Consider the following 72,089-nt stretch of genomic DNA (forward strand, 5'->3'; position numbering starts at 1 on the left):
AGAAAAAGAAAAAACAAAGGATTTACTATTGTGTTCACTTTCACTTTGGTCTCTTTACTTTTTTTTTTTTTTTTTGGTAGCACTCAGTACTTAACAAAATAGCCTTAGGTCCTGTCCCCACCTCAATATGTCAGGGACATCTATGACCACCATCCCCATTGTGCAGGTGAAGAAATGGGGGACATGGAAGGTGTCAATGTGCTCAACTGTAGAGGGTGAGTCAGAGGTCCGGAAGAAACATGCATGTGGGGCTGCAGACACAAAGGCTAGTCCTCAAAGCTCTAGAATCCTCTTGCTCTGCCTCAGGACAATATCTATCCAGTGATGTTATGAGGACTGGTAGATTCAAGGCTTTCAAATCGCTGTCCTCCAACAAGGCTCTGGGATCACCTGCAGCCATGCACTCTTTCCTGGATCACGTGTGTCTGCTCTGCCTTTTTTTTTCATATCTCTGGCAATGGGCATTCAGGCCATCAAGGCATCTCTGCAAAAGGATAAGGCCTGATACATATACTGACAAACTCAGACATGGGCTGGTAAAAATTAAGTTGAAAAGGATGATGAGATGGTAGCATCGAGAGCAACAATAAATACTTACCAATTTTTATTGCACAGCAGAAAAGTCACTGGTACATGGTGTTTGATATGTGCTTGCTGAATGCCAGGTTGTGCCAGGAGATGCAAAGATCAGTAAGTCACAGGTCTTTCCCTCAAGTACCTTACAGTCCAGCAGAGCAGATAGACAAGAAAACAAACACAACAGTAAAGTCATAAGTAGAAATTTATACAAAGATCAACATGGCAGAGAGGAGGGAGTGATTAAGTTGAAAGCTATACCAGAAGAAAACTTCAAAGTCGGCAGCATCTGACGGATTGCAGGTGCAAGGCCCTTTGAGAACAGCTGCACTCCTGAACTTTCCTCTAACATGAATTTGTATGTATTAAAGCCTATATCATTTCATTATACAACTGGATGTATGTATATTAGAATCACATTTGATAATTCAACTCATTAAATGACCTAATGACCCTTTTGCTTCGCTTTCCTCCCTTTCTCAGCAAGCAAAAAAGTTTCTTAACTGAGCAGTCACATTGGGTTGAAGAGGCATGTGTTTCTAACAAATTGACACTTCATTATTTTCCATTGGGAGCAAATGTGCACCTCCTTTTGATCATTCGGAGCTTGTTACACAGAACAATAAGAAGGCACTGTGTTAGAATGACCAGGCCCTTCTGAGCTGGAGAAAATGCAGAAATACCGAAGAGGTTGAGCCTAACTATTTCAGTAAATGAAGCAAGAGGGTGGGGCATGTTACTGGAAGATAGGACTGAATGTAACTTGAAAATTATGTAAAAGAAGCTTTGGGATAAAGTGTATCGAGTTAGTTTGCTAGTTTCTAAATTCTGTAATAGTGAATTTCAGTGTATCAGGTTTCTATGTAACGAGGTGTGTATGTGAGAGCTACATATACAAATCTACTTCTTAAGTATTTCCCAAATGATTTGTGACATTTAGGGGGAACTCCATGGGAGATTAATACTAGAAAACTCTCTTACCTGTATAGAAGAAAAACATTTTATAATGTTAATCATCATCATATTTCTCTTGTAGAAAATAGTTGGAGAAATCTAAGGTTGAGAACAACAGATGTTCTGTATATTAAAACGTCAAGAGCTGTACTGAGGAAGTTTGTGGAGAGGGTGGTAGGTAAGATTTGCATTTGAAAAGAAGTGTGAAATATTTCTGATTTTTATTTAGGTTATTAAAGTTTCAAATACTTAAAGATTTACTGATTCCTTCAGAGTTCCAAGTAGAGGCAATCATTTACTAATGACTGGAATATTCATCAGATAAATAAATGCTTTTAAGGTTTTTTTGTGTGCATGTTGTAACACAAAGTCTCACCCTCTTGCCAAGGTTGCAGTGCAGTGGCGTGAACACAGTTCACTTCAGCCTTGACCTCCCTAGCTCAAGCAATCCTCCTGCCTTGGCCTCCTGAGTACCCAGGACTACAGGCACACACCACCACACCTGGCTAATTTTTTGATTTTTTGGTAGAGACAAGGTCTCACTGTATGGTGTAGGTTGGTCTAGAACTCCTGGACTCAAGCAATCCTCTCGCCTTGGCCTCCAAACTGATAAATGCTTTTGTTATGAAACTGCTACTCCAAAAGATATGAAAACTGGGTTTGAAAGAAATTAGTTATCCATTTAAAATAAATATATAATGCTATGGGGTAAATAAAAACCATGAGTACTGCTGTATGCCTTAGCTTAGAACTTAAAAAAAAAAAAAAAAAAAAAAGAGTGATGGAGGCTGGGCACTTATAATCCCAACATTTTGGGAGGCCGAGGTGGGTGGATCGCTTGAGCCTAGCAGCTTGAGACCAGCCTGGGCAACATGGCAAAACCCATAGTGAAACAAACAAACAAAAAACCAATTTAGCTGCGTGTGGTGTAGCTGTAATCCCAGCTACTCGGAAGGCTGAAGAGAGAGAATTTTTTTTTTTTTTTTGAGATGGAGTTTTGCTCTTGTTGGCCAGGCTGGAGTGCAATGGTGCCATCTCGGCTCGCTGCAACCTCCGCCTCCCAGGTTCAAGCGATTCTCCTGCCTCGGCCTCCCTAGTAGCTGGGATTACAGATGCTCACCACCACGCTCAGCCAATTTTGTACTTTTAGTAGAGATGGGGTTTCTCCATGTTGGTCAGGCTGGTCTCGAACTCCCAACCTCAGGTGATCCACCCGCCTCAGCCTCCCAAAGTGCTGGAATTACAGGCATGAGCCACTGCGCCCGGCAGAGAGAGGATCTTTTGAGCCCGGGAGGCAGAGGTTGCAGTGAGCTGAGATCATGCCACTGCACTCCAGCCTGGGTGACATAGGGAGACTGTGTCTCAAAAAATTAAATTAAATTAAATTAAAAATAGAATGAAGGGTTCTTGAAGACAAATGCAACTCACTGTGGTGCATAAAAATGTGTACAAGTTCTTCTGTCCCAAATGCCATAGAGCTGGTGAGAAGCTCATAGTGAACGTGGTTAGAATTCTCCTAAATTCACCCCAGACTGAAATGGGGGCAATGGGGAGGGAGTGACTCACCTGGACTGGCAAACAAGGCAATTATCCATGCAGAAAAGAGGAACCCAGCATTCTGGAACTTTCCCACACTAACTCTTAGAAGCAAGAAGACACCTTACTCTACTCCTCTTACCCCACCAGACCGTCTGCCTTTTCTTTCTCTTTTTTCTTTTTTTGAGATGGAGTTTCACTCTTGTTGCCCAGGCTGGAGCGCAGTGGCGCGATCTCAGTTCACTGCAACCTCTACCTCCCGGGTTCAAGCAATTCTCTTGCTTTAGCCTCCTGAGTAGCTGGGATCACAGGCACACGCCACCATGACTGGCTAAATTTTTGCATTTTTAGTAGAGACAGGGTTTCACCATGTTGGCCAGGTTGGTCTCAAACTCCTGACCTCAGGTGATCTGCCCGCCTCGGCCTTTCAAAGTACTGGGATTACAGGCGTGAGACACCGCACCCAGCCCACCTGACTTTTCTTTCTTTTTTTTTTTTTTTTTTTTTTTTTGAGACAGAGTCTTGCTCTGTCACCCAGGCTGGAGTGCAGTGGCGCAATCACGGCTCACTGCAAGCTCCGCCTCCCGGGTTCACGCCATTCTCCTGCCTCAGCCTCCTGAGTAGCTGGGACTACAGGTGTCCGCCACCACACCCGGCTAATTTTTTTGTGTTTTTAGTAGAGACGGGGTTTCACCGTGTTAACCAGGATGGTCTTGATCTCCTGACCTCATGATCTGACCACCTCGGCCTCCCAAAGTGCTGGGAATACAGGCGTAAGCCACCGCACCTGGCCCCATCTGACTTTTCTACATTTTATTTATTCAGGAAAATAGACAGATGATGGCGTTTGTCTTAAAATGTTTTGTAGGCAATTCTGTGGGAAAGAAGCACTCATTGCTCTGTTTCCACATACGTCCTCTTCTCTTCGGTGACAGAGACACACTCAGAAAGGCTGGACCCACAGAGGCTGCCCACCTTCTTCACTGATTTCTACTTGATTGATTCCTTCCTGATTGATTTCCAGGATCTCTGAAACGAGAAGCCCTCCCCTTTATATGTTTAATCAGATATTGCAAAGTGCACCTGAGAACGAGCCCATTGGCAGCAGATTATGAAGGGGGTCTATGTTTTGAACATGCTGAACTGCTCTGGTTTGTGACTGGGAAAGATTAAAGGCCTACAACAAAAATGAGTGCTGGATATTGCTAACAAGGGAGGCTTCCTGTAATTTCTCAGGCCGTAAGTATTTAGTGAGTATTTACAGGGTGTGGATTATTTTCAGAAACTCTTAGACCAAGAAACTTAGAGACTGCATCTGTCTCACTTACCGGTATGTCCCCAGGGATACACTGGTATCCCTGTCTCGCTTACCGGGGTCTCTCCTACGGGGACTGGCACATAAATACAGAAATACTAGACATAAATGCTAGTTAAATGAAGGCACGTCTGAACAAATAAGTGAATGAATGATCAAGCGAATCTATTCATTCAGTCCCGGGGGCTTTGTAACCTCAGTACCAAGTACAATGCCTGCCATGAATTAGGCAATCAATAGAGGTTTGGTCACATGAGTTAGTAAGTCCAATCAAGCATTAATAACTTACGCAAGTATTCTGTTTGACTATTAAAAGTTTTCCAGTATAGTTGCTATCTCATAATTGTCATACTCCTTCTGCACCCCACATCTACAGAGGGTCCACTGTTGACGCCAGCATTGCATTTCCCATGTTCCTGCTTGACACAGCTGTGCAGGTGGCATGGTTTTAGCAGAGAGATCCAGAGAGAAGCATCTGCATTACAGTTAGACTGGAAGAAAAGTTATTGAGACTTTAAGGTAACCAGCCTTACCTGGGTCACAGAAGTGTGTATGGAGAAGAGCTCCTGCCAGCTCAAGTGTTGTCTCCTCTGATCAGAGTTCTCCTTGTACGGCTTATTTCTGCTGTGATAGAAAAACTGTCTGGGTGTCACGGAGAGAACTGAAGACAGGAAGTGGGAACGCTCCCTTCTGAATACAGCACTAGAGCTAATGTTAAGAGTGAAGGAAAAAAGCTAAGAGTAATTCCTATTGGTGAACTCATTTAATATTCACAGACACCTAGGAGATAGATAGTATTATTATTATTCCCACCTTATAAGAAACTGAGGCCCAGAGAGGTTAAGTAAATTACTCAAGATTAAATAGCATAGATGGCAGAACAAAGATGCAAACTCAGAAAGTCCGGCTCCATTCTTTATTTTCTTTTCTTCTCTTTTTTTTTTTTTTTTTTGAGACAGAGTTTCGCTCTGTTGCCTGGCTGGAGTGCAGTGGTGCAATCGTAGCTTATTGCAGCCTTGACCTCCTGGGCTCAAGCGATCCTCCCATTTCAGCTTCCCAACTAGCTGGGACCACAGGCATGCATCCCCACATCCAGTTAATTTTTGTGTACTTTTGGGGATAGAGATGGGATTTCACCACATTGCCCAGGGTGGTCTTGAATTCCTGGGCTCGTGATCCACCTGCCTTGGCCTCCCAAAGTGATGGGATTACAGGTGTGAGCTACTGTACCCAGCCCTGACTCCATTCTTACCCACTATATTACACTGATGTATATGTCCTCTTCACTTGGCAAATCTTTATTTATAGAATTTGGAATAAGGCAAGGATTTACTGTAATAGGATGTTTCATCTGGCCTTTTTTTTTTTTTTTTTAATATCTTTGCCTATAAGACAAATTCCACAGCATAATAATTCAGAAACCATAATGTAACAAATCTCTGATGACTATTTGCAAATTATTTTTCCAGTGTCCTAAAGAATATGGCCCTGGCCTGAGAGAGTAAAATCACCTGCCACAGTGGTCCTGTGCACTAGGACTTCCACCTCATTCTTTCACCTTTAGGGATGGGATAGCTTGAGAAGAAGGGCCAAGCGGATTACTTGGGAATGGGCCACATTGATGGGAATTCAGGAGGTCTCGCTAGGCTTCTACTGGGCACTGCTTTCTTTATAATGCTAAGTGTATATAATCTCTTTTATATGCCTTGAGAATGCGCTGTAATTGGTACACTCCGATAATCAAAGCAAACTTGGTCACATATATTAGACACCACAGAGAGGTGAGCCGCGGAGTGAAATTTATGTTGCTGTGTTACACTAGTTTCAGCTTCAGTTTTTATTTTATGCATGAAATGTAGGATAAGATTGCTCCTGTTGCCACTTTTAGAGTTACTTCTTTGACCATGTTTGGTTTGGCAGTTAAGAAAAAAATCAACAGCGGGATTACATTTCAATGGCACAACACCTAATCCTCAGGCAAATGATTCGTCCACGCTTAATATAAAGTACTTAGGATGTATTGTTTGATGTGAACACTAGTTCTAATAAAATGGTGCCTGAGGTACAGTTCTTTAACGTGTAATACCCTTATTTGTGTTGGCCTGTACACATTGGATGTAAAGCCATTATGATAAAATATATCCTCTTTAGCCTGATAAAAAGGAAAATCAGAGTAGAGGACCCATACCAGGAGAGAGAAGACGCTGTAAAACACAAAGTCCCTTATGATGTTTGTAGTTGGCATTGAGGACACGCCCCTCAGCACTTCTCTGATGGGCACTTTCCCACTGTCTTGGAGGAGCGATGGTTTAATCACTCAAGGTACCTTATTTGAATCTAACGTTGTGCTGAACCCAGCTGCATTGAGGTGCTGCATTTGTGAAGTCTTTCTAACTGGAAGGAGCAGCTGCATCAAAATAGTGGATGGCAAGCACAAAGGAAGGTTAAAGGAAGCAAATACAATTCAGACTACCTTTGATAGCAATCTCTGCCCTCAAATATCCACTTGTTATAACCTTTTTCTCCAGGACCCCGTGCTGCTTAGAAGCATGCAAGGTTAATAATAGCAGGCAAAAAATGCGAGGCATTTCAAGACGCAACATTCATCTTACCGTTCCACTAATGCGGGGATGACAGAAAGTCACTTTCAACCTCCTTTCCTGCTGCTTATATTACCTGCGTGTTGTGAGCTACTCCTCTAAGGTATTGGAGAATGATTGCTGTTCATATGGTGTTATAAGAAAGCTGGGCATATTTGCCATTATCCTCATCTGATTTAATGCTTATAAATCAGCAAAAACTCCACCTCAATCCACTTCTCTCTGTCTCTGAAGAGCAGACACTCAGTAATAGCTTCATTCCCGGTTCATCTGATGACTCACTTCCAGAATACTGGTGATTGAGAACCTTCTCTGTAATTGTAGCTTTAGCTAAAGGATGAAAAATCACAAAATCTGAATTAAAGCGACTTGAGTTTTCAGCTTCCCGCCTTACCCTGACTCATCTGCCACTCTTGAAAAGTTGTAGGAGAGGTGAGCTTTTCAATGAGATGCTGAGCTTTTTTTTTTTTTTTTTAATTTGAGCTGTAGTTGTAATTTCTATCCTGCTAGAAAATGACTCGTGGAAGAGCAAGTCTTCGAAGGCTGCTTTTGGCTTAGATTTTTATTTTGAGGCCAAGTGCTTAAATCCATGAAAGTGTCTTTCCTTTGACTGAAAAATCTGGAAGTAAAGATGAATAAAAGGATGGCAACGAAGCAGAAAGAGGAGGTAGGATGGGAAACCAATGCCTTCCTTTACCTCAGCTAAGTGGCATTCCTTAGCCTTCCCAGCATTCCTAGAAAGCCACCGGGACCGGGCACAGTGGCTCATGCCTGTAATCCCAGCACTTTGGGAGGCTGAGGAGGGAGGATCACCTGAGGTCAGGAGTTCAAGACCAGCCTGACCAACCTGGAGAAACCCCATCTCTACTAAAAAATACAAAACCAGCCGAGCGTGGTGGTACATGCCTGTAATCTCAGTTACTCTGGAGGCTGAGGCAGGAGAATTGCTTGAATCCGGGAGGCAGAGGTTGCAGTGAGCCAAGATGGCGCTATTGCCCTCCAGCCTAGGCAACAAGAGTGAAACTTCCCCCCATCGCCTCCCCCGAAAAAAAAGAAAGCCACAGAGACAAAAGCAGCTACAGAGCACAAAGAGGCTCCCATCCAAGGTTGGTCATGTGTCCCGGACATTGTGGAGAGGGCAGTGCCATCAGTGACCTCTCACTGCTCCCATTCTGCCCTCCTGGTCCATCTGCCTGGAGGAAGGACCTCTCCATTCCAGTTGACTGAGGGAAGCTCTGGAAAGAATGGCTGACTTATCCTGGAACTCAACTTTTAGTGCCAGTTCTAGAGAACCTACACCCCAGGACTTAGGAGAGCTCCGTAGCTGTGTGCTCAGGTACACAGATCAGACCAGGGACTGCGCTTGAGGCTTCCCAGGGCTTTTTCCAACCAGGACAAGTGAGATTTCTCCAGAAGGCCTCTTCCCAGATCAGCTTCCCATTTGTGGAAAAGAAGCTGGAAGCGGATTCCTGGGTAAGAGGTAGAATTTGAAGCACAGGTTAAAAAGGGAAAATAAGGAATGCTTTTAATGATTGGAAAAGAGCACCTCTTTTGCTCCTACAAAAACTTCTCTCCAGTCAAATCCCCAATATTTTCCTATATCCTTTCTTTTTTTTTTTTTTTTTTTGAGATGGAGTTTCACTCTTGTTGCTCAGGCTGTAGTGCAATGGTGCGATCTCGGTTCACTGCAACCTCCGCCTGCCGGGTTCAAGTGATTCTCCTGCCTCAGCCTCCCAAGTAGCTGGGACTACAGTCATGGACCACCCCACCTGGCTAATTTTGTATTTTTAGTAGGGACGAGGTTTCACCATGTTGGTCAGGCTGGTCTCAAACTCCTGACCTCAAGTGATCCACCTGGCCTCAGCCTCCCAAAGTGCTGGGATTACAGGCATCAGCCACCATGCCCGGCCTATCCTCTCTCACTTTTCAATATTTAGTCTGATGCCCAGGAATGAAGCTGAGGGGATTCTCCTTTATCATCTCCTTGCCCTGCCCTGTGTTTGTGTCTGCTCTAGAGTTCAAATTCTTTTTCAATAGGCTCTTAGATGCCATGCCATTTTGTTGACTTGGAATTTTGTTATTCCATATACACAATCTAAGTTAAATGAAGAAAGAGATGGATTGGGTTTAGGAATCTTTCACTTACACAGAGTTTTTTTTTTTTTTAATTACAAACGGTCGTTTTAAAAATGAAGTTATTCTCTTTCGTTTTTCAAAACTCCTTCAAGAGAGGTAGGAAGGGAATTTACTCTTCTGCAGCTACCTGGGAGAGTGCCTATTTTTAGCATCAAGACCCCTATTATATGAGCATTAGAGAATTTAAAGCCACTTGTGTAGCTATTCTTTATTAGAAAAAAAAAAAGGGTCTCATATTGAGAATTCAGAATCCTTCCCAGGGAAGGAGAAATTGGCTGTCTAGGATATTATGAATAAGGGAAAAAATGCAACTAGAAACCTGATAAGATACTTAACTGTGCCTAGAGTTGTTATTGATATGAAATGCCCTTGCTGTCGATATTTTATAATTCCTAACTTACTTATAGTCTCAGATAATAAAATTTTACTTCTAGAATTTTCAAATAGATTTAAAATTCTCTTTCTGGGTGACTCTGTTCTGAGGCTATTGGTAGCAGGTCTCTGAAGTCACTAACTTCCTCATCCAAATGTTTATCATTGCTGTCACTCAGGTGGGAGTGGGGTTGGGGAGGGTGGAGGAGGCTGGAACGTCAGACTCACTCTTAGAGAAGAATTTTCTGTGGTTTTAGGGCATTGGCCTTCAGAGTTCAATTTGGTTTATCTGATCACTACTCATGCCATTTGCAGAGAATTGAATAAATATGATTTCTAATCTTCTCCAATGTAACAGGGAGAAACTTAAGTCTGGAGAAGAGAATGAGCTTTTGCAAAGCCTCTCAGGTGCCTCCTGGGCCCGAATGAAGAGTGAATTGTGTGTGGCTGGCCTGAGCGCAATGCTCCTGAATTTGGGTAAGAGGTGGGGTGGGTGTAGGTCGGGATTGTAAAGTAAATTGGATTGCTGCCTAAGGTCTCTTTTGGCTCCAAATAGGTGCGAATGGGCGAGTGTGCAATTTCATGATACAGAGGGAGGGAGAGAGAGAGAGACTTGATAAGAAAATGTCCAGCCGGGCGCGGCGGCTCAAGTCTGTAATCCCAGCACTTTGGGAGGCCGAGACGGGCGGATCACGAGGTCAGGAGATCGAGACCATCCTGGCTAACACGGTGAAACCCCGTCTCTACTAAAAAATACAAAAAACTAGCCGGGCGAGGTGGCGGGCGCCTGTAGTCCCAGCTACTCGGGAGGCTGAGGCAGGAGAATGGCGTGAACCCGGGAGGCGGAGCTTGCAGTGAGCTGAGATCCAGCCACTGCACTCCAGCCTGGGCGACAGAGCGAGACTCTGTCTCAAAAAAAAAAAAAGAAAAAAAAAAAAAAAAGAAAATGCTCTTAGCTGGGTCTTGTTTCAGTCAGCAGTAGTGCCTGTCACAGTTTCATCCCTAACTTACTTTTCCCAAACATATTACGTTTCAGATTTCTCGGGCTTAAAGTCACTAGACAAAGCAGGATCGAACGCCTGAAATGTTGAAGAAACAAATCTTAGTTGTTCTTCAGGAGAGTTCCACCACTCCTTTTTCCTCCATCTTCTCTTAACTCCTTCCGAATACCTCGAAAACCCCCACACATCCCTCCATCCCCACAGAACACCCGCCACGTCCCTCCATCCCCACGGAAAACCCGCCACGTCCCTCCATCCCCACAGAACACCCGCCACGTCCCTCCATCCCCACGGAACACCCGCCACGTCCCTCCATCCCCACAGAACACCCGCCCACGTCCCTCCATCCCCACAGAAAACCCGCCACGTCCCTCCATCCCCACAGAAAACCCGCCACGTCCCTCCATCCCCACGGAAAACCCGCCACGTCCCTCCATCCCCACAGAACACCCGCCACGTCCCTCCATCCCCACAGAAAACCCGCCACGTCCCTCCATCCCCACGGAAAACCCGCCACATCCCTCCATCCCCACAGAAAACCCGCCACGTCCCTCCATCCCCACGGAAAACCCGCCACTTCCTTCCAGCCCCACAGAAAACCCGCCACATCCCTCCATCCCCACAGAACACCCGCCCACGTCCCTCCATCCCCACGGAAAACCCGCCACATCCCTCCATCCCCACGGAAAACCCGCCACGTCCCTCCATCCCCACGGAAAACCCGCCACGTCCCTCCATCCCCATGGAAAACCCGCCACTTCCTTCCAGCCCCACAGAAAACCCGCCACATCCCTCCATCCCCACAGAACACCCGCCCACGTCCCTCCATCCCCACGGAAAACCCGCCACATCCCTCCATCCCCACGGAAAACCCGCCACGTCCCTCCATCCCCACGGAAAACCCGCCACGTCCCTCCATCCCCATGGAAAACCCGCCACTTCCTTCCAGCCCCACAGAAAACCCGCCACATCCCTCCATCCCCACAGAACACCCGCCCACGTCCCTCCATCCCCACGGAAAACCTGCCACGTCCCTCCATCCCCACGGAAAACCCGCCACGTCCCTCCATCCCCACGGAACACCCGCCACGTCCCTCCATCCCCACAGAAAACCCGCCACGTCCCTCCATCCCCACAGAACACCCGCCACGTCCCTCCATCCCCACGGAAAACCCGCCACGTCCCTCCATCCCCACGGAAAACCCGCCACATCCCTCCATCCCCACGGAAAACCCGCCACGTTCCCTCCATCCCCCACGGAAAACCCGCCACGTCCCTCCATCCCCACGGAAAACCCTCCACATCGCTCCATCCCCACGGAAAACCCGCCACGTCCCTCCATCCCCACGGAAAACCCGCCACGTCCCTCCATCCCCACGGAAAACCCGCCACATCCCTCCATCCTCATGGAAAACCTTCCACCTCCTTCCATCCCCACGGAAAACCCGCCACGTTCCCTCCATTCCCACAGAAAACCCTCCACATCGCTCCATCCCCACGGAAAACCCGCCACGTTCCCTCCATCCCCACGGAAAACCCACCACCTCCTTCCATCCCCACAGTGGCCACTGCTGTCCAGGCTGCCATCATTTCTCACTAGACCTTTGCAGGGACTGCCTAATGAACCTCCCATTCCCCATCTTGCCTCTCTCTCATCTCCACACCCCAACCAGAGAGCCCTGTAGATAACAGAACTCTGAGTCTTGAATACACCTGTTTAAAACTCGTCTCTAGTGCTTCCCCAGTGTGCTTGGGACACGATTGAATTTTTTTTCCATGGTGTACAAGGCACTCCCTATGGAGATCTCAGTGACTGGGGGAGCTGAGCTTCCATTCCCTTTCCATGCCCCAGCTGTGGACATTTTCTTCCTCCTCAGGAAGATAGCATAGCTCACTCATTTCCATCTGCTTGGAGCACGTCTAGCCTTGTCATTCTTCATAACTAGGCTTAAAGGGAACTTCATGCACATTTTGTGGGATGCTCCCACCTCAGACCATAGGAGTCCCTTCCATTGCAAGTTTCCATGGTGCGTGAATATCCTTCCACAACACCAAGTTATTTACATTTCTAGGCTTGTAGTAGCTTGCGGAGGTTTTGTCTCCCCAGAAGACTAGCAAGCTTGATGTTTGCTTATCAATAAGAGTAGGGGTCGCACCTGTGCTGGCTGCCCGGCGCACCCAATGTGTGTCAAAACACAGCAAGAACTCAATAAAAATGTATGAATTAATATGAAGTCCAAAGGGCTGATGATCTCAGTTTTTTTGTTCATGGTGCAGCCATCGTGTTAAAGAAAATCCAGGCCTACCTGTCTAAAAAACTAATTTACCTCACAGAGATCCCAGGACTACCTGGAATTCCCCTTCCCCAGTGTTTTTGGAAAGAATGAAAAATAGACTAATTAGATCAAACAAGCAGCTGTCCCTTTGATGTCCCCCCTCCCCGCCCCCACTCCTCATATATGCAAATAGGTTGCAGAAAGGGAGAAAGCCAAGAGCCAAAAACACAACTCCAGGTATGTTTGGCTCTCCTTAATCGGGAGACAATAAGAGCGTTCTTCAATTGTATTGTTGTTATGATTCAAAATGAACTAAAGAATGCAGGGGCTGGCGTGGGAGACTGAATTCTCTGGAGTTGACAGAATAGGGCACCCGTGAGGGGGTGGACAGGTGAAGGTAACCCTAGAAAGGTAAATAACTTGGGAAATAAATCTAGAAAGTTATGTTTCATCATCGTTCTCCTTCACACTCACTATGACCTTCCCATCCGATGATAAATCTCTTCTGCTCAGAGGTATTTCCCTCTTGGAGCCACACGTGGAGTCATGGGTTGAGCTTAGGATGAGTACCACGATCCCTCCTCTCACAGGGCACATGGCCATGTGGGGGAACCAGGCAGGCACAAAAGCAACTTCAACAGCCTGTGCCGTGTGCCGTGACCGAGGCAGCGTAGGCTTTGACGGGAGTGCAGAAAAGACGTATCTCACAGGTGGCGGGAACAGGTGGCTGAGGATGGGGGGTGAGTGGTCAGGGGAGACTGACTTCTCGGCAGAGGTGATATCTAGTTAAACCTAAAGGACAAGTGTGGTCTGGGGACATGGGCAGGTGGGAGCATTGTGGCCTTGCAAATAGTGTTTTACACAAGGAAAAGTTCATATCTGGTGCTGCATGGACTATATCTACTATCAGGACATATCAAGAATAGTAATAAGTGTATGAGGCTTGCAAAATTAATCAATATATAAAATCAGCAACTAGGAGTCATCTGACAGTTCCAGAGCATCTGCTTGAGTCCTGAAGATTTCACAGAGCAGGCGCCATGCTTTTTCCTGTCACTGTGCTGACCCTGTGCCAACGCCAACGCAGACCGAATGTGATCAAACAAGATCGTCCAAACAGATTGATCTCACCTTGAAATTTCTCACATGTAATGCAGGTTACACAGGCGTCCTCTGCCTGCCTGCTTCCAGTTGACCCTCTGATCATTTCTATAAGGCAAACCCAGCTGCTGTGACTCAGGCCAGTGGTGGCCCTGGGCCCCTTCCTAGCAATCCTAGAGGTTATTTGCACCAGACGCATTTCCAACGGGTCACCTGTTGAAACACCTTTCAGTAGGATAAACTGCACATTAAATAGATATTTCCGGCCGGGCAGGTGGCTCACGCCTGTGATCCCAGCACTTTGGGAGGCCAAGGTGGGGGGATAACCTGAGGTCGAGAGATCGAGACCAGCTTCACCAAATTGGAGAAACCCCGTCCCCACTAATAATACAAAAAAAAAAAATTAGCCAGGCGTGGTGGCATATGCCTGTAATCCCAGCTACTCGGGAGGCTGAGGCAGGAGAATCCCTTGAACCCGGGAGGCAAAGGTTGAGGTGAGCTGAGATTGCGCCATTGCACTCCAGCCTGGGCAACAAGAGCAAAACTCCGTCTCAAAAAAAAAAAAAAAAAGATATTTCCTCCTGCCCTGCCTTGATGTGGATTTGGTAGAATAAAACGCAGAAACTGTGGTTTCTTCCCTCCTTCTTCTGGTGACATTCTTTGTTGTTGCCTCCATAAAAGGTCACCATTGAAAGGACTGAAGAATATGAAAAATGATGTCCCAATGTCTCTCTTGGAAGCAGTACAGTCTTAAACAATTTGATAAAAGACGACCAGGAGGAAGACAGAAGAGAGGGAGGAACAGGAACCAGAGCAGCAGGGCTCTGAATTTAGAAACCTGGCCGTGCTCTTTGGATCTGATTTGGCCCGAGAATGCAAGCATCAGATAAAAATAACAAGTCACACAGTAGAGGACGGATCTCCGGCTTCTCCTGCGCCCGGGGCCGCACATGCCCAGTGCGTGCCTGTTTGGTGGAGAGGCGCAGAGCAGCCTTCCCAGCAGAAGGCTGGAGTGAGAGAGGGCCTGTGTTTGATGTATGAGCTTTGGCTTGCCGTCGTGAGTCACCCCAGAACTAGCTGCAGGCAAAACAAAAATCTTTTGTGATTAATTAGAAAAACTGGACAATTATGAATTGACTGCACACAGCCAGGGTATGGTAATATAAATAGTAATGACTCCGGCAGAGCCCGATGAGCTCTAGTGTTTATGTGAGATCACTGGAGAAAGGCACATTTTTAACGTGGAATCTGCTGAAATAGGATGATTTCAGATCTCTGACAATTTGAAGATCTTGACCAGGATTCCAGGGGATACCTTCCAGAGGGGTCTAGTTGCCTTTTCCCACTACCCCTCCAAACATGGGTCCCTGTGCCAAATGGACTGTTCTTTCTTTGTTAAAAAAAATTGAACTCAAACATCCTTTTCGGCAGTTCTAGGAAACTGCAGACATCTTTTGCTAACCCTGCTGCCAGGACATAGAGCTGTTAGCTGGTTATTTTGCCCTTTTGGGGCATTTGCCTCCACTGTGACACTCTCAGAGGACTTGAACACAGATACCATTTGTATTCGGAGGCACTTGTTGGTTTTTACCTTCAAGGGAAGAAGAAACCACTATGAGTGAGCTGTTTTACCTGGGAAAGGAAAGATCAGCATATTGTAGTGAGTTATTGGATTGATGATTTATTCTGCGTGGGGAGGGTGAAGTAGAAAGATCTCCACAACACACAGTCGAGCAAAGCTTTTAAAAACCTTTGGGTGTCAACGCTGTGTTTCTTAGCATGACTTAATTATGCCACCCAACCTGCCCACCCGGTGAGCACATCTTACATAGTGGAACTAGGGAATGATTATTTTTCAAGGAAGTTTACAAAGAAAAATCGTTAAACCCTGACCGTGCCTGCAAATGTCAACATACAAATTTCCTCCAGTGATCATTTTTTAGCCACTGGGGTAAGCAAGTTATCCTTTGTCCTGGGGCAACATGGTGTAGCCAGCAATGGTCACAGACCCAAGAGTCACAAAAGAAAAAAAGGTGATCTCGTTGATGCCTCCCCAAGCATCTACTCCGCTTCCATAAAACACCTTTCAGACCTTTGAAATTTGGTTTCTGCCAGGCAATTAACTCATCTTAACGTGCGTTCTACATATCCAAGTGCCTTTTCTGGCCCTCTGTTTGCACTTGCCGGCGTTCACATTGTTTTCTATTATTATTCAAGCAGCGCCGCCTCAGTAGTAAACCCATTGACCATTCAATCAGAGCAGTGGCTGCTGTGGATAATTAAAAGTTCCCAACCTCTTACCCCAAGGCCAGGCTAGAGCCAGTCAGAGAGGAGCCAGGTCCCGGCTGCTCAGGGACCAATCGATCAGCTGATTAACCCTTCTTACTGATTGGTTAGAGCTGATTGCATCTCCAGTAAAGAAATCTCTTCTGGCCCTGGGGCACTGGAGGCAGCTATACATTCAGAGTGGCCGAGGGAGCGGCTGGCCGCAGCAGTCACTGTCCTCACACAAAATAAAGGGAGGAAAAGAGAAAAACTCCTAATGCAACATTTTAAAGATTTTATCTCTCCACTACTGTTTTTTTCCCCAGACTCCCTTTGATTTTATTTCTATAGAGAGAAATCTCTGTCTGAGATTCAGGAATGGCAGGAAAGATATTTGGTGTGGCAGTGGCTGCTATGTAGCCCGTCAAACGGAGGATTCTTTTTGACAACAGTGTCCCCAAATATACCCTTGCAAAATGGCTGACGTCAGAAAGTACACACCCTTCATAAAATGGGTCCCTCTCCTGGAAGATTGCTTGTTGACCAGTCGACTTTGACAGGGTTTGTATTTGCTGGCTCGTAAATATTTATCCTTGGGTCGGCATAAACAATCTGTTTTCCATTGTGCTGACATTTTGGTGCAGTGAGTAAAATATGCTGTATTGTAACAGAGGCATTTAAAAAAATTGCTACCCAGTTGTTGTCTTTGAAGGGAGTAGCTGAGATGCTATCAGACAGGTGTGGTGGCCAGGCCATTATGAGTGGCTCATCCGGTTTTCTTAAAGACTGATTTCTGTGAATTTGGTAGGAGGGTCCAGCCAGGGAATCCCCTGTGAAAACGTTATCTCTGCTGGTCCCAGGCTTATCATTCAATCTGCAGCAAAGGGGAGAAAAGCTGAATTTTGCAAAGCTGACTTTGCAAATATTACCTTTGCCTCTGTCTTCGAGAAGGCCAAGCTCCCACTGACGTCAAAGGCAGTTGGCCTGTGGGGAATGTGCGGGCTCAGTCAGAGTGCGTGTCCAGTGCCTTGGTGGAAAATGCAGCAGGCAGGTTGGAAAACAAATGTTTTCAAAATGCTCATGTTTTGCCCTTATTTTGGGATACTTATTCGTGGAACTGCAAGAACAGAAAATGAGGAGACATTTCCAGGAACTCAAACATTATTTACCCTACAGTGAAACTGATGGCAACAGAGACTGATCTTAGAGTCTACTGAGGGCGAGTTACAGGGGAGTAGCTTTATTTTAAGGGCCTTCCTTGGAGTGGGGTTTAGGGACTGCATGCTCTGTGAGTTCTTACAGGCACTGTGGGATGTAGCTGTTTACTTGGAGGGATCTGCTCCGCCACCGAGGCTGAGGGCAAACAAGCAGGTGTGAAACACTCTTGGGAAAGAGCTCTGAGACCCTGAAAAGTATTGTAAGAACACAAAGAATGATAGTTATGTTTTCATTATTAGATGAACCAAAGTAACCAACAATTATATGACCCTGGACATATTTATTAAAATCTCAAGGGCCTCAGTCTGCTGGTCTTAAAGCAAGTTTATGAGAGTGCACACACAAACACACACACAGCTTTTTTTATGGACTTGCAGCTATTTAATTTATTCTTAAACACGTACATTTCTGAAATCAAAGCTGAAATTGTAAAAATCATGTGCAAGCCAGATCTGTAGGCCATTACAGGAAAGGAAAATGTTGCCAAACCTAAGGAGGCAGGAGATAATAGCATGGGTCCTGTTAATGCAATCACTATTTAGTAATAACTTAACTATATGACACTGTTAAATATAATATAGAAACTAGTACATGTGCCTATTCTTGGTCTGCTGGAAGCTTACAGTCTGATTTGTCTTATAAAAGTCACTTATTAAAATGCCCATGAGGACACTTAGAATTTAAAATATTTTGAATAAAGTGCTTCAATGTGAAACTACTTCTCTATACAAGATTTCTGTGCATGAAGAGAAAAGGAATACAACTGGTCTTAGAAATGAGTAAGGTAAGTACTTCTTAATATTTTGAGGCTGTGCTACTCCGGGGACACTACCTATGGGGTAGCCCTGCCCCATAAGGAACAATTAAAAAAAAGTAAAATAAAATAAAAATTTTGAGGCTAGATAAAATTGACTATACTTGAAAAACTGGGTCATTTCTTTTTTTTTTTTTTTTTTTAGACTAAGTTTTGCTCTTGTCGCCCAGGCTGGAGTGCAATGGTGTGATCTTGGTTCACTGCAACCTCCACCTCCCAGGTTCAAACGATTCTCCTGTCTCAGCCTCCAGGCGCCCGCCACCACGCCCAGCTATTTTTTTTTTTTTTGTATTTTTAGTAGAGACGGGGTTTCACTATGTTGGCGAGGCTTGTCTCGAACTCCTGACCTCAGGAAAGGGAATATAGTATCCTATACTATCAAAGCAAAATGTAAAACTTTATTTAAAATCAGGGCAGGCTATGAGGTGCTTCCTAGTCTTGAGAGTATGTGGGATTTCTGAATATGGAAGCCGTATCAACAAACAGCGGCGACAGTTCGTGCAAATTGAGCACCAGACTAAAAGCAGGTAGGATTCCTGGGAAGGAAGCACTGTAATTCGAAACTCAGATTAGCCATTTTCTCTGTGGTAAAACGGAGACCACAAAGTACACCTATTCACTTAGCAGACTCGCTGGCTGCGGTAGCTCCCTTTGAAGATACATTTATTTTCTAAAGAAAACTGGTAAAAAACACTGACTATATTTAGCATATGAAATGAATGTGATTGATTTTTGTTTCAGTGATTCTGCTTATAGAACATTTTTTTCTTTTCTTTTCTTTTTTTTTGAAGAGAGTCACTGTCGCCCAGCCTGGAGTGCAGTGGTGCGATCTCAACTCACTGCAACTTCCGCCTCCTGGGTTCAAACGATTCTTCCGCCTCAGCCTATGGAGTAGCTGGGACTACAGGCATGCGCCACCACACCTGGCTAATTTTTTTGGTATTTTTAGTAGAGACAGGATGTTGGCCAGGCTGGCCTCAAATTCCTGACCTCAGGTGATCCACCTGCCTCGGCCTCCCAAAGTGCTGGGATAACAGGCGTGAGCCACCGCGCCCAGCCTAGAACATTTTTAAGTATTGCTCAGAAATGTCCCAAAGGTGGGAGTTTTTCCAACACATGAAACAGAAGTTCAGTTTGTCTTTCCTTACTCTTTTTTTTTTTTTTTTTGGAAAGCTTTCCTAAGAATACCCTAGAGATCATGCAACAATAAACACAACCAAATATCAAAGTTCATTTTTTTTTCTTTTTAGTTAGGATCTCGCTCTGTTGCCCAAGTTGAAGTACAGTGGCATGATCACTGCTTACTGCAGCCTTGACCTCCTGGGCTCAGGTGATCTTCCTACCTCAGCTTCCTGAGTGGCTGGAACCATAGGCACACACCACCACATCCAGCTAATTTTTAAAATTATTTGTAGAAATGAGGTCTTACTGTGTTGCCCAGGCTGGTCTTGAGCTCAAGCGATCCTCCAGTTTCAGCCTCCCAAAGTGCTGGAATTACAGGCAAGAGTCACAGCTCCTGGCCTGAAATTTCATTTTGTACGGAAATCTGTGAAACAAAACAAGCGTAGTTTCTCACCTTTCTCAGAGCCCACTTCATGCTCTGATCAATTAATTCAGAGTAATAGAAATGCAAGTGGTTATTGGAACACGTTTGTCTGGAAACAGTACATCCAACTAAATGATTCTGATTTTTTTTTTTCCAAAGTCCCAGATATGGGACATTAAAAAAACAAAAAGTGTACCTTGCATACACATTTTCTTTTAAATGGACCAGAATGCTCTGTTTGCCTTTTGCTGTCTCAGTCTGCTTAGGAATTCCTAATGAGTAAACCACAGCATTTAACAGTAAAATATGGTTATGGCTCTTAAATGTGGGCTACATTTAACAACCGTATATTGATTTTTTTCTTGTAATTTTATTTCCATGAACATTTCTGGTTTCTTAATTAGTAGCCTTTTAGAGAAAGATTTAACATTCTATCAGAGAGTTTGGCTTCTGTGATACAGCTTTTCAGGGGAGAGAAAGCTCTAGACTGGTAGCCCCTGTTGGGGAGGAAGAAGGCCAATACGCTATGCATACGTGTGCAGATGTACACAGACACATGGCCCTCCCTCCCTCGCCTGCCAACACAATTAAGACAAAATCGCCGTGGTGAACCTGGTGACAAAACTCAACAATCTCCAATTGCACACTCACCCTGTAACGGGAAGAACTGCGCACCCCATGTTCCTTATTAAACCGAAGTATTTTATTTAATGAGCATGACTCACGCAAGGTGTTGCCATAAATCATCGGCTGGTTTACAAACTCAATAACTAGGCTTCCTGCTATAACTAGGCTGTGCACACCTTAAATTATTAACACGCCGGGGCCTTGAGGCAGATCTTTGATGATGATGATATAAACACTGTGAAGACAAGGTGCTCTCTCAGCAAAAGATTATTGACTCTAATTACCATTTACCACAGGAAAAAGAAAAGAAAAGACAATAAAATATGAGGGAGAATTTAAATCTAAGATTTAATTTTATGAGGAGCTTTAAATGCCCCCACCCCACAACTTTTTTCCTTTCGTTTTTTTTTTCTTTTTTTCTTCTTATTTGCGGCTGCTGTACCAACCCGACTACACTGCTGGTGTATAATGATAGCCCATGGTTGGCTAACCTTAAAAGGATGACAGTTGTTAAGAGGAAAGGAGGGAAAAGAATGGAAACAGCAGAGACTCTGCAGTGGATATCATGTAAATTCTGTGAAATGTGATGGAAAAAGGCCAGGGGGAAGAGAAAATGATAATACACTGGAAAGAAATCCCAGTTTTAATTGTTTTCATGTATATACGTAGTAAAAAGGTTAAAGGACTAATATGCCCGGCTCCAGTCATTTTGGTTAGTAAACTAGAACTTCAGGTCAGCTTTTTAAAAGGAGTAATTTGCTGTTATTACGTGCCTGGGTTTTACTGCGTCCTCATTACACAGTTGTTGGAAGGATGCAAAGAAGTTAAAATGAGAGAGGCTTAATGATAAGAGAGCTTATTAAAAAATGAAAATCCAGACAAATGACACATGGCTCATAGTTGCATAAATAATATGTGTTTCCTTTCTGGGTATTTGTGGAAGGTGGACATATCAACTGGGGAAAGAGTGCCTAGGACGAATGAAAAGTGGAAAAAGAGGCTCAGTTTAGCTTCCTGCTGTCAAAGGCTTTTGTTCTGCCTTCCCCTGCGGTTTTGCAGATTTCTCATTTCAAGGACTGACTCTCTGCTCAGGTCATTGTCTCTGTAGGCTAAATGGTTGGCTCAAATTTCTACCATTAAAACAACTACAAGTTGTCATCTAATATTTATTTATGGAATCATTCTAGAATGTTGGAGTTGGAAAGGACTTTGCAAATGATCAACCTCTTTATTTTGCAAAGGTGAACATTTCATCCCTGAAGGGTGAAGTGATTTGGCCGACACCTCTCCCAGGTCTGTAGACGTCTGAATGAAGGTAGAACCCAAATCAGCCTCTTACTGTGTCAGAAAGTGAAGTCTGCTGGAACTCATCTCAGAAACAATAGGAATGTGGTCAGTGATTGGGAAATTCACTATTGGCCTCATACATAAAATAGGTGACACTGATTACTGTATCTGTCCTGGGGATATTTAAGGCAGGTCTTACAATGCAATGAAACTGTTAAAATATGACCAGAATGTGGAAAAAAGAATCTGTGATACAGGTTTAAAACTCTTTGCTTTTAATTTAAATAGCTTTGCTAGATTTTAGGATCAGGTAAGATTTTTGGTAAAGGACAGATTCAGGGACATAAGAATCTGCTCCCAAGCCCTATTTTCTCTAGTATTTCTTGGAGGTCACCTGTGCATCTATTCTTAGACTGCTAAGGGACAGAAATGAGGAAGCTATTACAGGCACTAGGAGCCTTCTTCAAGAGACCTTTCGGTGCACTTTTGCTGATTTTGCCATCTGGTAAAGATGTTGTGTGAGTTGTGGATGTCTTACCCAATACAATGCACCGGTTGCATCTGGACCAGGTCTTGCTACAGAGCAGCACTTGGGGACCAGGCATCATGCCTTCCTCCCCTGGATAGAAAAAGAGGAATCTACATGTAAAGGGAAAGACAAACAATGCCTTTCAATATTTTTGGGAAAATACTTCATGGTTACTTCTCTCTCTGGTCATTCTCTTCCTCTCCATGCTGGATCACCACTTGAGATTGGAAACCCAAGACTGACCGCTCATGAGCCTCAGACTATTTCTGATGCTCCCCAGGAGAAAGAATGTTCTGGTCAACTTCCACTTGGGGTTTTCCAATTGTCTTTGTAATATAATATCTTACACGGGGCTTCCAAAACACTTTTATTGTATAGTCTTATTTTTCTTCATGTTGCGGAAAGATAATGTAATTTTGTCCTTCCTCATTAAAAAATGGGTGTAATTCAACTTCTTAGTTGAATTATGCCTCAGAGGTAACCATGCATAAATATTGTGAGAAATAATTCCTACATGACGTATATCAATACAGCCTCATAAAAAACCTAGAATTCCTAGGGTCAGGCATGGTGGCTCATGCCTATAATCCCAAAACTTTGGGAAGTGAAGGTAGGTGGATCACTGGAGGTCAGGAGTTCAAGACCAGCCTGGCCAACATGGTGAAACTTTGTCTCTACTAAAAATTAGCTGGGCATAGTGGTGCATGCCTGTAATCCCAGCTTCTCAGGAGGCTGAGGCAGGAGAATCACTTGGACTCAGGAGGTGGAGGTTGTAGTGAACTGAGATCCCACCACTGCACTCCAGCCTGGGCGACAGGGTGAGACTCTGTCTCAAAACAAAAACAAAAAACAAAACACCCTAGAATTCTTTTTGAATGACCAAGTGGGTGTGCAGTGTTATTTTGTAGAAGACAAAATGTTTTCGCTTTCGTGAAATAGGTGAATACTAGAAGACCTAAAATTAAGTGTGTATACATATAACATGTTAGTATACAATATTCATTGTAAAACGTGAAATTTACACATTGAGACCATTTCATGCTCTCTGCCTTGGGCTGATTGTAATGCAAAGAGCCACAACTGGGGCCTCTTCGTGAGTAGCTTTTAAAGGGGCCTGTCCTGGGGTGGGTTGACAAGGCTGTTCTTAGCCTGAGCGTCTGGGCTGTTTGCTGAGAGATGGCCTGGGGCAGAGCCTGGCTGATTGCCCCAACTGGCCCTGCTCCCAGAGGTCAACCCAGGGCTTAGTAGCATCCCCTCATCAATCTAACCTGGGGAAGGGGAACTAACAGAAGAATGTGTCTGTGTGCATCTGTCCTAGGAGCACAGGAGGGCAGGAGCTGGAGTGGCAGCTGGGTGAGTTCCGGGGTTCAGGCTGCTCACTGCTGCTGCTCCCCAGTTTAGGACCAGAGCCCACGAGAGTCCATGCTGCCGCTTCTAAAATTGCCAAGTGTTATTTTGTGAATTGTATAACTCTTTTTTTTTTTTTTAAAAAGCAACCCATTGTTTTATTTAAGTAAATAAAACACTACATTTTATGTAATACATTTTAAAGAAATATTTAATTAATTTAATTTTGATTTCGAAAGTAACGCTCATGCAGTCTTGTTCTGTGCATACCTAGGCAAATGATCTTTCAAACAAAAAACAAAATTGTGATCATGTTCTACATTCTGGGGTTGCTTTTCTTTCTCTCTTTCTCTCTTTCTCTCTTTCTTTCAGAAGGAGTCTTGCTCGGTCGCCCAGGCTGGAGTTCAGTGGCAGGAGTGCAGTGGCGCGATCTCAGCCCACTGCAAGCTCCGCCTCTCGGGTTCATGCCATTCTCCTGCGTCAGCCTCCTGAGTAGTTGGGACTACAGGCGCCCACCACCAAGCCCGGCTAATTTTTTGTATTTTTAGTAGAGACGGGATTTCATCGATGGGGTTTCATTGTGTTAGCCAGGATGGTCTCCATCTCCTGACCTTGTGATCCGCCCACCTTGGCCTCCCAAAGTGCTGGGATTACAGGCATGAGCCACCGCGCCTGGCCCTGGGGTACCTTTTCTTAAACTTAAAAAAGAAAAAAGAAAAGGGAACATTTCAAACACTACAAGAGAAGCAAACAGCGTATAATCAAACCTCTTGTGCTCATCACCCAGCTTCAACAATGAGCAACTCATGGCCAACTTTATTGTATCTCTACCTAACTCCCTCTCCTGCTATTGTGAGGCAAATTCCAGTTATCACATCATTTCACTGTATACATTTCCATTGCCTTCTGTTTCTAAAAATTGTGATAACATATGCATAACATAAAATTTGCCACTTTATCTTTAAGCATACACTTCAGTGGCATTAAGTATATTCATATTGTTGTGTAACTGTCACTGCCATCCGTCTCCTGAAATCTTTGAGCTTATAAAACTGAAACTCTCCCCATTAAACAATAACTCCCTAGTTTCCTCTTTTCCCAGCCCCATGCAACTTTCTGCCTCTATAATTTTTATTACTAAAAATCATATGAGAGTGTCTCATATGTGTGAAATCATCAGTATTTGTCCTTTTGTGTCTAGCTTACCTCACTTAGCATAACGTCCTCAAGTATTGTCCACGTTGTAGCCTAGGTCAGAATTTCCTTCCTTTTTTAAGGCTGTGCATTCTGTTTTATAACCTGTTTGTCCATTTAGTAAGAAAGCACTTCGGATATGTTTAACTCTCAGGCTTACATATCTCTTCCCTAATAGGTGTTATTGTTTGCTTTTGATGTATTTATTTGGGAAGATATTAAATAATTGATGCTGGAAAGAAAGTCTTATTTTCTGGTGCAAAAGCTATGAGTCACAACAGGAAGAATGTGAGTGAGCTCTGTGCCTTCAGTAGCTGAAAATCACAAACACGGGACGCTTACCTCCAATGTGTGCATTTGTGCAATTTTGCATCTGTAGGCTGCATATACTTTGCGTTCTCTGTATGACATGCTAAATGCATCCTAAGATCAGAAATCTTTACAATACTTAACTGTACATCTTCTGTGGACGTAAAAGACAGACAACCTGAGGATTCAAGTACACATGATGATACAGAGAGGAGGCTCATACTGCACGCCCAAAGCATGTTTCTCACAGGAGCCCCAAGTATTTTTAGAATTAGCTAATTAGTCTTCAAAATACCTCAGGAATGACAGGTGTGCTTAATACCCTGATTTGGTCATTATACATTGTATACATGCATCGAAACGTCCCACTGTACCCCATAAATATGTCCAATTATTATGTGTCAGTTAAAAATAAGGTAAAACCTACAAATTAAAAACAAGACTCTCCAAAATCCAAAAACCCGAAAATACTTCATTTGGGTTCACAATCAAATACTAGATTACAAAGCATGGATTGCTTTCACCATTTGACAAACAAGGAAGGTATATATGAGCAAAATTAATAGGCACCTAAAAAAAGACAAAGACAGGCCTGTCAGGACTCTCCTTTTGTCTCTGCACTTACTGTATCTGCTGTCTTTCTTCTGGTGGGTGGCGGGGAAGGGTCTCACTCTGTTGTCCAGCCTGGAGTGCAGTGGTGCAATCATAGCAGCCTTGAACTCTTGGGTTCAAGGGATCCTCCTGCCTCAGCCTCCCAAGTGGCAGGGACTACAGGCATGCACTGCCACACCCAACTAATTTTTTATTAAAATTCTTTTTTTTTTTTTTTTTTTTGAGACGGAGTCTCACTCTGTTGCCCAGGCTGGAGTGCAGTGGCGTGATCGTGGCTCACTGCAAGCTCCGCTTCCCGGGTTCACGCCATTCTCCTGCCTCAGCCTCCCAAGTAGCTGGGACTACAGGTGCCCGCCACCACACCCGGCTAATTTTTTGTATTTTCAGTAGAGATGGGGTTTCACCGTGTTGGCCAGGATGCTCTCGATCTCCTGACCTCGTGATCTGCCCGCCTCGGCCTCCCAAAGTGCTGGGATTACAGGCGTGAGCCACTGTGCCCGGCCTAAAAATCTTTTTCTAGAGATGGGTTTTTGCTATATTGTGCTGGCTGGTCTCAAACTCCTGGGCTCAAGTGATCCTTCCTCCTTGGTCTCCCAAAGTGCTAGGATTATAGGTGTGAGTCATGGGGGCTGGACTATATCTGCTCTCTTAATTCCTGTTCTACTGTGAGCCACAGTCTCTTTTATTAAGACTAAGAAAGAATAGGAAGGCCGGGCCTGGTGGCTCATGCCTGTAATCCCAGCACTTTGGGAGGCCAAGACGTGCAGATCACGAGGTCAAGAGATCGAGACCATCCTGACCAACATAGAGAAACCCCATCTCTACCAAAAATACAAACATTAGCTGGGCGTGGTGGTGTGTGCCTGTAGTCCCAGCTACTCAGGAGGCTGAGGAGGAGAATCGCTTGAACCTGGGAGGCGGAAGTTTCAGTGAGCCGAGATCGCGCCACTGCACTCCAGCCTGGGTGACAGAGCAAGACTCCGTCTCAAAAAGAAAGAAAGAAAGAGTAGGAAAGCCCTGTGCCTGTCACATAGTAGGCAGTTCTTATTTGTTGAAGGAAAATTAACAATGAATTAGTCTGAAAGATGTGGCCGAGTCAAGGAGACTGAAGAATGATCTGATGCCTCACGGGGACCTTTCCCCGACTCAACCATTCTCTGTCTGCCTTCCTCCTGGTGGTGTGGTGAGCCAGCTTGCTGGTCTACCACCTTTCCTGTGCGGAGCGATGCTCTGAGGGAGCCCTGCCCGAGTTCTCATGGTGCTGCCAGTAGGAACAGGCCTCATGCTGATTTTTTTCCACAGCTGATGTCCTGGGCTGGCCCTCTTTGTTCCCTTTCTGCCCCCGCTCTGGCCACACTGTTTTTATCTTTTCCCTTCCTTTTGGGAAAACAAAGGAGGGAACACGTGTAAAAGATAGGAGAAAGCACTAAGTAGCTTAATCTAGTGCTTTTTTTTTTTTGCACATGAGTAGTACGTGGTCACACAAACATGGGAGTATCGTAACAGCTCTTTCTCCTTTCTGTGGGCTTCAATCCTGCCCACCTCCAAATCACGTCCTCCATAAAAGCTTCTTGTCTGAACCACTCATCAGTCACTTAGTCATCTGCTTGCTTTTGGTCGCCATTCGTAGTTGCCTTTTGTGGTTATGTTATTCTGGATTGTTTTTTAACCTCTCGTGATTTACTGTTACGCCTCAACTGATGGCCACTTCCTGTGCAACTGGAACAGGACTGTGAGTTATGCATTTGCGTAACTACATACAGGGTAGGCATTCAGGACATTTGTACTGAAGGAACAATGGCTGTTCATTGGAGGACAAATGGAGGGACAATGGACTTAGCGTAATCACATGAGGTCACATAGACGGAGGTGGGAGTAAGATGGAAAGCAAGGCTTCACTTTTCCCACCTGGAATCCATGGCGGCTTTTCTCACCTAGCACCCTGAAGAAAGCAAGACAGAGCTGGCATGAAGATGGTACGGTGTGGAACGGTGCCTCACGTTCCTTTAGAGGTGACTATTAGTTGGAAAAGCCATACAAATTGGCCACAGCCTGTGAATTTACTTACCTGACGTACTCAGCTGTTGCCCAGATGCATACTGGGTTTTCTGAGTTTCGTTTGTCTGCATTTAATTTTAGTAGAGGAGCAACATTTCACCTACAGCCCTTTTCTTTCTAGACTGCATGCCACTTAGCTTTGGGCTGCTAATGGTTTAATATAAAGGACTTGAGAACGTTGACAGTCTTTGTTTGAAAAAAAGCTGCATGGTGTAAGTAGCTATGATATTACTTAAGATAGTTGACAACCCACCAATCTTATTTGCTAAATGTCTCACTGAGGCATGCCAAGTGGGTCATAAATTAGACATGATAACTAAATTTTTTTTGATATCACCAGAGAAGCTTAATCTGAATGCAGTAGCACATAAAACATTTCTGTAATGAGGAATTCACAACTTAAAATATAATGCTTTTGTAACTCTGGACCTCTGGGGGAAAAAATAAAATGAGTCATTAAGTCCACGAGAGACAATATACGCATTCAGCTTTAAATGTGCTCACCAAATAAGCTCTTTCCCCTATGATGTGACTGTTTTCCTTTATAGAAGAACATACTCATTCTATTGCAGAAGAGTTTATTCCGTTGGATAGTAAGCGCCATCAGTTTATACCTGTTTTCATATATTTGTCTGCTGAAAATGGTATTTATCTTTTTGTGGTATAGTTTACATGCCTATATAATCTTTTATATACGAGTGTGTCGACTGTAGAGCTGCTTCCTGAAACTTCAGGCTGATTATCGGCTTATAAGATCAAAGAAGGGCAAGAACGCCAACTCCCACCTTCCCTCCACTAGGTTACATTTATGGGGATTAGCTACGTACATTATTCAATGTATTTCTTAAGAATTAAATTAATTATAATGCATTTGGATTCCCTGAGCATTCTCACAATTAATTTGTGCTATTGAGTTATCAAATATCCCTTTCTTAAGGGATTAGCTCATTTCTGATATTTTGCACTGGTGTCCCAAGAAGTAATTTTGGACGAAAAAAATTGGATTCTCATTCCAAGGATTTGTTCTTAATCTCCAAAGGAATTCTTGGAACACTGAAATAAAATGGTACAACAGTGGCTAATCCCTTAAGTAAGGATATATGATCACCCAATAACACAAATTAGTGAAATTAGTGGGCAAAGGAAATGCTCTCATCTTCTCATCTTCTCTTTGCATACTAAGCACTGAGAGAGTGCCTCTGTGAAATGCATAGTTCCTGGTTCCTAGAGAGCTTATTAAATTCAATTCTCAAACACTGCATATATTAATAGCTTGTTTTAGGTAATCAGATAGCCCAGAAAATACCCCAAATTTAAAAAATATCTTAGTTTCAGTTTTAAAAATTCTTTTTTTTTTTTTTTTTAAGACGGAGTTTTGCTCTTGTTGCCCAGGCTGGAGTGCAGTGGTGCGATGTCAGCTCACTGCAACCTCGGCCTCCCAGGTTTGAGTGATCGTCTTGCCTCAGCCTCCCAAGTAGTTGGGATTACAGGTGCGCACCACCATGCCTAGCTAATTTTGTATTTTTAGTAGAGACAGGGTTTCACCATGTTGGCCAGGCTGGTCTCGAACTCCTGACCTTAAGTGATCCACCTGCCTCTGCCTCTCAAAGTGCTGGGATTCCAGGCATGAGCCACTGAACCCCGCCCAGGTTTTAAAAATTCTTATGGTAATGCCACATAACTTCCTTTCTAACATCAAATAGGATCACATTAAACACATTGTGCCAGGGTGCCATGTGGCAAAGGGCTTTTATTTCTGGTAAATGGTGAGATTGTTGGTCCTTTTATTTCAAAACTCTTTTTATTTATTTATTTTTTGGGGTGGGGTCTCTTATTCTGACACCCAGGCTGGAGTGCTGTGTGACACGATCATAGCTCTCTGCAGCCACAAAATCCTGGGCTAAAAGAATCCTCCCGAGTAGCTGGGACTAAAGGTGCACACCAATTTAAAAAAATATTAAAACATTTATGTAGATTTTTAAAAATTTTAAATGTTTAAATCTAAATTTTAAAAAATTAAAAAAAAAATTTATGTAGAGATGGGATCTTGCTATATTGATCACACTGGTCTCAAACTCCTGGCCTCAAATGATCCCCCTTCCTCAGCCTCCCAAAAAGTTGGGATTATAGTCATGAGCCACCTTGCCCAGCCTGGTGATCCTTTTAAGTACAATGCTAGGTAATCCCTTTAAACACATTTATTTACTTGAAGTATTCTAATTAAGGCCTAATTTGCCTATGAAAGTTAGAAGGTAAATATTAGCACTGTGATGTCATTAGCAGGAAACAGTTCCTAGCTGAGAAAACATAATTATGAATTACTTTAAAGAGCAAAACAAATCTCAGGAGATGTAACATTTTACTTGTATATTCAAAGATTTTGAGGAAATGTTTTGGATCCTTTTTGAAAAATATTGGGTTTATGGCTTTGGAAATGCCAGTGCCAATGGAAACTAAACCTAAGCTAATAAAATCAAACTAAATTTAAATGTACCAATAACACATTATTCTACATGTGGCAATTTTGCATTTATTTAAGAGATTTTCTTAATTTACCATACAACTATACATTGTATGATAAAAACACACCTAGTTTTTTTTTTTGAGACGGAGTCTTGCTCTGTTGCCCAGGCTGGAGTGCAGTGGCCGGATCTCAGCTCACTGCAAGTTCCACCTCCCGGGTTCACGCCATTGTCCTGCCTCAGCCTCCCGAGTAGCTGGGACTACAGGCGCCCGCCACCTCGCCCGGCTAGTTTTTTGTATTTTTTAGTAGAGACGGGGTTTCACCGTGTTAGCCAGGATGGTCTCGATCTCCTGACCTCGTGATCCGCCCGTCTCGGCCTCCCAAAGTGCTGGGATTCCAGGCTTGAGCCACCGCGCCCGGCCGCTTTTTTTTTTTTAAACGAGAGTTGTGAGGGGGGGGCGCGGCGGCTCATGCCCGCCTGTAATCTTAGCACTTTGGGAGGCCAAGGTGAGTAGATCACGAGATTAGGAGGTCGAGACCAGCCTGGCCAACATGGTGAAACCCCATCTCTACTAAAAATACAAAAGTTAGCCAGGCATAGTGGCACGCGCCTATAATCCCAGCTACTCGGGAGACTGAGGTGGAAGAATCGCTTGAACCCAGGAGGCAGAAGTTGCGGTGAGCCGCGACCACACCATTGTACCCCAACCTGGGTGACAGAGTGAAACTCCATCTCAAAAAAAAAAAAAAAAAAAAAAGAAAAAGAAAAATTTCTTTTCTTGTCTTTTTCTTGTTTGATGGCAGTTGTCATTGTTGAAAGGGTTTGAAAGCAAGACAGGAGATAGTGTCAATTCTGTATACCAGGCATCACAGCAAGCCAAACTGTTTTCTGCTGGGCCACTGTTAGGCTCTAGAGGGCTTCTGCGCCATTTAGAAAGGGCAGCCCTTCTCCCTGTGGTCGCTGCACTGAGCACACGTGCTTGGCCTGGTGGGTGAAAGGTGAGCTGTATTTCTGTTCCCATTTATCCCCTTAGCCAGAGGTGCTTGTGCAGTGCTCAACCTGCACGTCCATCTTTGAGGACATGAGTCAGAGCTAACAAAATCACAAAGTTTGTTTCCCTCTCACCAGCAGGTATGTGATCCTGTTTGTTTGGGTGATTTTCTTCTTCGACGACTCAGCTATTTTCTCTTGGCTTTTTTTTCTCCTCTCATAATGGACTTGGTAATTCCGTCTTCATGTCTTTGATTCAAGCTCCCTGAAAGAGAATTTGGTAGGTGTGGCCAGTGACCTATTGATAGAGATTGTGTGCCAGGCAGTTTGTTAGCTCTATAAACCCACTCCTGAACCAATCAGCCACACCCAGGGCAGGAATGTCACAAACCTTAGCAGAGAATACACCCACTGAATATCATCATGAATAACGTAATCTGCAATAACACCGTTTGCTCTGAATTACATCTTGGGTAAAGTGGCCTGATTTATAGTAAATATACCAAATAGTATTACAGGAGAATTTTCTCTTTTGATACCCTGGGAAGAGACTGAAATGTATAAATAGTGTTTTTGCTTAGCAAAAGGGAGGCCCTTTTAGTGTACTGATTAATATTGAATAAATGCAACCAACAAATGGCCTCCTTGTGCCATGACTAGTATTACTTACTCACTGTGTGCTATGTCGATTCCATATCCCAGTCAATAGTCTTATCATCTTACTTTCTAAATATGTATGTTTCGGCCTTTCTAGAGTCACTATCGTTCACATGCCTTTATCATCTGTTATAATTATTGTCATAATTTTTTTTTTTTTTTTTTTTTTTGAGACGGAGTCTCGCTCTGTCGCCCAGGCTGGAGTGCAGTGGCGCAATCTCGGCTCACTGCAAGCTCCGCCTCCCGGGTTCACGCCATTCTCCTGCCTCAGCCTCCCGAGTAGCTGGGACTAATTTTTTACTGTTATCTCAATTCGTACCTTCTCCTCTCTTTAAACCATCTCTCGGTTGCCACCAGAATGACATTTCCAGAATACAAGTCTGATCCACGGTCACATTACTCCGACTTACTGTGTGCTGTACAAGGTCTCTGTGATTTCGAGGGTTTTTCCTGCTACTCTTTTGAATCTTGGTTAATACCTCACATTTTCCTAAACCTCTGCAAATTTTCATTTGATGGAAAGTCCTTTCTCCTTTTCTTCATTTGGCCAACTCCTGCTTGATATGAAGGGTGAAGTCTGCTGGAAGCCTTCCTCACTCCTTCCTCACTCCGTCTACAGAGCTACGGCCTCTCTTCTGGGAGCTCTTAGGGCTCTGCGTATCTTTGTGTTAGAACGCAAGGAGCTGAGTAGTAATTCCTGTTTTCCATAGTGTGTCATCTACTGCATTGTGGGCTTCTTGAGGACAGTGACTCAGCACTCATCCCTATAAGTCCAGGACCAGCCAGGCATGGTGGTTCATGCCCGTAATCCCAGTACTGTGGAAGGTCGAGGTGGGAGGATCACTTGAATCCAGGAGTTCAAGACCAACCTGGGCAACAGAGTGATACCTCATCTCTACAAATAATCTACAAATTAGCCAGACGTGGTGGTGCACACCTGTGGTCCCAGCTACTCAGGGGGCTGAGGCAGAAGGATGGCTTGAGTCAGGGAGGTTGTGCCTACAGTGAGCTGTGGTCGCACCACTGCACTCCAGCCTGGGTGACAGAGTGAGATCCTATCTCAAAAACAAAACCAAAAAACCCAACACCTATCAACCAGCCTGACTCCTAAAGTTGCTCCATTGTGTGCTTAGTTAAAAAAGATTAAATTGAATTGAATGGAATAGACCTTGTTTTTAAAGGTTCCTGTACAAAAGACACTGAGGTTTTTTGAGTAAAGTTTTCTTCCCTTTGTACCCCATCCCACAGCCTCTATTTTAGGAAAAACAGGATAGCATTCCTTCTCTTCCCCCTGTCTTTTATTCCATTCTTCAAGTCTTTCTAACCAAGAGAAAACTGCCAATTGTATTCTTCAAATCTTTCTTTAATAGATTCTCAAACCTGATCTGATGACTGAGAATCATTGAGATAAAAGGAAGTCTAAAAAGTTAGATGACTTTTTTTTTTGAAAATGTTGCAGTCTTTCGAGTTTGAGTGATCTTATGTCTTAAACACTGAACTCGCTTTAGCTTCTTGGCAAGGCCAACTTAAAAAGGATTTCCTGTTTGTGAATTGTAGTCTAGTTTGTTTGAGAGTTAGGAAAGCCTTAATGGCTCTCAGGCCAGAGAGGAGAGTCTCTCGCTGCAGTCTGGAGACAGGAGTCTCGCCCAGGTGGCTGTTATATTTTGAACATGCTCCCAAACATGGCCAATCACCAGTTGGAAGGGAATTGTTTCTTTTGCCTTTCAACAGTGTTTTTTTTTGTTAGATCTCACATGCCAAGATAAATCCAATTCTTCTATGGTTGACTATCCAAACCTTCCCTGAGGTCCTACCTCCCTTTGTTCCGTCCAGCAGGCAATTCTCTTATACCATCACTTTAAGGTGTCTACAAGGTTACCTTTCTAACTCAGTTCAATGGTCACCTACCACAAGAAGTTGATGGGCTGTTTGGGTTGATTAGGAGTGTTTCTCTCTTTTCCATACCTCTTAAGAAAATATTCTATCAATGTGTCAGCAATTTGAGATGCTCATTTGTTATTTTACTTTAAGCAGGCTCTACATTATAATTTAACAGCATAATGGAATCCCTATTCCAGTTGACAAACACTGTGGTGCAAATGATTTAATTTACTAGCTTAAGCATTAGGCTACATATTATTGTACTGATCAGTCATTGCATACTAAAATCACTCATCCTTAATGTAATGATTTGGTGTCCCTACAGAGAATTCCAGTCATCAGAATGTCATTAGATACAGTAAAAAATGAAAATTACTATTACACAGCAGTAAACACTATTAACTGTTAGTTAAAATAGCATTTAATTTAGCCATGCAAGAGTTTACAAATTTCCACAGTTTACTTGGTCCTCGAATAACTGTCACCACAAAGTTAATGACACTTCTGCCAATGAGATGACAGAATGAGAGGGACCAATGGTGAACTGGTGTTTTCATACGGTAGATGCCATATGGTGACAGTGCAGATTGCATGGCTATCTGGGGCATTTCATTGATCAGGAAAGGAAGCACGCTGGTGTCCTGAAAATATAAAGCAGGATAGAAGGATTTGTGAACCTCCCATATATGGAGGGACATCAGGTATATTTGGGAGGAGGAGGAAATTATTCCTTTTGGGCTTCCCTTCTCTTTCTCCATCAGCCCAGGTTTGCACTCAGGGGTTCCAGAGGTCTGCTGCAATGCTGATAACCATAACATTCTTACAAGTATCCCTAAGTGTTGGTTCCAATAAGCCACCAGTTGTTAGGGACTGTGGACCTGGATGGAAAGCGTGTATTTTTGCACAAGGCTCGCCATCCCCACACTTACAGATAGCACCAGCTTAAGTTGCAAAACATGCATTTGCCTTCACATGGTCCTTCCCTGTTGCAGCCTCAGTCCAGCATTCCCCAGCTTTAAATAAAATCAGCAGCAACATCTACGATGCCTATAAATGTGGGCACTCTGTGGGTTACTTGGCTCCAGAGCTCTCTCTTTATCCAAGCTATTGTGATTCATTTTCTTGTTTATTCCATAACTGCATGTTACTGAATAAAATGTTGAACTTAGATATGGAAAGGGACACCAGGGACCCCTCTGTATATGTAGAAGGCAATAAAAACGGAGTAACAGACTGCACCACTTTCTGCTTTGTGTATGCTTCTCATGCCAACTCGAAAGAAAATGATAGTTGGAAATGACCAGCCCTGGTAAGGCAATGGTGGAGGAAGGAAATGGTGCCCAGTTTGTGGGATCTTGAAGGACGGCTCTAGTAAATGCCAATCCTAAATCAACGAAGTGGCAGTAACAGGGCAGGATATGTGTTCATACAAAGGGTTTCCAGTTTGCAGTGTGGTGCCCGCCAGCCACCTTTCATCAAGAATATGCAATGGAGAATTGCCTGGAAATGGATTCTTTATTACACGTGGCATGGCAGAGTGAAAATTCTTGGCAGCTAACAGAATACAGTGTGTAGGGAGACATAAACACTCCTACCAAGGTGACAGTCCAGAGGCTTGGGTGGTATATGCTTGGTTCTGCTCCACTGACCACTCACAAATTACACAAAGTCCCATTTACGATGGGCCCTGAAATGGTATCATTTGAATAATTGCATCTTTTTATCCTAAAAACAAAACAGAAATGCGAAGAGATACAAATAAAAGTTACTGCTACTCAATAAGAAAGAAAGAAAAAAGGAACATGCATTTGGTATCCCCATCTGGCTCAGGGATCACCTGAACTTACTTTTCAAAATGTGTGTGTCTATACCAGGGGACAATAGGATCCTTTTGCCACTGCTAGGGTTGAAAGCCCAAGTGTGAATTGTTCATCTGTAAAACGGACATACTGACTTCTGAGTGATTTTGGGGGTCAAAAGACTGAAAGCATTCTTCCAAAAGTGTCACAGTACGAAGGGATCCTGAATTCTTTCCCTTTACAACTGCCCTCATCCTACCTGTTGAGAAAGTTGATGAAAAGGAGTGTGAAAATCATATTCATTGCAACATTTCACCCTGCTAGTAACACAGAGTAGGTCTCGGCTAGAGTCAGCAATCACCCAAGGCACTTCTGTCTCTTTTGGGGAAGACTGCCCAGGACTGGCTAGAACCAGTTTCAACTAGTCTAGCCTGACAGAGTTACAGCACTCAAAAGATCATACATATCTTTGGTTAGGTTTTGACCTATAACAGATGGAAATCCCTTTGCTGACATATTCCTAGCTAAAGTTTTCTGTCATGCATTGAATACTCATCAGAAATTTGCAGATCCAATGATTCAGTCAAACCAGGACCAATTTCCATCTATCTAATGATAGAAAATCAATTGAGAATGAAGAGGGCTTGCAAAGAAACCAAACTGTTAATCTTTACTAATTGGTTTTCGATGGTATAAGCCTGACTTATGAGGTGCTTTCTTAGCCTTCAGTATTAAGTTGTAAAGTGAGCTCAGAAAATATGCATTTATACATATTATATAATAATGTATTATTTTTTAATGTAGCTTATAAGATAGATGTTTATTATATGAGATAATAAATGTATAAATGCCACAAAAAGTTTAAAGCACAGTATAACAGTAACGGTAAGATATTATTATTACTATTTTTTACTGTTAAAGAACACTGCTTTATAATATAACTGGATAGGTTAGGCAATAAGTCTACAAAGATTCTTTTTTTTTTTTTTTGAGACAGAGTCTCCCCCTGTTCCCCAGGCTGAGGCTGGAGTTCAGTGGTGCCATCTTGGCTCACTGCAACTTCTGCCTCCCAGATTCAAGCAACTCTCGTGCCTCAGCCTCCCGAGTAGCTGGGATTACAGGCATGTACAACCATGCCCGGCTAATTTTTGTATTTTTAGTAGAGATGGGGTTTCACCATATTGTCCAGGATGGTCTCAAACTCCTGACCTCAAGTGATCCACCCACCTTGGCCTCCCAAAGTGCTGGGATTACAGGCATGAGTCACTGCACTCAGCCATCTACCAAGATTCTTTCTGTTTTTGTTTTTGTTTTTTGAGACGGAATCTCGCTCTGTCACCCAGGCTGGAGGGCAGTGGCGTGATTTCAGCTCACTGCAAGTTCCACCTCCCAGATTCACGCCATTCTCCTGCCTCAGCCTCCTGAGTAGCTGGGACTACAGGTGCCCACCACCATGCCCGGCTAATTTTTGTGTTATTTTTAGTAGAGACGGGGTTTCACTGTGTTAGCCAGGATGGTCTCGATCTCCTGACCTCATGATCGGCCTGCCTTGGCCTCTCAAAGTGCTGGGATTACAGGCGTGAGCCATAGCGCCCGGCCGCCATCTACCAAGATTCTTAACCATATAGAAATGGAAAGAGAAGAGCACAGACCTGAGAGGGCCACAGACCTGGAATAGCCTAGGCTATTCCAGATTTTCATCTTTTGACCCCACCCTGCTTTTCTTTGTTATTACCCATGTACTTTCCAGCTAGAGTCCTCCACTCCAGTTGGTTTTGTCTCCTTATAGTCCCACAGGACTACTGTATTAGTCCATTTTCATACTGTTATGAAGAAATACCTAAGACTGGGTAATTTATAAAGAAAAAGAGGTTTAATGAACTCACAGTTCCACACAGCTGGGGAGGCCTCATAATCATGGTGGAAGCTGAAAGAGGAAAAAGGCAAGTCTAATATGGTGGCAGGCAAGAGAGTGTGTGCAGGGAACTGCCCTTTATAAAACCATCAGATCTTGTGAGATTTATTCACTATCATGAGAACAGCATGGGAAAAAACCAGCCCCATGAGTCCGTTACCTCCCACCAGGTGCCTCCCATGACATGTGGGGATTATGGGAGCTACAATTCAAGATGAGATTTGGGTGGGGACACAGCAAAACCATATCAACTATCTTGGCTCCTCCTACTCTTCCAGTACCTTCAACCAATTCCTGCTCCTAAAATGCCTTTCTCTAATTCCTCTACCTTTCCAAATTTCACTCCTCATAGGAGGCCTCCTTAAGTGTCTCCTCCTTCCTAAAGCCTTGCTTGTTTATTAACTCCATCAATATTAATTGACTTCCATTATGGTCTCAGCTCTGTGGGGGACACAGGGATGAATCAGGCATGGGACATCTACCCAGGGATAACAGTAGCTAACATTGCATTTACCATATGCCTAGCATGGTTTCAAATGGTTATGAAGATATTAACTCATATGATCTTTAAAATGAACTTATGACATAAGTGCAACTATCCTTTTCTTCATTTTATTTTATTTTTTTTATTTTTTTTTTTAGACAGAGTCCTGCTCTGTCTCCCAGGCTGGAGTGCAGTGGTTCAATCTCAGCTCACTGCTACCTCCGCCTCTCAGGTCAAGTGATTTTCCTGCCTCAGCCTCCTGAGTAGCTGGGATTACAGGTGCTCACTGCCACACCCAGTTAATTTTTGCAGTTTTAGTAGAGACAGGGTTTCAATATGTTGGCCAGGCTGGTCTTGAACTCCTGGCCTCGTGATCCATCCGCTTTGGCCTCCCAAAGTGCTGGGATTACAGGCGTGAGCCACCGCGTCCTGCCCTTTTCTTCATTTTATGGAATGGGAATCTGAGAGGCCTAGAGATTAGGTGACTTTCCTTTGGCCACACAACTATTAAGTTGTAGACCTGGGACTTGAAACCCAGCAATCTGCAGAAGGAGCACAAGTACTGACAAATTCATCTGTCTGAGTTCCAGAATAAAGGTTTCACATGGTTCAAAGATTCTTAAAGGCCTGATTTTTCCTGCCACTGGGAGCTGGCCTCTATACATCTGGGCTTGCTAGCCCTTGAAGATTTAGGGAATGGGACAGTGCAGTGGCTCTGCCCACAGTTGGCAGGAGGCCCAGGTTTGGGTTTTTTTTTTTTGAGTCAGAGTTTTGCTCTTGTTGCCCAGGCTGGAGTACAATGGCGCTATCTCGGCTCACTGAAAGCTCCGCCTCCTAGGTTCAAGCGATTTTCCAGCCTCAGCCTCCCGAGTAGTTGGGATTACAGGTGTGTGCCACCACACCTGGCTAATTTTTTTGTTTGTTTGTTTTTTGAGACAGAGTTTTGCTTTTGTTGCCCAGGCTGGAGTACAATGACACGATCTTGGCTCACTGCAACTTCTGCCTCCCAGGTTCAAGTGATTCTCCTGCCTCAGTCTCCCGAGTAGCTGAGATTACAGGCATGGGCCACCACTCCTGGCTAACTTTGTAGTTTTAGTAGAGACGGGGTTTCTCCATGTTGGTCAAGCTGCTCTTAAACTCCCGACCTCAGGTGATCCACCCGTCTCAGCCTCCCAAAGTGCTGGGATTACAGATGTGAGCCACCTCAGCCAACTTAGGCCCAGGTTTGAATCCCAGCTCTGCACTCATTAGCTGTGTAAATCTAGGCTAACTAATTCATCTTTCTGTGTCTCAGTTTCTCATCTGTTAAATGAGAATAATGATGATAATGCAAATAACCTCATTTGTTGTAGGAATTAAATTAGGCGATGTATTTAATAAGCAGAATAGAAGTGCTATATGTGTTAAGTATTAATATCACAGATATGGAATTATGTAAAATATTTATTTCTGTATGTGACTCATAAACATTAGTGAACATAAATTTGTATTCAAAAATCTATTTATATATATTTATTATTATTATTTTTTTTTACCATTTTGAAAGTGCATCAACAAGTAAAGAGATATTTCTGCTGTTCTTCCACATAAGATAAATCAGTTCTCCCAGGGCACCAAGGCCCCTCTTAGCCAGTGGATTCTCCTGGTGTACTCAGCAATACCCTCGTGCTTGGGAGGGGTTCATCCATCCCAAGTCAGGGAGCAACGTATTTCTGGTCATTTCCTTACCTATAATCAGCTGAGGAGCGTGTGCAGTGCTGAGCATGCAAAGGATTTTGCAGGGAAGCTCCAGCGCCTCCCTGGTCTCCTTCATTCACCCTAGTGCGTGGTATTCTGTAGGAACTGCAGCTAGATGCAGCAGGGCATGAGACAGCAGGACCAGCAGAGAAGCTGCCCTGAAGTGCTTTTCTCAGAAGCCCTCTGACTGCCAGGATACCCCAAACATCAGGGCCAAGTAGGACAGTGTGGAAGCCTTTCTCAGTGACATAGCATACAGAAGTACCTGTGACCCTGGGCTTCTTATTTTACAGTTTTCATTTTAGGCAGGTCAGGAAGAAAATGGGATCTGTTTACTGTGAGAGAATTTGGCTATGCCTCCCATCTCTGGTAGATGGTTTTCTTTGTGAATCTGCATATCTTATTTATTATTGCAACATATTTGAATTCTCACTTTATTACTCTGAAAATACACTGTAATCCTGATTCCTGGTTGTGTATTTATTTAAACCACATCTACAAATGTAGCTCATAAACATTAGTGGAAATGAATTTACATTCAAAACTCTATTAATCTAACCCTAGTCATTATATAAGTGAACCAATAAATAGCAAATAAATCAAACTATGTGAAACAATAAAACAAATTAACCAGTATCATTTAAATAATTACCATCACTAACAGTCATGACAAAGCCTAAGAAATTAACACTTTAAGGATACTCTCATTTTGGTCCCATCCTTACAGAAATAGCAACAGATTTCAAATGGATTTTGGAAACCATTTGAGGAAAACAGTGGAAACCAAGGTTGTTTGGGCCTGAGTTTTTCCAATCTCCTGAGGAAGTTTAAATGTTTAAATATCTGAAGGAAGGTGGATCTTCTTGAGTCCAGGCTTGGGTTCTCTGAGTTACTCTCCTGTCTCCTGGTTTCATGGGTCAGAGGACCTCGTGGTCAAAGGTCTGACAAGGTCATTTTCTTTTTCTTCTTTTTTTTTTTCTCTTCTTAGGAGATTGTTGATTTATTTTTATTTTTCAACTTTTATTCAAAGTTCATGGGTACATGTGCAGGATGTGTAGGTTTGTTACATAGGTAAATGTGTGTCACGGGGATTTGTTGTACAGATTATTTCATCATCCAAGTATTAAGCCTAGTATCCATTACTTATTTTTCCTGATCCTCTCCCTTCTCCAACCCTCTACCCTTCAATGGCCCTAGTGTGCATTGTTCACCTCTATGTGCCCATGTGTTCTCATCATTTAGCTCCCACTAGTAAGCGAGAACATGTGGTATTTGGTTTTCTGTTTCAGCATTAGTTTGCGAAGGATAATGACTTCCAACTCCATCCATGTCCCTGCATAGGACATGATCTGGTTCGCTTTTTATGGCTGCATAGCATTCTATGGTGTATATGTACCACATTTTCTTTATCCAGTCTATCATTGATGGGCATTTGGGTTGATTCCATGTCTTTGCTACTGTGAGTAGTGCTGTAGTGAACATACCGGGCATGTGTCTTTATAATAGAATGATTTATATTTCTTTGGGTATATACCCAGTAATGAAATTGCTGGGTCTAATGGTATTTCTGCCTGTAGGTCTTTGAGGCATTGCCACACTGTCTTCCACAATGGTTGAACTAATTTACACTCCCACAACATTATCTAAGTGTTCTATTTCTCCATAGCCTCACCACCATGTGTTATTTTTTGACTTTTTAGGAATTGCCAATCTGACTGGTGTGAGATGGTATCTCATTGTGGTTTTGATTTGTATTTCTCTAATGATCAATTATGTTGAGCTTTTTTTCATATGATTGTTGGCCACATGTATGTTTTCTTTTGACAATTCAGCAGGGGGACCATAAGCTCTCAAATCAGGGTTTGTTCTCTTGCTTGGCCATTTCTCAGCTGGGTGATTTTAACTTCTACAGGCTTCAAGTTCTTCATCTATAAAATTGGGATATTGACAAAATTTACTTGGAAACGATGCAATGAGACAATGAATGGCAAGCACTTCACTGGTGGCTATTGTAAGTGTTCAGTAAATGGTTAATGCTACTACCATGATTATTACTACCACATCCCTGAAATGTATATATTCATCCTTCTCCCCGCATCTTTTGCTTTTTGTTTTAGTTTCTTTTGACACTCTGCTTTGTGCTTGGGACATAAGGATATTTGTGTATATGTGTGTTTGTGCACTTCAATATTTAATGCATTTCTATGATACTTGAAAATGGAGGGAGAATCAATTCTAAATAATCTCTCTAACTTCCCATCAAGTAGGAATATAACACCTTTCAAAGACTTTCCACCTCCACTTCCTGCCAGTGCCTTCTCCTATTTCATTTCTTAGCTTAATTCATTTTACTTAATACTCATATATACCAATTATTATATAGCAGCCACAGTTATTATGTTCTTAAATTAAACTTCTTATTTTAGGATACTTGTACATTTGCATGCAGTTGTAAAAAACAATGCAGAGATCCCATGCACCCGATTTCCTCCAATGGCAACATCTTGCAAAACTATAGTATAATATCACAACCAGAATATTGACACTGATATAGTCAAGATAGAGAACACTGCTGTCATCAAAAAGATCCCTCCTGCTGCCCTGTTATAGCCAGACACACTTCCCTCCTTCCCCTCTATCTTCTAACCTCTGGTATGCACTAAACCGTTCTTTATTTGCATAGTTTTGACAAAATTATAATAAATCAGATCATACAGGGCTGGGTGTAATGGCTCATGCCTGTAATCCCAGAACTTTGGGAGGCCGAGGTGGGTGGATCACCTGAGGTCAAGAGTTTGAAACCAGCCTGGTCAACATGATGAAACCCCATCTCTACTAAAAAGATAAAATTAGCTGGGCATGGTGGCCCACACCTGTAATCCCAGCTACTAGGGAGGCTGAGGCACGAGAATTGCTTGAACCTAGGAGGCAGAGGTTGTAGTGAGCCGAGACTGTGCCACTGCACTCCAGCCTGGGTGACAGAGTGAGACAATGTGTCAAAAAAAAAAAAAATTAATAAATCAGCTCATACAGTATGTAACCTTTTAAAACTTTTTTTATTTTTTCACTCAGCATAATCCTTCAGTGGTTTTGCATGTAGCAACACACACACCTATATTGACATAAATGTGAGTATATATATGAGGAGTATTCCATGATGTGGATTCAACAGTCTGTTGAATCATTAATCTGTTCAAGGACATCTGGATTGTTTCCAGTTTTTAGCTATTATAAATAAAGCTGCTCTAAACATTTGTCTAAAGCTTTTTTCTTTCTTTTTTTTTTTCCTCCAGAATAAATGCCTAGAGTTCAATTGTGTGGTATTTGCATGTTTAAAGAAACTGCCAAGCCGCTTTCCAGAGGACCTGTACTATTTTACATTCCCACCAGCGATGCATGAATGATCCAGTTTCTCCTCATCCTTACCAGCATTTGGTGTTGTCACTACTTTTTATCTTAGCCATTTTAATAGGTGCGTAATGATATCTCATTATGGTTTTAAATTGCATTTTCCTAATCACTAATGATGGTGAACATCTTTTCATGTGCTTATTTGCCATCTGATATGGTTTGGTTGTGTCCCCAACCTAAATCTCAACTTGAATTGTATCTCTCAGAATTCTCATGTGTTGTGGGAGGTACCCAGGGGGAGGCACTTGAATCATAGGGCTGGTGTTTCCCTTGCTATTCTCGTGATAGTGAATAAGTCTCACGAGATCTGATGGGTTTATCGGGGGTTTTCACTTTTGCTTCTTCCTCACTTTTCCTCTTGCTGCCACCATGTAAGAAGTGCCTTTCATCTCCCACCATGATTCTGAGGTCTCCCCAGCCACGTGGAACTGTAAGTCCAATTAAACCTCTTTTTCTTTCCAGTCTCAGGTATGTCTTTATCAGCAGCCTGCCAACAGACTAATACACCATCTGTATATTCTCTTCTCTGAAATTTCTCTGCATATCTTTTGCTTATTTTTTAACTGAATTGCTCAGGTTTTGTTTTTAAATGTTGAATTCTGAGAGTTCTTTGTTATTCTAAATAAGAATTCTGTTGGAATTCTAAGCTTCTGTTGGATATGTGATTTGTGATATTATTTTGTTGTATTTCTCCCAGGCTGTAACTTCTCTTTCCAGCCTTTCAACAGAACCTCTCACAGAGCAAAAATTTAAATACTGATAAAGTCCAATTTATGCTTTTGGTGTTAAGCCTAAGAATTCTTTGCCTAACCTGAGCTCCTGAAGATCTTCTCTAAAAGGTTTATAGTTTGAGCCCATGATCATTTCAAGTTAATTTCAGTATAAGATGTGAAGGTTAGGTTGAGGTCATATTTATCCCTATGGTTAGCCACATGCTCCTGCAATATTTGTTGAAAAAGTTATCTTTCCTCCATGGAGATGCTTTTGCAACCTTGCCCAAAATCACCTGGACATATTTGTGTGGATCAATTTCTGGGTCCTCTGATCTGTTCCATTGATCCATGTGTCTATCCCTCCACCAATACTACACAGTGGTGATTACTGTAGCTATATCAAGTCTTGAAATGGGAAAGAATGATTCCTCTGACTTCGTTGTTCTTTTTCAAAATTACTTTAACTATTCTAGATCCTTTGCCTTTCTACATAAAGTTTATTGTAATCTTGTCTATTATCTACAAAAAATCTCCCTGAGATTTTTGATGGAATTGTGTTAAACTTTTTGGTGGGTTGAAGAGCATCTTCCTGAAATTCATGTCCACTCAGAACATCAGAATATGAACTTATTTGGAAACAAACCATATTTGATATGGTTTGGTTCTGTGTCCTCACCCAAATCTCATGTTGAACTGTAATCCCCAAAGTTGGATGTGGGGCCTGGTGGGAGGTGATTCAATTACAGGGTGGTTTCTAATGGTTTAACGTCTTTCTCCTGGTGCTGTTGTCATGAGTTCTAACAGGATTTGGCTGTTTAAAAGTGTATGGCACTATCACCTTAATGCTCTTCTTCTTGCTCCAGCCATGTAAGACATGCCAGCTTCCCTTTTGCCTTCTGCCATGATTGTAAGTTTCCTGAGGCCTCCCCAGCCATGCTTCCTGCCAACCCACAGAACCAGGAGCCAAATAAACCTCTTTCTTTTTTAAAAAAATAAATTACCCAATATCAGGTAGTTCTTTTTTTTTTTTTTTTTTGAGATGGAGTCTTGCTCTGTTGCCCAGACTGGAGTGCAGTGGCGCGATCTCGGCTCAGTGCAAGCTCTGCCTCCCAGGTTCACACCATTCTCCTGCCTCAGCCTCCTGAGTAGCTGGGACTACAGGTGCCCGCCACCATGCCTGGCTAATTTTTTATATTTTTAGTAGAGACAGAGTTTCACCGTGTTAGATAGGATGGTCTCAATCTCCTGACCCCGTGATCCACCCGCCTTGGCCTCCCAAAGCACTGGGATTACAAGCGTGAGCCACCGAGCCTGGCCCAGGTAGTTCTTTATAGCAGTGCAAGAACCAACTAATATGGCATCTTTGTAAATGTAATTACTTAACCTAACATGAGGTCATATTGGGTTAGGGTGGGCACTATATCCAATGACTGGTGTCCTTATAAGAAGAGGAGAGGACACAGAGAGACATAAAGACACATAGAGAAGAAGGCCATGTGAGGATGAAGGCAGAGACTGGAGTTTTGCTGCCACAAGTCAAGGAAGACCAAGGATTTCTGGCAGCCACCAGAAGCTGGGAGAGAGGCCAGGAACAGATTTGTTCCTTAGAGATCTCAGAAGGAAGCAGTCCTGCTGATCCCTTTATTTCAAACTCCTGGCCTCCAGAACTGTGAGAGAAAAATTATTCTCTTGTTTTAAAATACTGTTTGTAGAAACTTGTTTCAGCAGCCTTAGGAAACTAACTTGATAAACTCATATCAATTTGGGGAGAACTGACATCTTTATTATGTTCACACTTCCAATCTGTGAACAGCATATGTCTCTTCATGTATTTATAACATCTTTGATTTCTTAAATCAGTGTTTCATGGTTTTCAGCATACAAAATCCCATATATGTGTTAGACATACACATAAGTATTTTTATTTTATTTTTTTGAGCAATTGTAAATGATCTTGTATTTTCAATTTCAGTGTCCACCTTTTCATTGCAAGTATGTAGAAATATGATTGATTTTGTATGTTTATCTTATATTCTGGACCTATCTGACTCATTTATTAGTTCTATGAGTTTTTTGTTTGTTTGAGATGAAGTCTCACTCTGTTACCCAGCCTGAAGTATGGTGGTGCAATCATGGCTCACTGCAGCCTTGAACTCCTGGGCTTAAGTAATCCTCCTGCCTCAGCCTCCCAAGTAACTAGAACTATAAGCTGTGCCACCATGCTTGGCTTTTTTTTTTTTTTTTAGAGATGGGGTCTTTTTCTTTTACCCAGGCTGGTCTTGAACTCCTTGGTTCAAGTGATCCTCTCACCTCCACCTTCCACCATACTCAGCCTATTTCTGTGAAACATTTGTGCATTTCTTAGGATTTTCTATGTAGACAATTATGTTTTCTGCTGGTTTTGTTCTGTAGTTTAATTTCTTCCTTTTGACATATATATATATGTCTTTATTTCCTTTTCTTGCATTATTGCACTGTCTAGAACTTCTAACACTATGGTGAATAAGAATGATGAAAGTGGACATCCTTGCTTTGTTTCAGTTCTTAGGAGGAAAGCATTGTCTTTCATCATTAAATGTTAGCTGTAGTTATTGTTATAAATGTTCTTTATGAATTGGAAGAGGTCTTATTCTATTCCTATTTTTCTGAGTGTTTCAATCAAGAATTGGTGTTTATTTTGTCAAAGATGTTTTCTGCATGAAAAATATAATCATGTAATTTTTCTTCTTTTTTTTTTTTTCTTTAACCTGTTTGATTGATTTTCAAATATTGATCCAGCCTTGCATCTCTGGAATGAATCTCACTTGGTCATGGTACATACTTTATTTTCATATTGCTGAATTCTATTTGCAAACATTTTGTTAAAGAATTTTGTGTCTCTATTCATGAGGCCTATCAGTCTGTGGTTTGCTTTTTTCATAATAATATTTGTCTGGTTTTGGCATCAGGGTAATATCACCTTCATAAAATGAATTGGAATGAATTCCCTCTTATTCTATTTTTTTGTAAATATTTTGCAGAATTAGTATTAATTCATCTTTAAATATGTGGCAAAATTCACCAGCAAAATTGTTTGAGCCTGAAGATTTTTATTTTGGGAGTGTTTAAATCACAAATTCCATTTTTTAAATAGTTTTAAAACTATTCAAATTATTTGTTTCATGTTGAATGAGTTGTGGTACTTTATACTTTTAAAGAACTAGTTCATTTCACCTAAGTTTTCAGATGCATTTGTTAAAGTTGTTGGTAGTATACCTTTCTTATACTTTTGATACTTGTAGGATTCTGTCAAAGATGAAAAATTATTCTTGACATTTGTTAAAGAATGATAAGGCAGATTATTCAAAGGGGGCTACTACAATGGAGTTTTGTAATAGGAGAGAGAGATCAGGCTCAATTCTGAATACAACAGGACAAGTGGAGATTTATAGCCCCAGGAGCAGGGTGAGGAGTGGAGCCGGGAGGTCAGTAGACGGAAAATTACTAGGAGGAATCATCAGGGTTAAGGGGGATTCTGGCTAAACTGACTTGACAGGATTATTGCCAAAGGCATGCCAGAGTGATAAGATATTATGGGTAGGGGATAAGGAATTTGATCAGCTATTATAGGTGGGGGATTTTCCCTAAACTGACCCAGCTGGATTCTTGCTAAAACTGGACTAAACAGAGATGAGCATGGAAGCCCCAAAATTACGGCCTAGTCAAGAAGAGAGTTCATAGGAGCCTGACTATAGTTAGTTAGGTCAAGGAAGAGAGGCTTTCTCAGTCTATAGTGATAGCTCCTGTTTCATTCCTCATACTAGTAATTTGTGTCTACTTTCTTCTTTTCTTTGTCAGTCTTGCTAGAATTTTGTCAACTTTATCAACCTTTTCAAAGAATCATCTCTCTTTTTAAATTAATTTTTAAATTTTTTTCTGGTTTCAATTTTACTGATTTATGCTCTATTGTTCCTTTCTTGCTTTGGGTTTATTTTTTATCTTTTTCAAGGTTCTTGGGGTGGGAGTTTAGAAAATTCACTTGAGGCTTTCACTTTTTCTTTTTTCTTTTTGAGACGGAGTCTCGCTCTGTTGCCCAGGCTGGAGTGCAGTGGCCACATCTCAGCTCACTGCAAGCTCCGCCTCCCGGGTTCACGCCATTGTCCTGCCTCAGCCTCCCGAGTAGCTGGGACTACAGGCGCCCACCACCTCGCCCGGCTAGTTTTTTGTATTTTTTAGTAGAGACGGGGTTTCACCGTGTTAGCCAGGATGGTCTCGATCTCCTGACCTCGTGATCCGCCCGCCTTGGCCTCCCAAAGTGCTGGGATTACAGGCTTGAGCCACCGCGCCCGGCCTGGCTTTCACTTTTTCAATGTATGTATTTAGTGATGTAAATTTACTTCTCAGCACTGCTTTAGCTGTGTTCCACAAATTTTGATATACTTTATTTTCGTTTTCATTCAGTTTAATGTATTTTTAAATTTTCTTAATGTTCTCAAGGTATTCCTTTTGACTAAAGACATTCCTTTTGACCACAGAAGTATGGTGTTTCATTTCCAAGTGTGTGGAGATTTTCCTATTACTGATTTCCAGTTTGATTCCATTGTGCAGAGAATGCACGCTGCATGACTTCAATTCCTCCAATCTGTGGAGGTATGTTTTATGGCCCAGGATATGATCTATCTTTATGTACATTCCCTGGACACTTGAAAAGAATGTGTATGCTGCTATTGTTGGGTGCAATATTCTATCAGTGTTGATTGGATCTTGTCATTTGACAGTGTTACTGAGTTTCCTATATTCTTGTTGATTTTTTTTTTGTTTAATTTCCCTGTGAACTGTTGAGAGATGTTGAGTTATCAAACTGTACTTGTGGATTTGTCTATTTCTCCTTTCAGTTTTATAAGCTTTTGCTTCACATATATTGTAGCTCTGTTGTTTGGTACATACGCACTTAGGATAGTCATGTCTTCATGGTAAATTGACTCTTTTTATCATTATAGAAGGCCTTTTTTTGTCTTTGATAATTTTTTTTTTTTTGCTTTCAAGTTTACTTTTTCTGATAGGAATACAGTCACTGCTGTTTTATTTTGATTAATGTTTGCATGGAATATCATTTTCCATCTTTATTTTCAACTCCCTATATTTTTATATTTGAAGTGAGTTTCTTGTAGAAAGCATGTACTTGGGTCACATTTTTCATCTACTCTGCCAATATTTGTCTTTTAATTGGTATATTCAGACTGCTGAAATTTAATGTAATTACTGATATGTTAAGGCTTAAGTCTGCTTTTGTTTGTTTGTTTGTTTTTGGTTTGTTCTATTTTTTATTTTTCTGTTTCTGTTTTCCTGCCCTCTTCTGTGTTACTTGAACATTTTTTAGAATTCCATTTGGATTTACCTGTAGTATTTTGAATGTATCTCTGTGCATATATTTTCAGTGGCTTCTCTCAGTATTGTATTCTATATGTATAACTTATTGTAGCCTGCTGATGTTATTTTACTAGTTTGAGAAAAGTATAAGAAACTTGCATCTCTTTATATCTCTTTACTGTTCTTCTTTACAATAGAATTGTCTTAAATATTTCCTTTACAAACATTTAGTACCATATCAGACAGTGTTATAATTTTTGCCTCAACTGTCAGACATAATTCTGAAGATGCGAGGAAAGCCTATTGTATTTACTCACATTAATACTTACTGTGTTCTTTCTTCCTCCCTGTTTGTTGGTTTCCTTTCTGCTTAGAGAACTTCCTTTAGCCATTCTGTTAGAGTAGATCTGCTGGTGAAAAATTATCTGAACTTTTCTTCATCTGTGAATTTCTTGATTTCCCTTTCATTTATGAGGCACATTTTTGATAGTTATAGAATTCTGATAGACAATTCTTTTCTTTTGGCACTTGTAAAATGTTGTGCCACTTTATTCTGGCCTCCATGATTTCTGATAAGAAATATGTTGTCTTTGAATTATTTGTCCACCTATAAGGAAGGCGCTATTTCTGTCATGCTGCTTTCAATCATTTTTATTTGTTTTTAGTTTTCTGAAATTTTACTTTGATATGTCTTGGTGTAAATTTCTTTGGGTTTATCCTGTTTGAGAAAGTTGGGAAGTTTTCAGGCATTATTTCATTTTTAACTCTACCCTCTTTCTCCTTATTGTCTGAGACTCTCATAGCACAAAATGTTATGAACGTTAACATACATGTTAATGCTTTGGTTATAGTCCCACATATTTCTTAGTCTCTGTTCGTTTCCTTTTTCCAGTCAATTGTTTTTTGTTGTTTTTCAGTTTGGGTAACTTCCATTGTTCTATTTCAGTTCTCTAATACTTTATCTCTCTCATTCTGTTATTCAGCCTATGCAATGAGTTTTCCACTTGGGTTATTGTGTTTTTCAGTTCTAAAACTTCCATTTGGGTTTCATTTATATTTTCTATTTGTTTGCTGAGTATTCTATTTCTCACTGAAATTTCCTACAACTTCATCTGTTCCATGTGTGTTTGTTATTGCTTATTAGAGCATTTTATAATGGCTGCTTTAAAATTGTCATCAGGTAATTCTAACATCTCTGTCACCTTGATGTTGTTATCTGTTGGTTGTCTTTTTTTCATTTGATTTGAGACCTTCCTATTTCTTGGTATGATGCATGATTTTCAGTTGAAACCTGGACATTTTTTGGTAGTATGTCATGAGACTCTGGATCTTATTTCAACTTTCTGTTTTGACTGGCTTCTTCTGACACTCTGTGACAATGGGTGTAGGGGTGACTCCTCATTACTGTCATATAGGAGGAGAAATCTAGGGGGTCCTCATTAGTGCTGACCGAGACTGGGTGTTTCAGCTCCCCACTAGGCATCCACTGAGAGCTATGTGGTGGGGGCATAGCAGGGCCTTGTTGCTGTCCCTGTGGCCTCACTCACATTACATTCTGATAGAGATGAATGTTCCATCTCCCTGTTTGGCCTTTTCTGAGGCCTACCATCCTTGTAGGTATGTTTGGGCACTTGTTACAGCCTTGTGAGAGTGGAAGTCTAGGCTTTCCACCCGGCCTTTGCTGGTGTGGGTGTGGTAGGGCTTCAGATGTTCTGTAGGGTTTCACTGGAGTAGGATGACTACTGTCTGCAAGTTTTTCTGTCTTGTTAGGCTGTTCTTCCTTTCCCGGTGCTTGAGGTTCTTGTTTGTTTGTTTGTCCTGTGCTTGTTGGAATTTCTGGGTTGGCTGCTTAGCTCCAAGTCTACAACTTAGAAGGCAAAAATAAAACTTATGGAATTCAACACTGTATTATTCCTAGGGTCCTGAGGTTTCCAGCTGGTCTGCTTTCTTCTTTCTATCTTTCAGAGCCTTCTTACATTTCTTTTATATGTAACGCCCAGGGTCTTTAGTTGTACTTAGCAAGAGGAATAGAAAAAAATATATCTACTTCATTTACCCAGAAGTAGAAGTCTTAATTGGCTCCCCCTGTTTTTTTTTTTTTTTTTTTTTTTTTTGAGATGGAGTCTCGCTCTGTCGCCCAGGCTGGAGTGCAGTGGCCAGATCTCAGCTCACTGCAAGCTCCACCTCCCGGGTTTACGCCATTCTCCTGCCTCAGCCTCCCGAGTAGCTGGGACTACAGGCGCCCGCCACCTCGCCCGGCTAGTTTTTTGTATTCTTTTTTTTGGTAGAGACGGGGTTTCACCGTGTTAGCCAGGATGGTCTCGATCTCCTGACCTCGTGATCCGCCCATCTCGGCCTCCCAAAGTGCTGGGATTACGGGTGTGAGCCACCGCGCCCGGCCAGCTCCCCCTATTTTAAGGAAAATGTCAAGTCCTTCAAAATTTTTCATTTTTCACTTATTTCTTTTCACTAAGTTTGTCTTCATTTTTCTACTGCCTCTGCAGAAGAAATTCTCCTTTAGTTCTCTGAAGTGATAGTCTTCCGGGCCATTACATTTCCTCTTGTTTGCTCTGAAAAACTTGCTCCACCAATCATCTCTTCCTACTTGTGTCTTCAATCTTTTATTTTTATTTATTTTTTTTTTAACTTTTTTTCCCCCTCTCATGCTGCCTTGTCTAAGAGTCTACAATCTTATTGATAAATACTCTCCTTCACTTTGAGGCACACTTGTCTTAAAGAAACTAACCTTTGACCTGTTCTTTCCTAAGACAGTCTTCTATTTTTTCCCTTCTCCTAAAGGCCAGTGTTCTTGAAAGCATCATCTGTATTCTCTCTTCCACTGATTTATCATCCTCTCCACCCATAATTTCTTGTAGTTGGTTTACTGACCTTAGCCAGTCTATGGAAACTGCTTTCTCAAAGGTCACCAATTATTTCTAGGTGATCCAATCCAATGGCTTTTTCTCAGTTCATATTTACTTTCATCTCTCTGCAACATTTGGCACCACAAGCTTTTGGAAATTCTCCTCTTTGGATTTCATGGCTCTGAATCACCTTCTTCCCTCCCTGGCTTCCTTTCTTCCTCCTACATTTAGCCAGTATTCAAGGTTCTATCTACACTTTTCTTTTCTTTCTCATTCAACTTCATGGCTTCAACCACATGCTGATTCTGAAACTATACACAGAGGATCCTAAAGTTTTGTTTTTACCTTTAGTTTAGACTTCTTTCTTGGGCTTTAGTTTGACATTTCCAGGTGTTTTTCATTTGCCACCAAATATCCAGCCATTCTTTAAAAATAGTGCATATAAAACCAAAACCTTCATCTCATCTCGGCAAAATGCTCTTGTTTCTGTGGTCGCAATTTCCGTGAGTGGAGCGTGTATCTCCCCGGCCACCAAGCATCGAAACCTTGGTGTGTTGTTTGGCATGGCCTGGCTCTAACTTGTCAGCTTCTGCTAGAAATTCACCAGTTTCTTGACTTTTACTCCTTGTAAAATTGCCTTTACCCAGCTCAGGTAAACTTTAACTTGTGCGTGGACTGTCCCAATAGCTTCCTAATTGGTCTCTCTGTTGTCAGTCTATTTCCAGTCTAATCAGTTTTACACTCCCCTTACTGGCTTCTCTTTCTGAACTTACTTTTCTTTGGCAGGCATTCAAGCCTTCTGTGATCTGCCATCACCTACCTTTCCAGCATTGTTCCAACATTATTCCTGCTGAGAGACACCATTTGCCTGCAAAACTGAAACACCTATTGTTTCTGTCATCCTAACTCTATCTTCTCACTCCAGTACTTACAATGGAATTATGTCTCCATTCGCCTCTAGCACTTAATGTGTCTCTTTTTAAAATTATTATGATTATTTGTCCATTGAACTTCTGACCCAATTGTGTCTTTGTCTCATAGCACTCATCAATTTAGAAGTTGTATGAGATACGTTTACATACTGAGTTTACTCCTAGGCTGTCAGCTTGTGGAGGTGTTGATCATTGATTCACTCATTCATTCATTTCACTGATTTCTAAGACATGCTAGGAAGAATAGGGATATGATAGTGAAAAAAAGCTTCTCATAGAGCTTACAGCCTTGGAGTCCTTATTTTTTTCATGGTTACTAGTTTGTTTTTATAGTGTAAAAAGTGCCTAGTCCTGTATCAGTGCCAGGCACATAGTAAGTACTCCTTATTAAATGAATGAATTGATTAGCAAGTATATAAGTTGATAATTACAAAAGTTGCACATGACTTGTTTTTAAATTATCTGGCATTTAAGTCTTTCTGATGAAAGAGAAAATAAACATTGAGCAACAGAGATATAATATTAATTAGAAATAAATGCAACTGCAGAAATATATCATCTGGGTCTTTGGATTAAGGCTTCAATACAGCAGACATTTTTAACCAGTTTTGCAAATGATAGCAATATTTAAAGAACATTGGTCTCAAAAGACTGTTTTTGTAAGAATGAATAAAAACTATGACTATGGGAACTGTCTATTCCAAGTAGCTCTACACACTTAATTTGAGGCTTTTTAGCATAATAAGACATTTGTCTTCTTTGTATTTGAGACAGGGGTTTCATTTTACTTCCTACTGAGGTTTCCAGTGTGAATTTTTCATTGCAGCTTGCCCCATTATAAAGTGTGTCTTCTGTCTTACTGAGGTTTCTTTTCTCAGCTTTTTGGGATGGGCATCTGAGCTTGAACAAAAGAATTGCTGGGAAAAAGAAATAGCAAACCAGGAAAGTGACTAACTTCTATGAATGCCTGCGCTATAGACCGCAGACTGTTGGCATGTTAGCCAGTTCTTAGAGACTCTTGCTTTTCATTGCTCCTAGCTTAGCAATGTTGTTACAAAGTCAACTGTAGAAATGTAAAGCTTAGCAGGGCGCGGTGGCTCATGCCTGTAATCCCAGCACTTTGGGAGGCTGAGGCAGGCCGACCACCTGAGGTCTGAAGTTCAAGATCAGCCTGACCAACATGGAGAAACCCCACCTCTACTAAAAATAGAAAAATTAGCCGGACGTGGTGGTGCATGCCTGTAATGCCAACTACTTGGGAGGCTGAGGCAGGAGAATTCCTTGAACCTGGGAGGTGGAAGTTATGGTGAGCCGAGATCACGTCGTTGCACTCCGGCCTGGGCAACAAGAGCGAAACTCCATCTCAAAAAAAAAAAAAAAAAAAAAAGAAAAGAAAAGAAAAGAAAAAGAAAAAAGAAATGTAAAGCTTAGGCAATTGCTTTCTAGCCTTCAAACATCACACTCCAAATGTTTCCTCTGCTCCTTAAAACACATTCATTCCATGATCAATGGCCAATGAGAATAAAACAAATTCATCCTAAAGATTTTATTTGTTTTTCCCTCATATTGTTTCTTAAATTCTTAGATATTTCATACTTAAAGAAAATTTCCTTATATAACTTTTTTCAAAGACATTTAGAATTTTAGAGTTGCTAACTGGGTTTCATTCTTGTAATGAGTAATTTCTAAAACTGTGCCAAGGACTTTGAGGCCTTAGATGAAATTCTAGTCAGTGGCATCTCAGACTGCGTATTCTGACAGGCTTTTATCTATCTGGGATAGAGACAAGAGATTGGAAAGTTAAAGATTAACTCTCCAGTAGGGGAATTGAAGACTACTTGCTCTATTTTCCCAGCTGTTTTACCCACAAATCTCTATGTATTGAGATGAGCTCTAGGGTACCTATAAATCAGGTTAATAGGCAGTTCATGCTGGAATAGGTACTTCCCACTTAATACCAGGCAGCTCTGGTGCCACATTCTATCTAGACCAGTTATTGGACTTGGGCTTGATATGAGGTGATACAGAAGGATCTTCTACCTTCCTTCGTTCCCTGACTTCCTTAGAGAACTGATGCTCATTGCAAAGACCAGGTGCAGCAAACCACTATGGCATGTGTTTACCTGTGTAACAAACCTGCACATTCTGCACATGTATCCTGGAACTTAAAGTAAAAACAAACAAACGAACAAACAAAAAAAACCAACTGATGCTTAGTCCTTAAAACTGGTCTTGGTGACATAGAAGACACCTAAATTTTCTAAAGTGATAGAAAGAATACTTTTATTTATTTTAATTTATTTTTTGGCAGGAATACTTTTAGAACATTTTTCCAGTAGTCATTTATCCTGGTATTGAGAATTTTTTTTTTTTTTTTAATTGTGGCTTTGGATAAAGGACTGAAGAAGACAATTCTCTTTTTCTTTTGGTAGGAAGCACTGCTTAGCATGCAAATTGTGTGAATATGCATGACAAATTTGGTCCTAATACTAATTTATTTATATTTTAATGTTAGAAAAGGTGAAGGTGGTGCTAGTGAGAAGCTTTAGCTAACACACAAAATGGGGAAGTTAGTTTTACCACAGAGCTGAACAACTTTCGCACAAAACCAAAATGGCAGCTGGTTCTGAGGTTTCATGAACACATAAAAGCCCAAATGCCAGAAACCAAAAAATTCTCTTTAAGCAGTTTTTTGCCTCTCTATAGGAACTGAGGCTGTCAGCAGCATAAACACTTGCAATCCTGCCCTTCCTAGGATGCATGTGCTATCGAAAAGGGAGGTGTTAATTGCTGTGCTAATTACAACATGATTGCTTTGCACTTGTTTTGCACTTGTAGGTGATTAAATTTTTAACGAAGCATATTACTTGGCACTGTTAGCACAGTTAACACATTTCTCTCTCTCTCTCTCTCTTTTTTATGCCTTGGGAGAAGTCCCGCACCGCAGACCATTCTCTGGCTGTGATGTGCTGTTGTGTTTGGAACAAGCTTCTGTTTAGCCTGTCTGTTACAGGACTCCAGCTTCCTGCTTGGGAAAGAGCAGCAGCCTATTATAATCATACTCAGCATGATGGCACTGGCCAGATGCGAGCGCAGAACCCACAAAGGTATTAGCTAAAAATTAGGCAGTGCTGCCAATGCCAGTTTCCAGCCTTCATTTAAAAACTACGGCGACTTCAGCCAGTCAAGCGGCAGTGTCGAAGGGTTTAGCAGGAAGGTAGAGAGATGACAGCAAGTTCCATGTGATTTATTTCAGCTTTACGGCCTGCATTCCCAGCTGAACCGGAGCACGGGAAACTTGCATCTGTTACACGGGCAGCCTTGTATCTCTTGGTCTCCACTGTGCAGCAGGCTGCTGTCCTCCGTGGAAGCTGGATTTTGTGTTTGTGCGCTTGTGCGTGCATACTTTCTCTGTCTCTTTTTCTGTTTCTCCCTAGGTCTCCTCATTCAGAAGTGTCTGGGAAGACAAGTTTGGTTGTAAGAGAAGAACTGGACCTGTCTGAGGGGTTCACAACCTTGGGGCGCGCTGTCAGAGAAATGACATGTCGCTAAATTGTCTTTAATGCTGCGTGTCTGCAGACAAACCTATCTATAAAACCCGAAAAGTCAAGCGTTCAACTTTTTGTGACTTACCTCTCATGACTTGGCAAGTTTTGCAGCAAGGAGACTGGGATGATGGTTTTAGGAGAGCAGAGTGAACAAAGGAAAGAAATGGACCAGTTTGAATTTGAATGAGAAGCGCCTGCTCTTGCCATGGGAGTTCTTGTGTGCTCATTAACCCCCACCAGTGGGCTGAGCAGGACAAAGGGGCAAAATGGATTCTCAAGAGGAGCATAAATTCCTCAAAGGCTGAGTTAAGCTTTAGTTACTGAGCCTCAATGAATGCATCTCCAGAACATTTTGTAAACCTCTTCAGCCCTCTTGGGGTTGCCTGAAAAAAAAAAAAAGTTGCCTCTACACCACATAGCTTATACGTATCTGTCAGCTCAGCATGGTGAAGAAATGCACAAACCAAGCGGAAACAGATGGCTAAAAGGATCTTCTGAGGCCAGGAGCAGTGGCCCCTGTAATCCCAGCACTCTGGGAGGCTGAGGCAGGTGGATGACCCGAGGTTAGGAGTTCGAGACCAGCCTGGCCAACATGATGAAATCCCGTCTCTATTAAAAATACAAAAATTAGCCAGGCGTGATGGCGCACATCTGTAATCCTGGCTACTTGGGAGGCTGAGGGAGGACAATCGCTTGAACCCAGGAGGTGGAGGTTGCAGTGAGCTGAGATCGTGCCACTGCACTCCAGCCTGGGCGACAGAGTGAGACTCCATCTCAGGAAAAAAAAAAAAAAAAAGAGAAAAGGATCTACTGAACATATCCAGGACACTGTAGATTGTGACCTTACCAAGAATTCAAGATCAACTTCTGTACTGCGGCTCTCTTGACAATGGTGTTATCTCTTATGATTTAAAAATCCATTCCATTTTTAAATGTCAGTTTCATGATATCCTTTCATTAAGAAAAACCTTTTCTATTCTAATGAACTGTTGGCTGCGGTTTCTTTTTTTCTCTGCTTTTGACTAATGAGTGTAATTACTTTCATTTGCAAACTCCACCCTTCTCATCAACTTTGTATTTTAGACCTATCTATTGACTGCCTGGCTTCCCTCGGCTGTCATTGTGATAATCAAGGTAGACGAATAGGTGATATTCCAACGGAAATATTCCAGGGCATCAAATCCATACCCCAAATGGGAAAAAAGACAGCACTGTGGGACAGAAACTTTAATATTATTATAAATATATTTTTCTTATTTGTAGCGGGGAGTGATTTGGGGAGATAGAAGAATTATGAATGTGTGTTAAAAATAAAGTCAAATGTTCCAAAAATAACATAATTTATTTAACACTATTTCAAGTCAGTATTTGAAAATGCTTTTAGAAAGACTGACATGTCCAAGCTTCTATAGATGGAGCATCCGTTTAGAGAATTCAGCATTAATTTTTCAGCTGACCTTTGCCCTTGAACTCTTCAGCCATCACAAAGGACTGCTCATCCATTGACTTTTCAGCAAATATTCACTCTGTCCTGAGTCTACTTTTACCATCTTCATTCTTCTTTCTCCATCCCTTTCCATTCCCATCCCCTACCCTGTCTCTGCCCTGCCACCTGCTCAGCTGCTTCTTCTGCTGCCAATTAAGGGTCAGCCCCCTGAGAGGCTCCCACAGGCCTCCGCACATGAACTCCAGGCTGAATGGGCCTCAGCACAGTGGGCTTCCTTGAGATGGAAGAGTTCAGATTCTGCTACTTTAGCAATCACCAGGCTTGCTTTCCTTTCCTTTTCTCTTTCTTTCTCTCTCTCTCTTTCTTTCTTTCCTTTCTTTCTTTCTCGTTTCTTCTTTCTTTCTCGCTCTCTTTTTCTTTTTCTTTTCTCTCTCTCTTTTTCTCTTTCTTTCCTGCCTCTCTTTTTCTTTCTTTCTTTTCTTTCTTTCTTTCTTTCTTTCTTTCTTTCTTTCTTTCTTTCTTTCTTTCTCTTTCTTTTCTTTCTTTCTCTTTCTTTCTTTCTTTCTTTCTTTCTTTCTTTCTTTCTTTCTTTCTTTCTTTCTTTCTTTCCTTCTTTCTTTCCTTCCTTCCTTCCTTCCTTCCTTCCTTCCTTCCTTCCTTCCTTCCTTCCTTGTCTTTCTCCTTTTCAAGCAAAGTAGTTTAAAAATTATTTTTAGCCCTTATGGAAATGCTAAACCCTCAAACTTTTTTGTTTTGTTTTCCGGTTTTGTTTCTGATAGACAAGCTAAGTCCCAGTTCTCTCTGAATGTTGAGAGGGGGAGGAATTCCTTGAGGCCTGATTCATCTTTTTTCTGAGCAGGTTTGTAAAGACATGCACACCACACAAGATTTCCCAGAAAACCACTCCAGGTGTGGGCAGGATAAGGTGTTCATTCTCTGTGTGAACACAAGTGAGTCAATTCTATGTCTGAAGAGAGTTCCTTGAGAATACTTAAAAGGCATATGAGTTCATGGATTAAAAAGGTGGAATACTCTAGAAGAAAACCTTGGAAATACCATTTTGGACATCAGCCTTGGCAAAGATTTTATGAATATGTGCTCAAAACAATTGAGACAAAAACAAAAATTGACAAGTAGAATCTAATTAAAGAGCCTCTGCACAGCAAAAGAAACTATCAACAGAGTAAATAGACAACATACAGAATGGGAAAAAAAATCACAAACTATGCATCCAACAAAGGTCTAATATCCAGAATCCATAAGGAACTTAAGCAATAACCAAATAACTTCATTTAAAAGTGGACAAAGGACCCAAGGTAATTTATAGATTTAATGCAATCCCCATCAAGCTACCACTGACTTTCTTCACAGAATTGGAAAAAACTACTTTAAAGTTCATACTGAACCAAAAAAGAGCCTGCATAGCCAAGACAGTCCTAAGCAAAAAGAACAAAGCTGGAGGCATCATGGTACCTGACTTCAAACTATACTACAAGACTGCAGTAACCAAAAACAGCATGGTACTGGTACCAAAACAGAGATATAGATCAATGGAACAGAACAGAGGCCTCAGAAATAACACCACACATCTACAACCATCTGATCTTTGACAAACCTGACAAAAACAAGAAATGGGGAAAGGATTCCCTATTTAATAAATAGTGCTGGGAAAACTGGCTAGCCATATGTAGAAAGCTGAAACTGGATCCCTTCCTTATACCTTACACAAAATTTAACTCAAGATGGATTAAAGACTTAATTGTAAGACCTAAAACCATAAAAGCCCTAGAAGAAAACCTAGGCAATACCATTCAGGACATAGGCATGGGCAAGGACTTCATGACTAAAATACCAAAAGCAATGGCAACAAAAGCCAAAATAGACAAATGGGATCTAATTAAACTAAAGAGCTTCTGCACAGCAAAAAGAAACTGTCATCAGAGTGAGCAGGCAACCTACAGAATGGGAGAAAAATTTTGAAATCCATCCATCTGACAAAGGGCTAATATCCAAAATATGTTTACAAAGAACTTACACAAATTTACAAGAAAAAAATCAAACAACCCCATCAAAAAGTGGGCAAAGGATATGAACAGACATTTCTCAAAAGAAGACATTTATGCAGCCAACAGATACATGAAAACATGCTCATCATCACTGGTCATCAGAGAAATGCAAATCTCATGCCAGTTAGAATGGTAATCTTTAAAAAGTTAGGAAACAACAGGTGCTGGAGAGGATGTGGAGAAATAGGAATGCTTCTACACTGTTGGTGGGAGTGTAAATTAGTTCAATCATTGTAGAAGACAGTGTGGTGATTCCTCAAGGATCTAGAACTAGAAATACCATTTGACCCAGCAATCCCATTACTGGGTATATACCCAAGGGGTTATTAATCATGCTACTATAAAGACACATGCACACGTATGTTTATTGCAGCATTATTCACAATAGCAAAGACTTGGAACCAACCCAAATATCTATCAATAATAGACTGGATAAAGAAAATGTGGCAGATATATACCATGGAATACTATGCAGCCTTGAAAAAGGATGAGTTCATGTCCTTTGTAGGTACATGGATGAAGCTGGAAACCATCATTCTCAGCAAACTAGCACAACGACAGAAAACCAAATACCACATGTTCTCACTTGTAAGTGGGAGTTAAACAATGAGAACACATGGACACATGGAGGGGAACATCACACACCAGGACCTGTTTGGGGGTAGGGAGCTGGGGGAGGCATAGCATAAGGAGAAATACCTAATGTAAATGACGAGGTGATGGGTGCACCAAACCAACATGGCACATGTATACCTATGTAACAAACATGCATGTTGTGCACATGTACCCTAGAACTTAAAGTATAATTAAAATAAAAAGTGGGCAAAGGACATGAACAGACACCTTTCAAAAGAAGACATACGAGTGGCCAACAAACATATGAAAAAATGCTCAACATCACTAATTATTAGAGAAATGCAAATTAAAACCATAATGACATACCATCTTACAACACTCAATGGCTATGATTGAAAAGTTAAAAACTAACAGATGCTGCTGAGACTGTACAGTAAAGGGCATGCTTCCCTGTTTCCTCAGGTGGGAATACACTGTTGGTGGGAATGTAAATTAGTTCAGCCACTGCAGCAAGCAGTTTGGAGATTTCTCAAAGAACTTAAAACAGAGCTACCATTCAATCCAGCAATCCCATTACTGGGTATCTATCCAAAGGAGAATAAACTGTTCTGCCCAAAATACACAAGCACTCATATGTTAATAATAGCACTATTCAAAATAGCAAAAACATGGAATCAACCTAGGTGCCCATCAATGGTGGACTGGATAAAGAAAATGTGGTACATATACACTATGGAATACTCCACAGCCATAAACAAGAATAAAATCATGTCTTTTTTGGCAACAGGGATGCAGCTGGCCATTATACTAAGCAAATTAACACAGAAATATAAAACTAGATACTGAGGCCAGGTTCAGTGGCTCAGGCCTGTAATCCCAGCACTTTAGGAGGCTGAGGCAGGTGGATCTCTTGAGCCCAGGAGTTTGAGACCAGCCTGGGCAACATGGTGAAACCCTACCTCTACAAAATATACAAAAAAAATTAGGCAGATGTGATGGCATGCCCTTGTAGTCCCAGCTAATTGGGAGGCTGAAGTGGGAGGATTCCTTGAGCCCAGGAGTTTGAAGCTACAGTGAGCCATGATTGTGCTACTGCACTCCAGTGGGACCCTGTCTCAAAAACAACAAAAAAAGCAAAACCAAATACTACATGTTCTGATTTAGAAGTGGGAGCTAAACCCTGGATGCCCATAGACACAGAGATGGGAACCATAGACACTGGGGAATACTACAGTAAAGAGAGAGGGAGGGGGACAAAGACTGGAAAACTACCTCTTGGGTACTATGCTCATTACCTCGATGATGGGATCATTCATACCTCGAACCTCAGCATAATGCAGTGTGCCCATGTAACAAACCTGCACATGTGCCCCCCGAATCTAAAATACAAGTTGAAATTATTATTAAAAAAAGACGTAGTGCTGAGAGGAACACTGGCCTTCTGTCATGAGCAGAACATGCGTGAAATGTTGCTTAGGAATTGACACTTGTGGTTTTCGAAAGTGTTTTCCTAAAGACTCCTCCTTTTTGTCTTTTTGTACATGCAGTTTTCTTTCTCATGTCTTCCCGACATTCAACCATGGTTTTCCCCTCAAGACTTTCATCCAACCTTTTCTTCTATAAAGTCTAAGAAAGAATAAGCTATCCTGTCCACTGTATGTGCACAGCATCTTGTGGATATATTTTAGGACTAGGCCATTTTTTAGGTATATGACCTTAAGCATGATTAGTGCTTTGGTAAATAACAAAGGTTTAATAAATGCTGACTATTACCATATAGAATTGTAACCGATTTTTTTTTTTTTTTTTTTTTGAGACTGAGTTTTGCTGTATCACCCAGGCTAGAGTGCACTGACGTGACCACAGCTCATTGCAGCCTTGACCTCCCAGCCTTGAGCGATCTTCCTGCCTCAGCCTTCCAAGGAGCTAGTACTACAGGCATGCACCACCAGGCCTGGTTAATTTTTTTTAGTTTTTGTAGAGACAGGGTCTCACTGTGTTGCCAGGGCTAGTCTCGAACTCATGGGCTCAAGCTGTCTTTCCACCTCAGCCTGCTAAAGTGCTGAGATTACAGGTGTGAACTGCTGTACTTGGCCTCATTATTGTTAGAAACAGGATCTCACTACGTTGCCTGGGCTGGACTCCAACTCCCGGACTCAAGCGATCCTCCTGCTCTAGCCTTCTGAGTAGCTGTGATGGCAAGGTTCACACCACTGTGCTTACCTTGTAATTGATCTTTAAAAATAAATTTTTATAAAAATTTTCAGACACAAAAAATTTAAAGAATAGTATAATGAGCCTCTAAGTCCCAGAAAATTCAACTGTTTCTCAGAATATTATGCCCATTATAAGAGGAAGGCAGAGGGTCAATTTTGAATTGAGCTCTGTACTCTGGGAACTGCTAGCGGATATGGGCACAAGCAAAGGGAAGTGTAACCTTGCATATAATATATGGTGGGGAGAAAAGATCATTGTACTTATTGTCATGAAAAACTACAGGTGGGAGAGATAAGAGTTGATATATTTGAGATCCGCTTAGGTCTTGTCCCATGGTTCCTTTTCTGTTCTGTTCCAAGAGACTTATAAGCCTCAGAAAGCCATGGTGGTTACAAGTTTGGACCCTGGAGACAGGCATGGATTTGACTCAGCTCTCTTACTTAGGAAAAATTTAAGCCTTTATTTCCTCATCTTAAAAAAAAATGGGCCAAATAATAGTGTCTGCCTCAGAAGTTTGTTTTGAGAATAAACACCAGTAGGTACATGGAGAACTTGGTACATAGCATTTTTCATTGATTCTGAGATTCCCACTTTAACATCTCTGAAATACGTCTAACAATCAATGATGTGATGATTTAATTGTTAGCATTTTCTTTCTCTCTTGGAGGTCCAGAAAATAATGGTGGGTTTTATGATTAATGGGTCTTAGGTTCCATGAAATATTACAGCAAGTGATTAATAAATATTAGCTATCAAAATAATGATGATTGTAGAGTTTCCTTAATTCACCCAAATCAAAGTTCATATGACAGAAATTTGCTCTATTTTGTCTGCCATCGAGGAACCATGTAATCTTGGGCGAATCTTTTTTTTTTTTTTTGAGACAGAGTCTCGCTCTGTTGCCCAGGCTGGAGTACAGTGGTGTGATCTCAGCTCACTGCAAGCTCTGCCTCCTGGGTTCATGCCATTCTCCTGCCTCAGCCTCCTGAGTAGCTGGGACTACAGGTGCCCGCCACCACGCCTGGCTAATTTTTATAAATACATATTTTTAGTAGAGATGGGGTTTCACCATGTTAGCCAGGATGGTGTGGATCTCCTGACCTCGTGATTCGCCTGCCTCAGCCTCCCAAAGTGCTGGGATTACAGGCGTGAGCCACCGTGCCCGGCCGGGCAGATCTTTTAACTTCTGTTGAGATTCTGTCTCAAATTTGAGTGAGATGATCGCTGTGGTTCATCTGGCATGAAAGTCCTAAGATATGATTGGTTCTCTGGAAGTCAGTGAAGATGAGACGAATGTAAGTGTGTGAGAATGTGGAGGGCACCTCCATGTGCTCATAAGCAGTCTGCGGGATGAATCCTTTCATCTCCATGAAGCAAATAACTCTTTCACACTGCTGCTCTGACACATCCAGGACCTCTGGCCACCAAAAGAGATGTGTAGAATGGAAGTCCCTGACTTTCTGTCTGTTCTACAGATACTCATGTAGTTCTGGGAAATTCTTCTCTAGGGGTGTAGCCATGTGGTCAGCATAGCAAGATGGCAGAGTGGACAAAAACAACTCTAAGTGATCTGAGACATCACTGGGCATTGGCTCTTCTGAAATGCCACCCTCTTCTTGTTGCCAACTTGTCATTATTTTCAACTTTTTAGACTAACATTTCTACCCTTAGAATTGCCCTTCTGGGTTATACAGCAAAACTGGGAACTTAGTAAGTGTTAAAAAAATATCCAACATGGGATCACTGAAATGGCGTGAGAAGGATTGTCATCTCCAGCCATCTCCATGATCACATGATCATAGCCATTGTCTGGCTAATGGTCTCCATAAAGAGTTGGAAACCATTGAGGTTCGAGTCTTGAGGGAGTGAAGAGGATTCAGTGGTCATGGGGTGATGGGTAAAATGATAACAGGAGAGAGGAAACGTGGTTGGGACAGTTCCTGGGATATTTGACAAAGGAGGGAATTCTTTAAGAGACACTAATGAGAAAGTGAATATGCTTAGGCAAATGCCACCTACATCGTTATTTTGCATAGGGCCATCCTGGATAAATCGAGGTATGATATGTCTACCTCGATTTGTGTTTTCTTGGAGTACTTTTATTTATAGTGCCTCATTTTACAATAGTTTTGAGAGGTATGTAGGGCGACTATTACCAGGGCTGACTCACAAGTGAGGAAGCAAATGTGGATCAGCACCACAACAGCCCTGGGAATGGAGCCAGGACTGACACTCTGCTCTCCCCACTCCCAATTTCACCCTTTTCCTGCTTTTTTAAAGTGTCACTCTTGCAGAAACAAGGCCGGCAAGGCACCTCCCTCACATTACAATCCAGGTCTCCAAATGCAGAACTGGTCTGATATATTTGCGTGAAGTCAAAACCGTAAATTTATTTATGTCCACATTGTCATAAATTTAGTCCACATTGTCATTATTATGTATTGTGATGATATTTTTCTTTCTCATCTAGAAAATGCACTCTGGTCTCTAACCTACGGACTAGATTTTCAGAAAAAAAAAAAAATAAAAAAATTTAAAAATACCAGAAAGGACTAATGCTTTCTACCTTTAGAATATGCTGAATTTAGTTTTCTCCTGAAAGTTTTTGTAGAATGATGGTTTATTTCTGGCATGGAATGTAGACAGTGTTCCAGTGGGAAATAGAGAACTCTGAAATGAGTGAACTCTCTTCCAGCGAGAACGTCAGAGAGAGAAGAGGTTTGCCAGAAGAGTGGACTCTCCAAAGACATAACTTTTGGTCTTGTATGTGTCTCAACTTTGGCTGTTAACCTCAAATTGAGAGGCAACGGCATAACCTGAAAACCTATGGAGAACTGGGCTGAGATTTTCTTCTTCTAAGCAGCTCAAATCAATTCCAAGTGTCATCGTTTTCCCTCCAGTCTTAATCAATATTCACAACTTCTGGAGAAGGATGCCTTGAACAATAATTAGTGGTAGTGGGGGTACTACACACTTTGCTGGCCATCAGCATTCCTGGCTTGTTAAGAATGCTTTAATTGGATATTAATACAAAGGAGGCTTTTTTGGTTTTCTTTTCAGGTTCTGTTATGTTTTTAAAATTATTATTATTATTATTAACCCTTTGTAGAGCAGTTTTAGGTTTACAGAAAAATTGAGCAGAAACTACAGAAAGTGCCTGTATATTCTAGTCCCTCCACTCTTCCCTGCAGCCTCCCCAACAATCAACATCCCCCACTAAGTGGCATATTTGTTAAAATTAATGAACCTACATTGATGCATCATTATCATCCAAAGTCCTCAGCTTACATTAGGGTTCACTCTTGGTGTTGGACATTCTATAGGCTTTGAAAGTTTTATACTGAAAGTATCCACTATCGTAGTATTATACGGAATAGTTTTACTGCTTTAAAAATCCTCTGTGGGCTGGGCGCAGTAGCTGACACCTGTAATCCCAGCAAATTGGGAGGCCGAGGCAGGCGGATCACTTGAGGTCAGGAGTTTAAGATCAGCCTGGGCAACATGGTGAAACCTCGTCTCTACTAAAAATACAAAAATTAACTGGGCATGGTGGCGAGGGCCTGTAATCCCAGCTACTTGGGAGGCCGAGGCACAAGAATCGCTTGAACATGGGAGGCAGAGGTTGCAGTGAGCCGAGATCACGCTACTACACCCCAGCCTGGGTGACAGAGCGAGACTTTGTCTCAAAAAAAGAAATCCTCTGTGCTCTGCCTATTCATTTTTCCCTGTCCCCCAACCCCTGAAAATCACGAATTTTCTACTGTTTTCATAGTTTTCCCTTTTCCAGAATGTCATATGGTTGGAATCATACAGTATGTAGCTTTTAAGATTGGCCTCTTTCACTTAGTTATATGTATTTAAGTTTCCTTCATATCTTTTCATGACTTGATAGCTTGTTCTTTTCCTGAATAATATTTTGTTGTCTAGATGTACCATAGTAGTTTATTTATCTATTCACGTCCTGAAGGACATCCTGGTTACTTCCAAGTTTTGGCAACTATAAAGCTGCCATAAATACCCACATACAGGTTTTTGTGTATACATAAGTTTTCAATTCATTTGGGTAAACAGGATGTGGAATATTGCTAAATCATATGGTCAGAGTATGTTTAATTTTGGAAAAATTGCCACACTGTCTTCCAAGGTGGTTGTACCATTTTGCATTTCCATAAGCAAGGAATGAGAGTACCTGTTACTCCACATCCTTATCACCATTTGGTATCGTCCTTGTTCTGGATTTTGGCCATTCTAATAGATATATAGTGGTATCTCATCATTTTAATTTTCCATTCCCTAATGACATATGATGTTTTAATAAGCATAAGCATCTTTTATTATGCTTACTTGACATCTGTATAATGTTCTTTGGTAATGTGTCTGTTCCAGTCTTTTGCTCATTTTTAAGTTGGTTGCTCATTTTTTAAACTGTTGAACTTTAATAGTTCTTCATATATTTTGGAAAAGAGCCCTTTATCAGACATGTCTTTGTAAATATTTTTTCAGTCTGTGACTTGTCTTTTCATTTTCTTGATATTGTCTTTTGCAGAGCAGAAGTGTTTAGTTTTAATAAAGTTTAATTTATCAATTTTTTTTCATGAATTGTACCATTGGAACTGTATTTAAAAAGTCTTCACCATAAGGTGAAGGTGATTTAGGCTTTCTCCTGTGTTATCTTCCATGAGTTCTATAGTTTTACACTTTACATTTAGGTCTATGACCCATTTTGAGCTAATTTTTTAGAAGGGCTTAACATTTACATTAGGTTAATTTTTTTTTTTTTTTTTTGCATGTGGATGTCCAGTTGCTCTAACACCATTTGGTGAAAAGACTATGTTTGCTTCATTGTATTGCCTTTGCTCTCTTGTCAAAGATCAGTTGACTCTATTTATGTGGGTTTACACATGTGTTCTCTATTCTGTTCCATTGATTTATTTATTCTTTAATCAATATTACACTATCTTGATTACTGTGTCTTTATGGTAAGCCTTGAAATTGAGGGTAATATTAGTTCTCTGAGTTTGTTCTTCAATATTAAATTGGCTATTCTGGGGATTTTGGATCTCCACATAGACTATAGAATCAGTTTGTCAATATCCACAAAATAACTTGTAGAGATTTTGATTGAGATTGCATTGGATCTATAGATTAAGTTGAAATAGTGCGTCTTCTGCATCTTCCTATCCATCTTACCAATAGTGCATCTTCCTATTCATGAACATGGACTGTCTGTCCATTTATTTTGTTCTTCTTTGATACCTTTAATCAGAGTTCTGTAGTTTTCCTCATGTAGATCTTATAATATTTTGTTAGATTATATCTAGGCATTTCATTTTTTGAGGTGCTAATATAAATGGTAATGTGTTTTTAATTTCAATACCCCTTGTTCATTATTGATACTTAGGAAAGCAATTTACTTTTATATATTAACCTTGTATCATGCAACCTTGTTATAATTGCTTATTAGTTCCAAAAGTGTTTTTCTGTTGATTCTTTCCAATTTTCCTACATGACAACCTTGTCATCTGCAAACAAAGACAATTTTGTTTCTTTCTTTCCAATCTGTGTATCACATATTTCCTTTTCTTGTTTTATTACATTGGCTAAGACCTCTAGTATAGTGTTGAAAAGGAGTGGTGAGAGGGAACATTATTATTGTCTTGCACCTGATCTTAGTGGGAAAGCTTCAAGTTTTTCACCATTAAGTATGATGTTAGCAGTAGGTATTTCGTAGGTTTAAAAAATCAAGTTAAGGAAGTCTTCTTCAATTCTAGTTTTTTCTTTTTTTTTTTTTGAGATTTTTAAAAATTATAAATGGGTGTAGATTTTGTCAAATGTTTTTCTGTATTTATTAATATGATCATGCAATTTTTCTTCTTTAGCCTGTTGATGTGGTGGATTATATTAATTGGTTTCAAATGTTGCATCAGCCTTGCATACCTAGGAAAAATTCCAGTCAGTCATGGTGTATACTTCTTTTTATACATTGTTGGATTTGATTTACTAATATTTTATTGAGAATGTTTATATCTGTATTCATGGTTATAATTTTCTTCTTTTTGTAATGTTTTTGTCTGGTTTTGGAACTAGTGTTAAGCTGGCCTCATAGGGTGAGTTAGGAAAGCTGGAGGGAGCTGGAGTTGGTTATTTCTCTTCTCTCAGGTAAGTTGGGCTGGGATAAGACTCCAGCAGGTTAAACTCATAAAATAGCTTCTTCTGAGGGCAGGCCTTATCAAGAACGGAATACTCTGGTATATTTAAAAATGATTCCTTTTCTCCTCCCCCTGGTGGAGGCGTGAGGGAATTTTTCTCTGATACTCACGAGAACCTGGCTGATCTCTTGGAGGTAAAACTCACGAATTATGGAAGCCCCTCATGACTGGGTCCCCTGGAGTTTTAAACTCTTGGACCTGTTCTCACTCAGCCTCCAGCAATTTATGGAAGTCAGTTCAGGTTTACCTACCATAGCACTACTTCCTGAGATTTCTGCTGTGGGTTTCTGTTCTGGTAAGTCGTAATTCTCTGTATCTGCCTGTTAGTTGCTCCAATTTTAGGGACAGCAGTTTACCCTATAACTTTACTTCTCTGACAGATCTAAGCAGTTTGTTGACATTCAGTTTGATCAGCTTTTTACGTGTTTAAGGATGGAGTGAAGACTGCCAAGCTCCTTCCTTCTACATCAGACTGGGAAGTGGAAGTCTCTGTCAGTTTGTGTGTTTAAAAAACTGTTTTTCAAACTCTATTTGTTGTAACATCAAACACAGATATAAAAGTCTCCAGCATATAGTATCTCCACCCTACAATATTAGTTAAAACCAGAGGGAAATTCTCTGGTGGAATCATTGGAAACTTTCAGGTGTGATTCTTTGGAGGAGAACTTGGGGGTTCCGCTTCTAGCAGAGCCTACCTATTTCTACTCTTTTTTCGGAGTTTCATTCTAATTTAAAAAGCTTCTCTTTCAAAGTTGTTAACTGAAATGTCACGAATGAGTTATATTGTTAACTGATCTTTTGAATCCACAAACAAAGAAGAACTTGCCACTTGGGGGCCCCTGATGAATCAGTGGAGCTTGCAGTGCAACAATGGAAACGTTGCTGACACTGAGATGTTTGTTCCTAGACCTCCAAAGGCTTTGCAAGCATCTTGACAAATATAGTTAAATAAAATATGGGAAAAAGATGTAGTTGCCTTGCTTTTTTTTACTGTCTCTACTTCAAATGTAATGAAAAAAAATCACTAGTGTATGCTAATCTTATACAATTGAGTTTGATAAGAATGACTTAGAAATGCTTCCCAATCCAAAAAAGAAATCAACGTCCAATAAAGGCCCAGAAAAGAATAAAAATTACTAAAAGTTACAGGCTTTTAAAATTTAGTCTCAAGATATTTATCTGAAAAATCATGGATTAATGTAGATAAAAAATTAATATTGGCCTGGTGTGGTGGCTCACACCTGTAATCCCAGCACTTTGGGAGGCCGAGGCAGGCGGATCACGAGGTCAGGAGATTGAGACCATCCATCTTGGCTAACAAGGTGAAACCCCGTCTCTACTAAAAATACCAAAAATTAGCCAGGCATGGTGGAGGGCACCTGTAGTCCCAGCTACTTGGGAGGTTGAGGCAGGAGAATGGCTTGAACCCGGGAAGTGGAGCTTACAGTGAGCCGAGATCGTGCCACTGCACTCCAGCCTGGGTGACAGTGCAAGACTCCATCTCAAAAAAAAAAAAGAAAATTTAATATTGTTGGCTGGGCGCTGTGCCTCACACCTGTAATCCCAGCACTTTGGGAGGCTAAGGCAGGCAGATCACAAGGTCAAGAGACCGAGACTATCCTGACCAACATGGTGAAACCCCATATCTACTAAAAATACAAAAATTAGCTGGGCGTGGAGGTGTATGCCTCTAATCCCAGCTACTGGGGAGGCTGAGGCACAAGAATCGCTTGAATCTGGAAAGCGGAGGTTGCAGTGAGCCGAGATGGGGCCACTACACTGCAGCCTGGTGACAGAGTGAGACTCCATCTCAAAAAAAAAAAATTAATATTGTCCTTCCATATTGGCATTTGGTATTAGCGCTTGATAGATACTTAAATGTTGAATGCCTAATGAGAATTTACTTCCTAATTAGATTTTTTAGTTAAGTTTATTTTCACATTTCTTGAGGCAAATAGTCCATAATATAGTGGCCAAGGTCATGGCTCAGCAGTGGTTTGAAACCCTGCTTCTCTATTTACTGTGCGTCTGACCATGGGCAAATTACTTAACCCCTCTCTTCCTCAGTTTGCTTATCTGTAAAATGATGATGATGAGAGTCCTTATCTCTTGGGGCAATAGTGTGGATTCATTAGGATAGTTCACATAAAACTTTTAGAATGGGAATTAGCGTTTAGTAAGAGCTCAATAAATATTAGCTATTTTAATTTTATTTTTTATTTTACTTTAAGTTCTGGCATACAAGTGCAGAATGTGTAGGTTTGTTACATAGATATATGTGTGCCATGGTGGTTTGCTGCACCTATCAACCCGTCATATAGGTTTTAAGCCCCACATGTATTAGCTATTTGTCCTAATGCTCTCCCTCCTCTCACCCCCAACCGTCGACAGGCCCTGGTGTGTGTTGTTCCCCTCTCTGTCCATGTGTTCTCATTGCTCAGCTTCCACTTCTGAGCGAGAACATGTGGTGTTTGGTTTGCTGTTCCTGTGTTAGTTTGCTGAGAATGATGGCTTCAGCTTTTTTCTTATTTTAATAAGAAAATCATCATGCCAAACTGTACAATGTTACGAAGAGTATTGTGATTATTGATCAAACACATAGGACATTGGAGATAAAATAAAATAAACTCTCAATGTTTACAGAAGAATACAGGGAACTACTTTCCTTAAAATAAATATATTCACACGGTCTTTCATTTCTAAAGAAGCTGGTGTTGGCCAGGTACGGTGGCTCATACCTGTATCCCTGCACTATGGGAGGCCAAGGCAGGAGGATTGCTTGAGCTCAGGAGTTCCAGACCAGCCTGAGCAACATAGTGAGAACTTGTCTCTACAAAAAAAATTAAAACATTAGCCTGGTGTGGTGGTGCATGCCTGTAGTTCCAGCTACTTGGGAGACTGAGGTGGGAGGATTGCTTGAGCCCAGGAGTTTGAGGCTGCAATGAGCCATGGGGGACACTCCAGCCTGGGTGACAGAGTGAGAGCCTGTCTCAAAAAAGGAAGCTGGTGGGGCTGGGGGCAGTGACTCACACCTGTAATCCCAGCACTTTGGGAGGCCAAGGCGGGTGGATCACCTGAGGTTGGGAGTTTGAGACCAGCCTGACCAACATGGAGAACTCCATCTCTACTAAAAATACAAAATCAGCCGGGTGTGGT

This window comes from Macaca fascicularis, chromosome 4 (assembly GCF_037993035.2).
Source record: "Macaca fascicularis isolate 582-1 chromosome 4, T2T-MFA8v1.1".
NCBI lineage: Eukaryota > Metazoa > Chordata > Mammalia > Primates > Cercopithecidae > Macaca > Macaca fascicularis.